This window comes from Halichoeres trimaculatus, unplaced genomic scaffold (genome assembly GCF_033239565.1).
Source record: "Halichoeres trimaculatus isolate MK-OKI-2021-1 unplaced genomic scaffold, fHalTri1.1 fHalTri1_scaffold_7, whole genome shotgun sequence".
In the NCBI taxonomy this organism is placed as follows: Eukaryota; Metazoa; Chordata; class Actinopteri; order Labriformes; family Labridae; genus Halichoeres; species Halichoeres trimaculatus.
This window is the reverse complement of record NW_027437185.1, coordinates 3,831,108-3,903,196: the sequence shown is the minus strand read 5'-3', so window position 1 is coordinate 3,903,196 and position 72,089 is coordinate 3,831,108. Positions and strand designations below refer to the sequence as shown.

At 42.9% G+C, this 72,089-nt stretch overlaps 1 protein-coding gene across 2 annotated transcripts; it reads left to right on the top strand.

The window, feature by feature from the left end:
• Positions 1–26,938: 26,938 nt before the first annotated feature.
• Positions 26,939–56,441, top strand: pcdh10b (protocadherin 10b). Of its 2 annotated transcripts, none has more exons than XM_074674590.1 (5): positions 26,939–29,784; positions 30,747–30,805; positions 30,924–31,030; positions 49,700–49,857; positions 56,251–56,441. In XM_074674590.1, exons 1-5 carry the CDS (start codon positions 27,436–27,438, stop codon positions 56,302–56,304), a joined length of 2,727 nt encoding a protein of 908 aa, XP_074530691.1. In that variant the 5' UTR covers positions 26,939–27,435; the 3' UTR covers positions 56,305–56,441. The 2 variants fall into 2 exon arrangements, with proteins under 2 accessions (XP_074530691.1, XP_074530690.1); XM_074674589.1 differs by having other exon boundaries at positions 26,939–29,949.
• The last annotated feature ends 15,648 nt before the right edge of the window (positions 56,442–72,089 follow it).

Genomic DNA, 72,089 nt, shown 5'->3' with positions numbered 1-72,089 from the left:
ACATTAAGAGCAGCTTCTCAGACTCATATTATTTCTAAATAGTTTCATTTGCACACGCAGATGCCAGAGGGACACGTTGTGCTTCTGTTTGGACACAGAGCTGTGACAGTGACAAGAATTTGCTTATCGTGCTTTTTCACAACAACAACAAGAAGAAAAAAAGAAAAAACTGCTCCATATTTAAACTGGAGGCTTCCTGGGACTCTGATTTTCATGTCACCTGGGCGGTTGTTTTATCTGACGAGTGTCTTCCCAGCAGACTGTAAACACACCAGGACAAGCAGGAGAATACACCTGAGTCAGCCATTTAACCAGACATCACTTTATGATTCTGCGAGCTGTTCCCCCGCAGATATTTTTCACCCTAACTACAAGTCGAGACAGAGTTTTTCAAAGAGAACTTGGACCACAGAGGAGCGAAAGTTAGTAAAAAAACAAACTACTTATTGCCATATTCTTTTGTGTTACTGCTGAGATGTTTTCTTGCTTGTGGAGCCCCCTCTGGGTTTTGTGATTGGACGGTCTACTGTCAGCCTCAGTGGGCGTTGAGACTGAAGCCAGCCCTGCGTTAGAACAAAACAAATGTTTGTACTGGAAGGAGTTTGTGGCTTTAGGTCCTGGTGAGATTATAAAATACAAGTCCAGTTTGAATAACAGACTGCAGCAATTATTTCTCTTCTTCTTTGACAGACGTGAAGAAAAACAAAAACAGGAATACTTCAGATCCAACTCGGAGCGTCAGACCATCAGGCTTGTTTATGACTGTCTCACACACGGTCCAGGCGATGCTCAGGGACGCTTTCCTTCCAACACTTTTTAAGCTTCTTCCCTTTGGTGGAGGAAAGTTAACCTGTTGAACATTTGTCAAAGCGTCCAGTTGGTTGTTCTCTGAGCCGTGCCCACTCATGGTATTCAGTCTCAAGTTGTGTGAGTGTCAGAAATGAAAGTATTTGCCAAATGCTGCAGCAGCCAAATGAAACAGCTTGTTGTTTCTCTAGCACTTAAATCCTCACTGCAATGGGGCTCCAGGTTTTTACTCAGAGGCTTCAAGAGACAGCGAACAGGGCGAATTCAAAAAAGAAACACAAAGACAGACCAGACAAACTGAGCCTTCAGTGAAAGTTCTGATGGGTGTGTGGACTATGGGTTTAAAAGCTAATGGTAGTAATGGTGTCAGGAGTGAACGACCTCAGCAAAGGCCTCTGATGAAGTCCTCTGGTGATGTCTTCTGGAGCCCTGACGTGCAGAGATAATACTGGAGGTAGAGCTTTTTGTTTTTATGACATCTTGCCTCTTCCTCTAATTTTAATCCACGTTCTGATGAAGCATTAAATTCTTCCTCAGTGGCAAGTTTTTTCTCTAGCTGTGCAGTCTCCCAACTTGAAAAGGAAATTATAAACTGCCCAAAGTAGACTGGATTTCTCATATATATATATATATATATATATATATATATATATATATATATATATATATATATATATATATATATATATATATATATATTAGGGCTGTCATTTTAACGCGTTAATTTGATTAATTAATTACAACGCAAATTAACGCGTTATAAAAATTAACGCAGATTAATCTGGATCCCAAACCCGCGGGGCGTTCAAAGACGCACTTATTTTCATATGTCTGGCATTTACAAACCGTTTGTCCTACTTAGAAAAAAGTGGTGTTCTCGTCAGATTTTCAAATTTCCGACGGTCCCCAAACGTATCACACATGAGGTCAGCAACATGCTTTAGGGGAAAGCGAGAGTGATACAGTCCAGGTCTTGTTTATTCACGTCCTTTTTGAAAACCTGCAGAAAATCAACCGTTTGCTCTAGCTCAATTCTGAAAAAAAAAAAAAAAAACAGATAAATCTACACTCTTTACTGCTTTGAACAAGCTCTGAATGATCGATATTTGTCCTGTATTTAAATCTAAAGAATTCTTTTAAAATTTCCTTCCATCTTCCTGGTGTCAAGTTTCAGCTTGGGGCTGCTCTGCACCAATGACCAACAGTTTGTGTGTTCAGAGCATGTTAAACGGAGAATACTTCACTTTTCTTTGATCAAAGACTTGAATTAAGTGTTTTGTACATAACTCCTCAAAGTTTTTAGCCTTTAGCCTTGGTTCTCCTGACCTCATAGAAGTATAGAAGTTCATATTGCAGTGACAGTTGAGTCCACAATGAGTAAAATGTGACAGAAGCAAAAATCGTCCTAAAAATCAAATCAGCTTATCTTAGGTGCATTTTTCATGTGTTCCTTATGCCTCAGGGTACCTAAAAATGTGTTGTATATATTCCCACCTTATTTTTTAAGGTTTTTTAAATGTCTTTTAATGTAATTTTAATGTCCTGGAATTCAAATTCTTTGTTTTGGGACCTTAAGCAGATATGAGATTAAAATGAGATTAATTAGATTAATTAATTACAAATCCTGTAATTAATTAGATTAATTTTTTTAATCGCCTGACAGCACACACACACACGCACACACACACACACACACACACACACACACGTATATATATATATATATATATATAGTAAGCAGATTAATCCAACTGTGTTAAGAAATTATGTATATCATCAAAATAAGCATGAAGTTGAGCATTTTGAAAAAGAGAAAAAAAACATTATTCCTGCAAAACCCATTGATTTAAACAAATCAAGTTTAACTACAGCTTAAACTCATGTTTTGCCTACAAATAGCTGAATCTAATTTATTTAATCTTTAGAAATCCTGAGTTTAACACTAAATCAGAGTTTTGCTTTGCTTTACCTGAATGAATAAATTCAATTTGGTCAAATATTTATTCATTTATGATTCCTCTACATACTTTTAACATTTTATCAAACCAAGAGACACAGGCGCCCAGGCCTTCCTCACACCCGTGCCGGCATTGTCACGACAACATCTATCAACTCTTGTGTTAAAGGCAAGGGCGTAGAATTGCGTATGGACCGTACGGACATGTTTACACCAATCTCAAATGATGCCGGAAATTTCCCCAGAAATTTAAAGTTTGAACAGGAGTAAAAAGTATTTTCTTGAGCTAGTAACTTTTTTATTTTAGAAAACATTTCATTTGAGCAGCCTTCTTAGTCATAGCCTGGTGGATTATTTTGTTAACACCAGGTTATGCTCCTCAATGCTCCACAGCCAGCATAGTGCCAATATGTTAGCTGTCAGTCTGCTTGTGTTTTTTTGTTGGTCTATGTGTAATGCAAAGTTTAATGCAGTTATTTGAGTAAAGTTTAGACATAATCATTAAACAGCCGCTTCATCTGTCATTATGTCATTACACAATTTTAAAAAATGTGGTGTTGGTAGGGGTGTGGGTGGGGGTTGGGGGGGTACTGGCCATGTCCCCACCTATGACACTAGTTAAAAGGTATACATTCTTACCGGCTGCCTCTTTGGTTTTTGCGGTTTCATAGCGCCTACACAGCTCCACTTTTTACGTCTTACACCTTAAAGCGAGCACACTGTTTGCCTCCTGACAGACACGCGTTCCTCACCTGCTGCAGGTGCCTCATGCAAATGTGAGCATTGTTAAGCAATGAAAAGATGCTGATGATTTATCTGTTAATTTTTCAATACCTGCTTAGCCCCCTAATCAACAACATTATGTGAGTATTAAGATTTACAGTCCTCATTTATTTGTTGATCTAGCTGCACTTTTTTTTGACCAAAGCTCACCTAAAAAAAAGCATATAAATAAGCTACTTTTCTACATAGTCTCTCAGTTATTTCTACTTTAGTTTAGCTAGGTTTAAAGGCTAGTTTTAAGTCATTTAAACCTCTCATTTAACTGTAGTTTGACTAGACACTCAGGTGGGTCCAGTCCACAGTAGAGCAGGTTCCTCTGTGGGTCATGAATAGTTCAACACCTCTTGTGTTTGTGGCTCCAAATATCAGTTATCAGCCTCCTTGACTACTAATAATCAGTACCAGTATCTGCCCTGATAAACCGTATTGGTGACTTTAGCTGTCTTTCATTGACTGAAAAACAGCTATGCTGCTTGCTGGACTGAACACTAACTGTGTTCACACCAAAAGAGGCAAAAGAGTCAAAAGCTGCAAGCACGCCGGAAGTTCATTCATTTTCAATGAGAGCACGGCGTCCTGAGCAGCCAAAGCATCCTGAGCATCTAAAGCAGCCAAAGCGGCTACAGCATCAAAAGGGGCACCGGATGAGAAGTTGAGCCTCGGTCAACTTTATGCTAATTAGCTATGACGCAGTTCAGCGGCAAACAGTGGCAACCAATCAGAGTAGAGATGTCCTTCAACCGAGCGAGCCCTAAAGAACAACGCATGTATTTTTGGTTCCTAGTTCCGTCTTTGATTCAGAAAAGCTCATAAACTGTGTTCAGGCTCATCCTATTCTTTTTCATGTCCACCTTTTTAGCTACCGCCACCAACAACAAAAAGTTCGTGTCGCGGAGGTGGTAGACTGTTCTGGTGAGTTCAAAAAAATGTGCAGTAATAGCAGAAAATAGCAAAGTGAAGTGTAGTCTGTGGTAAAGACTTAGCCTAGCCTAGCATGCTAGCATTTCTTGCTTCATCTGAATGAGATGACACCAGGGCTCCAGACTAACTTTATTCAGCAACGATCTGAGGTTTACACCCGGGGTGCAGGTTACTTTTATTACCAAACAGTCTCCTGCTGGATCCTTCTGGATCCTTCCGAGGATGGCTTTGTACAGGACTGTGCGCCAGCGGTGAACGGATGCCGGTAACCTGGTTTTCACTTGCCTGTTTTGGGCGACCTTTTTTCTTCCTTGAGGATTTATCTTTCGTTTTTTTGTGGATCAATGTCGTTATGTGTTACAGACTTAAGAGGACCGGAAAAACAGGATTAAAGGACTGTTTAAAATAGTGTAAAGAAGGACAGCTTGTATTTTTTCGTTAGTTGGGAACTTTTTCATGATTTGGGTTTATGAACATTGAGATTATTGTTTTATTTTGGTTGTAATTTATTTTGGAAAGGAGAATACGCACGGGCTGCGCAGCGGTTTAATTTATTGATTACAAGATTAACATTGAGAACGGCTCCTGGGTATTTTTCTTCAGGATTATAGAACACACACACACACACACACACACACACACACACACACACACACACAAACACACACACACACACACACACACACACACACACACTGTGCAAATGCGCAAATGGTCGCTCCTTACCACCACAGAATTTTAATATATTTCAAAACTGTAAAAGTTTGATGTTGTGGATAAAACTATGATATCTCCTTTGTAAATTACTTCCTGCCTGTCAATCTGCTTGTCACTGATTAGATGGTGATTTTACATTATGTTCATGCTTTAAACTGAAGTTGAACAACAGCAAGCAGCAGCTGCTGTGAAGAAGTCCCCTGTGCAGCTCCTTTAAATGACAAGCGCGGTGACGAGCGGCCAAGGCAGCTAAAATATTTAGCCGCCTTGGCCGCTGTCCACTTTCTCGGGCGTGCTTGCCGCTTTCGCCTCTTTTGCCTCTTTTGGTGTGAACACACAGTTAGTCAGTGTGAGCTGCCGTTTGTAAACAACAGGTAACAGAGCAGAGCCAGACCCATCTGGTGTATCCCAGGCGTAAGGCACACTCTGTGCATCTTAACTTTCCAGAGTTCTGCTGGGATCTCCATCGGTTTTTGCCAATGAACTAGCCGGCTTCAGAGCGAGCGGGTGTAAATGTAGCATCAACAACAGCAAATAGCAACGGCAGTGCAAGTTCAGAGTTTTAAGTTTGAGATTCTGGTGTGGAAAAACAGCACTCAACTTTCTAAGAATCAACTTACAGAGAGGACACTACTCAAAGAAACCACAACAGAAAAAGCTCTGAAAAGTTTGATAAAAAAGAACACAGTGAAATAATGTGAGGAAGAAAGAATAACCAGGGGCATCTGTAGCAGGCCACACACACGTCAGCTCCTGCTCACTCAACATTTGTTAAGTTAGTTATTATGATTCTTTGCAGCGCTGTCATCCTGCTGCATTATGGATCTTTGTGTGTCAGTGACCTTCATAACAAAGCTGCAGAAAAGAAGATGTCAGGGACTTGTTGGTGTGTATGTGTTATCAGTGTTTGCAGACTCTATAATCAGTCACTCTTTTCTTGACATCAGAGCATCTTCCTGTTTGCAGTGCTGTAGGTGGAACACAAGATGATAAAAGCTCACTGTTCAACGGCTGAATGTCAGGACAGAGCTGGAGACCCGAGAACAAACACTTAGAGAGAGACAGGGAGAAAAGAGGAGACTGTGGGATGATGAAAGGAAGGAGGAGGAAAATAAGAGGTATGCCAAACAGAGTCCAGGCTGAGCTGTATGACCTGTAACATGAAAATAAGTTGGACAAAGAGGGGGAAAAAGACGACACAATTAAAGCTCCAAAGTGATGTGCAGCTTAGCAACAGAGCGGACGGATGTTTCCAGAAAAACAAACAGAGACGAGGACGTGCCGCGTCTCGGGGAAAGTTGGTGGGAGCTGATAACGAGGACTCGCCCGTAAACAATGACTCCCACACTGTATGAATTTGATCTGTGACATACACAGAGGGGATACAGACACACTCGGTTAATTAGCACGGCTAATTAGCCGCAAAGCAACAATAATTAATTCAAAAAGCCATATTTAAATTAATTATTGATTACATTAATTAAGTTAGAGGGGGAAGAGGGGGTGTGTGGGTAATTAAGATAAATGTTAAGCGTGTTGGTAATTAGGTTAGGATTGGAGCGAGATGATGATGATGATGTAAAGACAGGAGGCAGAGAGAGACGAGCAGCAGGCAGCTGTGAGGAAAGAGAGGAGGAGGAGGGTTTGAGGAGCACCGTTCAGATCTCAGTGTTTCCGGAGACTTCTTACTAATGAGTGCCTATTGATTGGTCTGACCTCTCTCAGCGCCGCTCTCCTCCTCTTTCATCAGACGCTGAACCACAAACCGCTGAACCGCTGCCGCTGATCGTTACGATGAAAGCTTGAACAGAAGTTCACCTCCAGTCCTCTCAACACATCAAGGACGCCCTTCTTTTTCTTCGTTTTCAAGGAGTTCACACATCAGGGTCCAAGCTTCTTTGGTCTGTCTGACAAACACAACATGAGGACAACACCGAGGGCTTGGTTCAGGAAGGGACGGTGCAGCTTTTGTGCCAAAAAGACATTGTGTAGTTCACAAAGGAAAAGTGAAGGGTTCAGTTATAGGGGTATTATTGTAGAAAAACTATTTGGGGATGTGTGTGGAGAGAAGTCAATCAGTCTGAGGCTGGTCAGTCTGAAGTCTGACACCTGGCTGAGGTTTTCTCATGACCAGGGGGGTATTTCACAAAGCTGGCTAAAAAAGGCCAGGCTATCACCGGTAGGCGTGGCTTGAATAAGCAGCTACTTCAATCTTAGCTGCAACTCGTTCCACTAACAAGGCTCAGCTGATTTTAAGAGACACTTTTTCAAGCCAGGCTGATCCAAGCTGTGGCTAAGCGCGCATCTGTGGTGGATAAAAAGCCCTGGCGTGTCAACTGTCGAAATCATGAAATCATGTCAAAACCAAGAGCAAAGACGTTTCCCAGAGATCGATCTTGATTAAATTAAAACTGTCAGAACGGACCGCTGGTAAAAGGAAGGTATTTATATGGAAAATTGTGGCTGTTGTCACCTTTTATATCATAAGACAATTCGTGCCTTTATTCTGTTATATGTTGACAGTACTTTGAGGGTGACAGAAGAAATAAAATCAGATATTTTCAAATAGTTACAATTTGTAAAACCGCTAAAGCGGGGTCTCACGATCCTTCTGACCTTTGGGGTTTTAAGCAGGAGGTGCCAGAAAAGTTACCAAAAGTTCTCAGAGTGTGTTTTTCCGAACAAGAACTTCATTTGTTACAGTTCAGGATTAATTTAATGTGATACATGCAGTTGACAAGGCGTCTTTCAGAAGCCTGTAGGACCTTCTCTGAGACACAGCTAAGGTAAGCCTGACGTGTAGCCTGACCGGGACCAGGCTTGTTGCGCTGGCTAATTTACCATGGTTACCAAGCCACGCTAGCCCTAAGCCTCTTTTGTGGAACCCAACTCTCACTTAAGTTAGCGAGGCTAACCCAAATAAGCCAGGCTTTGAGCTGAGCCAGCTTTGTGGAATACCCCCCTGGATTCATAGTCACAAAGAATTTTATCTTAATGCATGGAGGACTCTTACATGACACTAAAATTTCTGGCAAAGAGTTTTCTTTTCAAACCTTTTCACAAAGCTGCTGAGATTAACTCTTCCGCGGGTATTCAGAGAAACCTTAAGCTAAAAGAAGGGGGTTGGGAGGGTGGAGCTGACCTTGTTGCTATCACTTGCCTTGTCATGCTTACAGTGATTGGCTGACAGGGAATGTGTCTTTGAGCAAACTTAAAAATAGAAATCACTCAATTTAGAGAAAGGTGTCAAGTTGATGTATTCAGATATAGATGCTGTGAGGAGGTCATGCAGACTTAGACGTGCCATTAATCAATCTTATCTTGCCCATGGACTGTAAAAAAAAAAAAAATGGACGTCTTTTTGCTTGGCTTAAAGTGGGGTCACCACAAAACCGCTCCCCCTGGTGGCTGGCTGCAGTATAAGTCAAAAAATCCAACTATCCAGTCATTCCAGATGGGCTGTGGTCAAACTTAAAAAAAAAATGAACACACTTTGAAGAAATATTTCTCATGTCAGATTGCTGTGGTGATTGGAAGATATCATTTGGCTGCCTTGTATACAGGTCCTCTTTTTTCCTAAAAAGTTTTGTTTTCATTAGTTATACGAGATTAAAAACAAGGTTTTATGTCACGTTTAATGATGATTGACAGCTGCTGTTCTTATGTATTTTTGTCACCCTGCTCTACTCAGATTTTCCCAGAATTCCTCACAGTCTTTACTGTGCAGACTCTGGCTGTACAACGGCTACCAATGGCTGCTTCTGTGGTGGGGGAATTTTGGCTTCACAACCGTACAATGGTGAATGACGGAGCCACGCTGTCCGCTCCATATACAGTCTATGATCCTGCCTAACCTGATCCGGAAGCTAAGACGAAGCATTTAGGAATAATCTGTATTAGTGCCGATAATCTCATTTTAAAGTGTGGATTACAATCAGGCATACACTCACTGGCCACTTTATTAAGTACACCTTGCTATTACCGGGTTGGACCAGTTTTGGACATTCCTCAGAGAGTTTGCTCCATATTGACATGATAGCATCACAGTTGCTGCAGATTTGTCGGATGAACATCCATGATGAGAATCTCCTGTTCCACCACATCCCAAAGGTGCTCTATAGGATTGAGATCGGGGACTAGAATAGAATAGAATAGAATAGAAAATACTTTATTTATCCCCGAGGGGAAATTCAGGAGTCACCGCAGCATTTAAGAAAACAAAAGTAAGAAAGTGTATAGAAAGTGCAAAAAGGTCCATAAGAAATTAGATGACGACATCCCGTCCACCACTCGTCCACCACTCTCCAGCCCAGCCAGTCTCCACCTCCACAGGGTCCAGGACTGAGCCTCCCCAGCAGTCTGTTCAGTCTCTGTCTCCTGGATCCTGTCTGCTCACAGCAGGCGAAGCTCCTCCGATGTGTCGCGGCGTCTGATGTCAGCTCCGTCAGCCACGTCCGTGAACAGCACGATGCCGCTGGGTTAGCACAGCTAGCTCGTCCATCCCCCGGAGCGAGATCCCACGTTCCCAACAACGATGGATGGAAGGACAGGTCCACGTTGTCATCTCCCAGCTCACACCTGAGAACCGGCACGTCGTCCTCACCTCCTCCTCAGCTCGAGGGAAATCATCAAGCCCTACACTAGTTAGCATTGACATGCTACAGGCTGCTAACAGCTAATTTCGCATGTAAACAATGCAGCCATGGTTACATGTAGGATCTCCAGACAAACACAGGAGAAAAGTTGTAAAAAATATCACTGAAGCTACAAAAAGTTTGGTGTCCGTGACCGACAATGAACCATACAAGGTGATGATCCACTCCAAATACAAAGATTACGAAAAAGAGAGGAAGAAATTACAAGAAACGGTCAAAGACAAGAAAGCTGCTGCAACAGGCAGCTACTTGGGTAGCGCCTAGCAACATGACTGTGGAGGACATTTGAGTACAGGGAACTCATTGTCATGTTGAAGAAAGCAGTCTGAGATGATTCCAGCTTTATGACATGGAGCGTTATCCTGCTGGAAGTAACCATCAGAAGATGAGTACACTGTGCTCATAAAGGGATGGACATGGTCAGCAACAATACTCAGGTAGGCTGTGGACTTTAAACCATGCTCAGTTGGTACTAAGGGGCCCAAAGTGAGCCAAGAAAATATCCCCCACACCATCACACCAGCAGCAGCAGCCTGAACTGTTGATACAAGGCAGGATGGATCCATGCTTTCATGTTGTTGATGCCAAATTCTGACCCTACCATCTGAATGTGGAGCAGAAATCCAGACTCATCAGACCAGGCAACGTTTTTCCAATCTTCTATTGTCCAGTTCTGGTGTTGCTGTGTGAATTGTAGCCTCATCAACTCCAACCAGTCTGTCCATTCTCCTCTGACCTCTGGCATCAACAAGGCATTTTGGCCCACAGAACTGCCGCTCACTGGATATTTTCTCTTTTTGGAACCATTCTCTGTAAACCCTAGAGATGGTTGTGGGTTAAAATCCCAGTAGATCAGCAGTTTCTGAAATACTCAGACCAGTCGGTCTTTCCCATTCTGATGCTCAGTTTGAACTACAGCAGATCGTCTTGACCATGTATACATGACTAAATGCATTGACTTGCTGTCATGTGATTGGCTGATTAGAAATTTCCGTAACAAGCGGTTTGACAGGTGTGCCTAATAAAGTGGCCGGTGAGTGTATAGAAGGAAGACTTTTTTAAGATCACTTAGAAACTCCACATGGACTTTAAAAAATGTAGGCTACTGATTAAACACTAAATCAAGAGTAATACACTGACTGGTGAGTATGTATTCTGCCAATTGTAACCAGCTGTATCTGGTTGAAGGTTAAGAAGGTTTACATGTAGTTATCCTTTTACTGACAGGGATTCTGGAATAACCATGGTAGGGGAAACCACAGGAAAAAGAAAAAGGATGCAATACCAGCAAGCAGCCGGGTCGTCCCTCCTCAGGATCCAGGGTTATAGTCCTGACAAAAACTCAAAGAAGAGAGGTCATGGCAAATCAGGGTCCACTTCACATTGTTATCGCGGTTCTCTTTCTCCTTCTCCCCAGAAGCTGTCGGACACCTCCCGTCAGAGATCTCAAATCCACGCAATCTCACTTCACATAATCCTCTCACTGTTTTTGGGGAGTCAGTCGTACCCGGGAGCTACAGCGGATTCCCTTTCAAAGCTTTTCCACAGCGCCTGCGTCACAATAAACACAATTTCTCATTCATTACATAAATAAACTGTTTAAACCCCACATTGGTGTGTGGTCCTGGCTAGTGAAAATCTCCTCAAAGGGACCAAATATACGTTCAGCTGAACTGTGAAAGTCAGCTTGTCTCTGTCTTGTCTTTAGTGTTTATAGATTCAATGTTCTAAACTGAGCTGTTCTTTCTCCAACATCCCTTCAGCCGCTGGTATTCAATAACACACTTCTCCAGAACATGGAGGTTTCTCTGTGTCCTCCTGCTAAATGTCTGAGCCCTTATTCTGTCTCGCTGCTCCATTTGTCCTCTGACACGGTCGTAAGTGGCTTCACTTGCTCCAGTTCTTTCAGGCCGAGAGGGGAGGGTGGAAATTGCCTCCTTAATTGAGTTACCTTGCATATCTATTTCCTATTCCCACCTGATCTGATCCCCCATCGCTCTCTTTCACGCCTTGGAAGTGAAGCTGCTTTCTACTCTCCTCATTTTCACTTTGTCTCATAGACTAACCTTTCCATTTCCATCAGTGATCAGGGGTAATCTTTAATGAATAAGGTCAGAAATGAGGACTTACCCACTGTCTCCCAGCAGCAGCTTCAGGTGAAAGGACAGATTCCAACATGACGTCTTTTCACTGAGAGGAAGTAGTTCCTGTGACAGAGGCAGGCAGAGCAGGATCTGAGACCACCCACTTAACCAGTGGACGTAATGTTTATTTCAAAGAACTTATCAGGGAACATCTGTTTGCTTCATCCAGTCCTTTTTCACTCATTACAGCCAATGAGAAACTTTCTGAGGCGTCTGCTGTGTTCAAATAAGATTTAACCTGTCAGGGCAGGGTGTGCTTTGCATTAAAAGCAATTGGACATTGTATTGATTGCCTGAGAGAAGTAACAGATCCAGTAACTGTGTGGTGTGTGACAAAACAGAGACAGACTGTTCTGTGAAGTTCTGAAACAACACTTAGAGCTTGATCTTTAATCTAAAGTAAAGTGACAGGCCTTGAATCAAGACATAAAGTTGTGTGAAACCTGATTAAACTTTCATAAAACCACTCAGCCAGAGCAATGAGCGACAGACAGGGGGATACTAACCTACAAACAAAGCGACTGCAGGTTGGAGGTGCTAGCTCTGCTAATGTTAGCCACACTCTGCAAAAACTAAACAGGAAGTGTCTACCTACTGACTCTGTGCTCCTGTGTTAGGCTGTGAACACTGTGTTAATATAGAGTAGAAACGTGTATTAATATGAAGAGGTTTGAGAATCTGCACTATAGTTCACAGGTGTGCACCAGAGGGGGGCAGAGAGGGCAGTTGAACCCCCCTCGTGGCCCAGTTGTTGATAAATGTGTACTGAAGTGCCCTTTTGAAGTCAAAATCACACTAAAGTGCCCTCTTAGGGGCCGAACGTGATAGGGTGCCCTCGTTGGAGCAAAAACATGTGCTGAAGAGGGCATTCTTGGGAGCCAAACACACACTACAGTGCCCTTTTGGAGTCAAACACACATTCAAGTGCCCTCTTATGAGTCAAATCCACTCTGATGTACTCTTTTTGGAACAAAAATATGTGCTAGAGTGCCCTCTTGGGAGCCATACATGCGCTAAAGAGGGCACTCTTGGGGGCAAAACACACTTACCGTAAAATACCAAATAGTAGCCGGGGCGTTTATTTGTTTCAATCACTGAGCAGACCAGGCGTTTATTTGGAACAGTCGTTTAATTTCTTTCCCAGAAAATAACGTTCAGCGGAAGTGGTAATGTCTTCTTCTTTGGCTCTTCAAAGCCTCCTCATCTTTACGTTGTTATTGCATAATTCGTCCTGGCAGACTACCTGCATTTGTTTATATCTGGCACGCCACGCACGTGGACTGATACACGAAGCGGCGAGTGCCTTGTAGCCAGCTGTGGCTCTGCAGCGGAGGTAGCGCCGTTTTAAGACACGATGAGAACTAGAGCCTTATTTAGCGGTGTTTTTGTGTGAAAGTAACGCGCTGAAAATTCTCTAAATAAAGCGTGAATGCAGACCGATATCAGATTTTTTCCGGTGGGAGTTTGTTTATTTGTGTTTTGGGTCAAGTAAAATATGGGCCCATCTGAGTCTGCACTCAGACGGGGCATACGAGCAGACGGCAGACGAGCAGACGAGCAGGGAGGGGGTGTTTGGTGTGAGCGCTCTGGGCTTCTGCTGCACAAAAAACACTGCTGTAGGGTCATGTGTGTGCCGAACCGATTACGTCGATCCTAACGGATCACAGATCAATCATGATCCGTTGCACCACTACTAATAAGGTACAGTCTGATTATGTTTCTTTTACAAAAATTAGTTTTCAAGAGTCAACTGTCAGTTGTGAGCTCAGCGTTTGCATGTGTGTTCTGTAACTACAACTGTGGAATGAAAAAAAAGAAAAGAAATTGACTGCGGCTCATAGGCTGCGCCGAGTAACTTACCATACCCCCGGCGTTAATTTGGAACGGGCGTCTATTTTTCTAAACGTGCTGCTACACTCGGCGTTTATTTGGAACCGGGCGTTTATTTGGTATTTTACGGTAAGTGCCCTTTCAGGAGACAAACATGCTTAAGTGTCCTCAGAGATAGAACACAGGCTAAAGTGCCCTCTTGACCCAAAACCTACAGTAAAGTGCCCTCCTGGGTTGGAGAAACACTGATTAGTAGCTTCTTGGGTGACAAAAAACAGGCGCTTAAGTGCCCTGGAAAACATGCAACATTTAGTGCCCTCTTCAGTGACGAGAACCCCCAATGTGACTTTTTCTTTCGGCCCTGCCCTTCAAAAAGTCTGTGCACACCACTGCTCCAGTTCAAAGAACAATATGTTTATTGGAACCTGATGTCTTTGTCCAAACAGGTTTATAGACCTGTGAGCTGCATGGCAGAAGTGAATGTTGTCATTCATTATATTACTAAGATGACTGGATGTCTGATTGTCACCTTGGAGGTAGCTTTAACAGAATACATGTGTTTCAGAGACCCTGAGGCCCTTGTTTAGACACACAGACGTGGGAAAGTTTCAGGAACCAGGAGGGACTGTTCTTCTTCACAGAAACAGGAGATGGGGAATAAGGGATCGGCATGAACAAAGTTCAAAGTCCGGTGTTGGAACTATTTGAATGAATTAAAAGGAGCCTCAGATATGGAGACAACTGAAACCACTTGTTCTGTTTTATTTGATGCAGTGGTGATAAATTTCACAAATCTTAACAGGTTTCGATCCTTTGCTTTCATCAGTCTCTATCTCACCTCTTCATCTAGCTCTCACACACATACTCGTCCTGTCCCTTCTCCTTTCTCCTCACTCCCGTTCTCTCCTCTAAATAATGATGCAGAGAACTTAAATCTCAGCCGCAGAATAAGAATGAATTTGTGCGTCCGTTCCTGGGAGACAGGGTCTTTCAGCGGACCGCGCTATTTATGTTCCAATCCAATCCAGCCGTGACTCCCTCTCACCGTTACTCTCACTCAGGATTATTATTATGGTGCCTGTCTGTGCTAACTGCAGTTTATACCTGTCTGAAGTCTCAATGCTCTCGGTGCTGCTCCACGCTGCGTAGAGCTCTGACAGAAATGATAGTGACACAGAGCAGAGAGCTGTCAGTCTGTCCAGACAGGCTCATTAAATCTGTTTCACAACTAAACAGTCTTCTCTATATCTACTACAGACCCTCACAATAAAAGCCTGTAATATCATTCAGTACTGGAAAAGCCTGAAAAGAGAGTAAAAACCTGGACTTGTCAGGCCAGTGTGGCTTAAATCGAGTGTAAAGAGATTTTTTAGACAGGACATTGACGAATACCTGCTTGGAATCAAGGTTTTGCACCACTATTGACACTCGAGGACCCTCTCTGCTGCAAAGGGTTGATAACAGGTGTGAACCCAGACGATATACTTGACATGTGACCACCACAGGTGGGTATGAAATTTATTTCAACTTAATGCACAAATCCATCATAACAATACAGGGTCAGTCAATCAGCATCCAGCCTTTCTCAGGAACACATTCTCACATTTCTCAGTGAGATGTAGAGGACACCACTGTTGGAACAGTTTACCCAGTTAATTAGCTGAGCGCTGTGGCTCAGTGGTAGAGTTGATGCCTCTCAATCAGAAGGTTGGGGGTTTGATTCCAGCTTCTGCGGTCACAGGTCAAGGTGTCCTTGAGCAAGACACTGAACCACACTGCTGCCACTGTTAGTTAGTGGTGTATGAATGGGTGCCACTGTGTTAGTTAAAACTGATGGCTCCTCCTTAAAACTCCTTCTACTATCAGTGTGTGAATGTGGTGTGATGTGGTGAATGAGGCTTACAGTGTAATGCGCTTTGAGTGGTGTGAGAGACTAGAAAAGTGTTATATATAAGTACTGGTCCATTTACCATTTACCACCAGTTTAAAGCCTTTTAAGAAAAAAACAGTTTTTATTGGATCAATTAATCAATTCACCCACATAATCTTTTTTATCTTTTCCTTTTTTTTCCTATCCCTCTTTTGCCAAAACTATATTTATTTATTTTTCCTGTTTAATTTTATTTCATTTGTTTGAACTGCTGAAATGTATTTGTGTATTTGTGTGTATGTGTGTTTACATTTTGCTTGTGTGTCTAGGTAGGAGGGCCACTCAACAAGCCCTGTTGGGTTCTATTGGCCCCTCCTGCACATCCTCTAATGTTACTGTTCGTTGCTTTGTTCAGTTTTTTTTTTCTTTTTTTGTACAAATCATTATACATGGCTGATTTCACGTTTTATTACTATGTGCAATAAATGAATAAAATAAGTGTATTGATAGGGCTGCATGATGGTGCATTGATAAATGAAATTAAGTGCATGATCTTTCTCAAGGAACTGGAGACTTTTTCAGGAGCTACAAACATTTAAAGTGATACTCTGGGATGGAACAAGTTGGGTCCTATCACAAGGTTTAGTGCAGAAATTACCCCTACAGCAGTGTTTTAGTGCAGCAGAAGCCCAGAGCGCACGCACCAAACACCCCCTCCCTGCTCTGTCTGCATTCACGCTTTACTTAGAGAATTTTCAGCGCGTTACTTTCACACAAAAACACCGCTAAATAAGGCTCTAGTTCTCATCATGTCTCTTCGTCCTGGCAGACTCATTGTGTCGTAAAACGGCGCTACCTCCGCTGCAGAGCCACAGCTGGCCGCGAGGCGCTCGCAGCTTAGTGTATAAGTCCGCGCACGGCGTGCCAGATATAAACAAACACAGGTAGTCTGCCAGAGTCCGGTTATTTGTGTTTTTGGTCAAGTAAAATATGGCCCAGTCTGAGTGCAGAGGAAACCAGCAGACGAGGGAGGGGGTGTTTGGTGTGAGCACTCTGGGCTTCTGCTGCACAAAAACACTGCTGTAGGGGTCATTTCTGCCCTAAACCTTGTAATAGGACCCAACTTGTTCCATCCCGGAGTATCACTTTAAAGTGCAAGACATAATGTCTAGATTTAGTTCTGGGACAACTGATTTACACCTTGAAAGGAGGGTAGTGCTTTCAAGAGGTCCATGGATTATGAGGGGGCTGGAATTATCACATGATAAAATGAACAGTCTGAGAAGGACACATCCAGCTGAAAGTCCAGTTTTCAGATGGTTAGGTCTGTTTCATTTTTTTTTTTTTATCATTATTTTTTTTTTTAGGGTTCAACCAACAACCACTTTGCCACAAGCTTTTTTTTTTTCCCAAGTGTAAATTTAACATGCTGGGCTGCAGAGAATTGAAGCACTAACAAAACCAGCCCAGGCTAAGGCCCTACACATTTGGTATTTGGGAAACTGCATATATTTTTATACATACATGAAACTGCAGTTTTGCGTCTCTAAAAACAATGTTTTCTGAAGATTTAGGACTGGTTTCTTGTATATTCTTCTTGTATATGCTGGGTAACAAAGTTTTTGGATCTCAAACGTCACAGCTGAATTAAAGGGGGTTCATTCTGATTGGCACAGGTTTCACGTCGAAGAAGCACGACCAAATATGGGTTTGACACCCTTCGAACGGCACTTATTGGTGGATTCTCCGTGTGCGTGGGGATAAAAGGGGAACCAATGAGGAGGAATATTTGTTTTGGAAAGCACTCAGCTACGTGTTGGCTACATGTGTACAAGCCCTGAATGTCCTCCATGCTAACAGGCTAACTGCTCTCTACCTCCTTCTGTGGTGCCATCTTTGTTCAGGCTTTTGTCATTGTCTGGCCCCCTGCTGGTCTGGTGGTTCATTGCAGCCCACCTGTTAAAAAAAAAAAAAAAAAAAAAAAAGTATTCCAAAGTGTCCTCTTAGAAACAAAAAATAAGATAAACACACTGTATAAACTGAAATCTTATCAAGTGTTTTTGTCTTGTAAGTTAAAAAAAAAATGTTGTTACACTTGATATGAGCCACATTCAACTTATAAGTCCAGAAAAAGTGTCTTGTTACAAGGCATTTAAATACAAATAAGGTATAAACTGCTTTTAACAAGTAAAAAAATAATCTGCCAATGGAACAGGAAAAATTTGCTTGAAAATTTGCTTAAACCTAGAATAATATCTTTAAACAGTTTCTTGTTTCACTGGCAGATTTTTTTTTTATTTTTTTTTTTACTTTTTACAAGCATTTCAGACCTTATTTTTGTCCTTAAATACTTGAAACAAGACATTTTTCTAGACTGGTCAGATGAGTGCAGCCCATATTAGGTCTGAAAAAACATTTTCTACTGAAAATAAGACAAAAACGCTTTATAAGATTTAAGTTTTTCCAGTTTAAAGTGACATCTTTGGAGGCGAAACACAGAATGCCTGACAATGCTCCAGAGCATCCTTTTGGGATCCAAAGCATTCACTAAAGTGCCCTCTTTGCTGGTTAAACATGTCTTGTGCCCTTGCAAACATGTGGAACTTGATGTCCTCTTCAATGGCACGGATGCGTGTTATGTGTCTTTTTCTCCTCGCCCTTTAAAAAGTCACTGGTGCAGTGCAATAACTTTCTCTTTTTTTTCCATACATCATTGACCTGATTTACATATTCTTAGGGGACCTTGACAAGTGGTAGAAGTGCAGACAAACATTGGGCCATAGGAACCATGTAGTTCCTGGATCCTCTGGTGGAAAAGCACTTGGTGCCCGCAGCAGAAAGGTTCCTGGTCCAAAACTCTGGGCTCTTTCTGTGTGAAGACTGCATGTTCTCACTGTGAGGTACCAAGGCTTCCTCCCACACTCCAAAAACACACTCATCAGGTTGATTGGTCCCTCTAAATGAGCTGTGTGGGTGTGTGAATGGATGTCTGTGTGTGTCAGCCCTGTGATTGGCTAGTGACCTGTCCAGTATGTACCCCACCTTCTACCCAATGACAGCTGGGATAGGCTCCAGCCCCCCGCCACTCTGGATGGGATAAGTGGTTAATTATGGATGGATGGATGGATGGATGGATGGATGGATGGATGGATGGATGGATGGATGGATGGATGGATGGATGGATGGACTCAAACACCAAACTGCTCCTCTTCCTCGCCGTGCTCTTCTTCTGCAGCTGAAACTTTCTGAAGATGATGGAGTGTTTGTTTGATCGTCCTGTCTGACGTCCATCTGCCTCCATTTTCTCCATCTCTTCCTCCCTCCCTCCATCTGTCCGCTCCTGTCTTTGTCCTGCCTCTGTTCCTCTCTGTCCACTCCTCTCCTTCTCTCCTTCCCTCCGTCTCCGTGGGGATGCTTGTGTTTCTCCTCCTCCAGCTGACGGACCGTCTGAGGCTCCCACTGCTTGAGTGACGCCACCGTGACAGCGCTGATGTGGACACTCATCATCACACTCACATGTGTGTTGGTGTGTTTTTTCAAAGTGAGAACATATGTGTGTGTGAAGCAGCATTGAGTGAGTATGTTTGTGAGTGTTTGTCTTGAAGCAGCATGTTTTGGTTCTGTTGAAGGTTAAAGCAGCTGTGCCGTGCGTCTTTGAGGTGTCACAAACACTGGAGGCCAGATGAGAGGAGGTGACAGGAGGAATCTGAGGAAGAGGAGGGGTTTTAACATCTTCCAGAAGGATCCGTCAGTCTGACACTGAGTTTCTTCACTAAACACTGAGAATCAGAGAAAAACACGTTCCTCCTCTTTGAGAACTTTCTCTTCAGAGAGTTTAACTCAGCATACATCCATGGAGCTGAAAACCAGCTGCCCCTGTCCCTCCAAACGTCAGACGCTGCAGACCGTCATGGAGATGCACTTGTTGGAGTTGATCCTGTTGATGTGTGGATCCGTTCAGCCCTCACTCCTCTCTGTTCCTCAAAATGCAATTAGGCTCCTGACAACTTGTTTGTTGTGTAGAAAGAAAAAGTTGTCCAAGGCTGCCAAAACTTTCTCCTCTGCTCTGAGTTCAACTTTAATTCTGAAGTTCAGAGGTTATCTGCAGGCTGCTGGGGTTACACACACACACACATTCATACACACTTACTCTCAAATACACACACACACACACTCACACACAAAACATGAAGCAAAGGTTTCATGAAATAATAAGACCAAGAAATGCTCTCAGTCTTTGATGACATACAGCGATTTTGTTCCAGCGTGTGTATTTCTTTTTATTTTTGGAATGATTGTTGATCTGTGATTTATTTGAAACCGAGGTTTTAAAATCACCTAAGTCTTTGTTTTAAAAAAAAAGAAAAAAAAAAGAATAGAAAAAGTCTTAAAAAAGATCAACAACTCCAAGTTAAGGTCTATGAAGTGAAGTTATTCAGCTTTCCCGTATTTTGAACATGGATAAAAATGACCAATGCTGCATATTCAGACTAAGCATGTGCAGCAATGGCGATGGTGAAAAAGTGGTGATTTGTATTGCTGTGTGTACATTTCATTGACAAAATCTGCGCTAGAATTCCTTCATCTTTTGTCAGAATCAGCTCCTATCACAGGTAACTGGCTCCACCTCCTTCTCATTCATCCCCGCAGCGTCTCAGCGCTTTCACACAGTTGGACGCTGAGCGTCCTCTGACTTCGGCGGGGAAGCGTAGAGTGGGTTGTTCCACTGTGGAAACTGGACGGTCATTGGATAAACGCTGGGCTTTGTCCCGCCCATCGGACGCTCAGCGTCTCTGGAGGTCTATGAGGCAGTGGGCTGGCCTGGACGCTGGGCTTCTGCATGATGATTGGATGATCTGTCTGAGGCCGAATCCCTTTTTGATTGACAGTGAAATGAGCCAGTCAGTGATCTCGAAGTATAACCCTCCACCGGAGCATCTTCTCAGTTGTACAGTTGTTCTGAACTGATCCGGAGGCTTCATTCATCTCAAGCATGTTTACTTTTCTTAAAAACGATGAGCGTTGAGAGAACACTGGTAAAATCCCTGGAAAAAACACCTGGCTGGTACGACAGGGTCACAGATCATTTTCTTGTAACAGAACGGAGGGTAGAATTAGCGTTTAAATAAATAAACAAATTCATGATGTAGGCCGGAAAAAAATGAGCTTCCCCTCCTTAACTGACTGGCAGCCACCACTGATGTGTAGATAGTCAAACCTCTACAGGTTCATAAATTAAAGAAATCCCTGAATCTGTCTGTAAACTGACCTAACACAAGAGTGGACCCCAGAAGAGGGTTTTCTGAAGGTTACCGCAAATCACTAAGATCTCAGTCCATTACAAGGATGGGGTACAAAGGTATAAAGGTAAGAAGGTAAGAACCTGAAAACTCTGTTTACCCGCGTCAACACTAAACCATGAAACCAGTTTTCCAAAATCGTCACTTTGGCCAGAGTTTTCAGAAAACATCATTTTTAGTGAAGTAAAGCTGCGGTTTGGTGTGGATGACAGGCGCATACGTTTAAAATTATATGTGGTTTCCCAAATACCTGACTATGTGTGGGCATGGCCTTATATACCAAGCCGGACATAGGAGAGATGCAGGTTGCTTAGCAAAACATAGCACGCTAAAAAGCACTGGGAACACTGGGAACCAAGGAGCAACCTGTCACTACCTCTGGAGGTGAGACAGTGAGCACTGGGAGCTGAAGCTTGGGAGGATACCCCCCCCCCCCCCCCCCCCCCCCCGCTCCAAATCAGAGCAGTCAGACACAAACACACACTCTCACACTCTTACACACACTCACATACACCTGACCCTGATCTCTGATGATGACTTCACCAGAGTCAGAGCAGAGGAACTGAGACCACGTCCACACGTAGCCGGGTATTTTCAAAAACAAGTATTCCCCCCACATTCATTTTTGAAAATACTTCCGTCCACACCTCACGCAGCGGGTAAATCCGCCGTGAGTGCGGCTCGAGGCATGCCAAACCCATAATGGGCAGTATTTTCCCAATGTAAAACCCGAGTCAGCCAATCAGAATGAGCCCTGCCATTCAGCTGTGACGTTTAAGAACTGAAAACTCTGTTTACCAGCGTCTACACAAAACCATGAAACCGGAGTTTTCCAAAATCTTCACTTTGGCTGGAGTTTTTAGAAAAGATCGTTTTCAGTGACGTAAAACTGTGGTTTTGTGTGGATGACAGGAGTAAACATATGGAAATATATGCGTTTTCCTAAATACCCAGCTACATGTGGACATGGCCTAAATCCTCTTGTCACAGTGATGGGTCCCTGGTGGTTTTTCAGCCAAGATTTAACATTTTACAGTCATAGAATATTCTAGAGGAAAACAGGGTTTACGTCAAGGCCCAGTTCTCATGTTAAGAACAGCTTATTCCAAGTCTGGAGCAGGCACCAGGTCTCAAATGAGATTCTAGTGTGAAACATCAAGTCAAGATCAACAAGAATATTTAAGTATGAGTATGCACTTATCTTGTTTATATGTTTTGTTTTTGTGAATCTGAGAGTGAATGTTGTTTCTGTCTGTTAAAGACCAGACCTCTATATACTGTTATACAACAAACATTGAAAATGTGAATTAAAAAAGAGAGATTCTAGTAAAAAACATCAAGTCAGGATTAACAAGTCTTGAACTAAAACTAAAAATAACAAGGTTTTAAGCATGGAAAACATTTTCAAAGTCAATCGTCTCTCAGTCTCTCGTTACCAAATACAAAGACCAAAACAATCCGGGTCAAATAACTTCTGTTAAGTCCAACAAGTCTCAAGTTTAACCCAAATCTACAAGTCCCAGGTCCCAACAAATCCATATTTCAGGACACAGAGTCCTTAATCAAGACAAAATGTCAGTCATCTTGTGGAAAAGTGTCAAAATCCAGTCCCAAGTCGGGGAAAGAAACCTCTCACCAAACAAGTCCAAATCCAAAACCACAGCTTGATCCAGCCCCAAATGTAGACCAAAAACCGTAAGGACAAGAGTTAGTATTGTGTATACCAGAGGACCAAGTCAAGTGACTAGAATACATCAAAAGTCCTGAGTAAAGACCAACAAGTTCCAAATTTAGGTCCAAAGCTGAGGGAAGAGTCCCCAGGCTAAAGACGCGGTCACACTGGCAAACCATGCCATGCTTAAGCATGTTCAACCTTAAAGCACGTTTTCAATGGCCAGTGTGCTTGAGCACCATCCACTTCTCTGCTTTGGCACACTTTGGAGAGGTGGGCTTCGGCATGGTTTACTTCATGCACGAGCACAAGCACGCAGACAGCACGTGTGATCCATGCGTATGATCGCTACAAGTGCACTTCTCGACAATCATTTTAAACAGTAGTGGGGTGTTAGTGGGCTATGTCTGACCAAAACGACTTACCATAAGTCTAAAAGTCTCTAAAGTTGCAGCAGTGCTCTCTGTGTCTCATTGTGCTGACTCTGATCAGATCACACTTCATGTAAAACAGATGCTTCACGATGATGTAGGCGGGCCATGCACGTGTGTGATACCTGCTAAAGTCTGGTTCATATTGGGGTAGTTTGACCCCAGGCCAGGGCAATCGTTCTTGAGCACGGCACAGTTTGGATGGCCAGTGTGACGGTGCCCAAATAAAGAGACGTTAGTCAGCAAGTCTAAAGTCAAGATAACACCAAGCCCTTAGCTCTTTCCCAGTCCTGATTAGATTCCCCCAGGACCCCAGATACTGAGGGGGTTTGTTTGTTTTTTTCATGTGGAGGTTTTTAGAGAAAGGAGTTTGTGTTTTCTCAATGATTTGACATCAGTCTGGGTTGTTGATGTTGTAAGGACGTTCATGAACTGGCCTCTCTGTGCTGGTTTTGTGAAACAGTCCCGGTCTCTTCAGAGAGAGGAGCTCATCATTTAAATGTCAGTCTTTGTTCCTCCAGCCTCGGCCTGCCGTGTGCCACGCTGACTGAAGTCTGACTGCAGAGGAGGAGTTCATCAGAGATCAATCCTGACAAGAACACACAGATCCTCTCCACTTTGACTGCTTTTAAACTCATTTTAATTTCATCAGGCAGAACTCTTCTGGTTTCAGTCCAGCTCCAGGCTGAGGTCATGAGGTCTGAAGACAAACACATCCAGACTGAAACATCCGGAGACGTCTCTGCCTCCGTCTCTGTGTTGTTACCTTCATGTGTGTTGTTTGTTTTCCTGCACTTCTCTGCCTGTGTGTGTTAATTGGTGGTGTTCCTCTTATACTAACACTACGGACGCAGAGTGGGTCTCAGACGCTCTCTGGTCCCTGCAGCTCTGCAACACTTGATGATTACAAGCTGTTCCTCCTGCTCTAATTATCTGATGGGTGGGATGGCTGGAGGGCATCTTTTTTTTAACGCCTCCCTGTTGTTTTTTTTCTCTGCGCTCTCTGCATTGTGAGGGGAACGTCTGATGTGTGAAGCAGCCAATATCTCTACTCACCAAAAGACTGCAATCACCAGTCTGTGTCCTATAATTTCCAGCCAGAGAAATGATGAAAGAATAATTTTATGAGCTCGTAAACCAGGGCGAGAGGGCTGTGTCCTGTTGGGTGTGAGAGTGTAAGAGTGTGTTAAAGTGTGTGAGGGGTGGAGTCATCTGCATGGGGAGAAATGAGGGGGGTGAACCCTGTTTGTGTAGTTAAATCAGTCATTGTTCATGACTGGGAATATGGTTTCTGTATCAGCTCTCAGGCTGGATTAGTGTTTAAGTTTGCACACAGAGAGGTCCACACACACACACATACTGTACACACACTCTGGCTATCGGAGCAGACACTCATGCATGTCTGAGCGCACCGCTGACTTGATGGGACCTGATGTAGAAAATCTCTTCTCCGAGTCGCTTCATGTTTCTCCTCCACTGGTCGACTGTGCAGGCAGCATTAGAGTGTGTGTGTGTGTGTGTGTGTGTGTGTGTGTGTTAGTGTGTGTGTGTCAGTGTGTGTTATCCACATGGATGTAGCTCTACATTCACTCTGACCTCCATCCCTTCAAACACACACACATAAACACACAGTCCTGATGGAGAGGTGAGATCGCTCTGCGCAGGTGCAGTGCTGCAGTCGTTCACTAGGGGGAGCGCTCGCCCTGCGCTCCTCCTCACTCAGCTGGTCTCTCTCTGAAAACACACAGATCCTCCGTCCTGGCCGAGGTCAGAGCCGGAGTGATGGAGGGGAAGCAGAGGAGGATGTTGATGGAAAAATAAAAGATTCAGATCAAATTAAAGCGAGTGAAACTTGGTCTAAAGCAGCATGTGTCCTCTGTGGTATTAGCTGTTTTTCCTTCTTCCAGTTCACTAAGTGTATCGGCTGTAAAACCTCTTTATCTGAGGGGTTCGGTACCTGTGCTGTGGTTTCATGTTTTAGTGTAAAGCTTTTCTGTAACAAATAATCCAAAGCAGCAGAAATCAGAGGGTGGAAGCGCGTTTTTTATTTTACGCACGAAAAGAAGAAAACATTTCTGTTAGTTAAAAAAAAATAATATTAATGAAAATAATAATAATAAAAAAAAATACTAGAAATGTGATGAGGAAAAATATTTGAGTAAAACGGTCACAGTCACATGCAGTTTTGACTGATCCCATCCTCCGGAGGCTGGCACAGCTCTGAGACAGTTTGGGTTGAAGTTCTCCAAAGACTCTCGAGCGTATTGGATCGAAGAGTGAGCCACACACTCCTCTAACGTCCCCGTTGCTTCTCCTCCGACCCTGGTGTTTGCCATGCTCTCCTCTCTGCAGCTCCAGACACTCCGTGGACCCCTCTTCAGATGAAAACCGATGTGTTCGAGCTGCATTCTCTGATTCCACAGATACATTTTCGCTTGATGATACTTTTGTTTGTTTTAATGCATTTTCATTGTGCTATGTTTATTATTGTGTTTTATTCAATTGTAAAGTGACCTTAATTGTCAGAAAGACGCGTTTAAATAAAATGTATGATTATAATTATTCTCTCATCTGAGGGATTTATTTATTTAATATCACGCGCTCTCACGCACAGTTCATGTTTACGCACTTTTTGTCCCAAAACCCAAAGTAAAGATCTGAAAACAGGCGTAATTTGAGCCTAAAAGAGGAGGTGAAGACTCATTTGGCGACCTGTTATCCTTCCAGTTTACAAGTTTTTCTTTTCTTTTTGTTTTTCTAACTGCCACAGAAGCACAATCCTGGATTGCTCCCTGGGCTTTTGTTTGAGAGGGTCTGGACATGGGGAAATTACAGTAAAGTGATACAAAAAATGGCTTCAAATGGTTGAATCTTTTCGACATCTTTTCATCTTTATGAGGATAAATGCATGGTTGTTGTTGTTTTTTTGTTTTTGTTTGTTTGTTTGTTTTTTGGGGTTTTTTTTGTTCCCTGGACAAAGAAGGAAAGTCTCACAGGGGAACTGTGATTTTTGTTTGTTGGTCACTCTGGACTCAACCTCCAGTTAGTCACCCACAAAAAAGGGGAACAGAGGAATCAGGAGGCGTCAGGATGCCAGGAAAGTGTGATGGTAGACCTCTCACTTCAGCCTCACCTGTATGACTGCATCACCTGTATCCTGTAACGCAGGAGCGCACTGTACATGACGGCTCGAGCATTTCAGTGTTTCACATCATCTCTCAGACTGACCCTTTTCCGTTCTTAATGCAAACCTATTTCTGGTTCATCTCTCCGCCGCTAGGGGTCGTATGTGGTCCGCGGATGTGTTTGTGCCTCTGCTTGTATGTCTCCGAGTGTGTGTGAGTGGAAGTGTGTGTGCGGAAGAGTTAATAACGTTACTTCTGCTGGCTGTAATTATAGCGCACAGCCTTAAGAGCAGCGCGTGAATGGTGAATGATTCCTGCATACATATCACAACATTTGCATGCATTAACCCGGTGTGCCCAGCCGGTCCCGCGGCCCACGCGGCCTGGAACCGAGTCAACAAGACCCCCAACCTCCCACCTCCTAACTTTAATCACATGTTGGTTCATTCCGTGGTGCCTTTTACAGGTGGACAGTGTGGTCAGGCTCCAGCTGCTGAAGGGTTAACGTCATAAACGTCCATCTCTCTCCTCTCTCCCTCTGCTCCAGCGCGTCCGGGCTCAGGAGGGGAGAGAGACACAGAGAGGCGGTGAGAGAGACAGGGGCCGAGCGGACAGTGACAGACAACCCCGCCACCCAATCAGGAGAGAGCTCTCAGCTTGATTTACAGCCGCGGGGGCTGCGAAGGGGAGGCGCGATGCGGGAAAAAAGCAAACAGTTGAGTTTGGAGCGTCAGTGTGGAGTGGAGGAGAGCGCAGAGAGGGAGCAGGGCGCAGGGAGGAGACCGAGCCGTTAAAACTACAGGACAAGAGCGAACGTGAGAGCAGGAGCAGCTCTGAGAGGACATGCAGCTCTTCTTCCTGTTTTGTGGATTATGATTTGTGTTTTTCCAACTCTTCACCGGCCTGCTCTCATCACTCCGGCGGCGCTGCGCCTCAGAGGAATGTGCGCAGCAGCTTCTCCGGGACGCATCTGAACACAGAGCAGAGCTAGAGAGGAAAACATCTTCAGCGCAGTTAAAACTCCTTCTTTCTGTGAAAATGTCTCTTTTCTAACGGGACAGATTCCTCTGGACGCTTTACGCATTTTTGGAGACTTTTACGCATTTGGAGACTGTAGCTGCTGACTGAAATGGGTGATGGAAATTGACATTTTGTGCGTTATCAGAGGATAATAATTTATCATCTTTTTTATTTTTTACCCAAGTGCACTTGTTTTCCCGGCGATGATTGTGCTTTTGCTCGCGCTGTGCATCACGGATGGAGTGCTCTCTCAGATACGCTACTCTGTGCCGGAGGAGGCGGACCATGGCACCTTGGTGGGGAATATCGCCGAGGACCTGGGACTGGACCTTACCAAACTGGCCTCGCGCCGCTTCCAGGTGGTGCCCAGCTCTCGGACACCGTACCTGGAGGTCAATCTGGAGAACGGAGTCTTGTTTGTGAACGAAAAGATCGACAGGGAGCAAATCTGCAAACAGAGCGCGACCTGTCAGCTTAACATGGAGGTGTTCCTGGAGAACCCGCTGGAGCTGTTTCGGGTGGAGATCGAGGTGGTGGACATAAACGACAACCCGCCAAGCTTCCCGGAGACTGATATCACGGTAGAGATCTCAGAGAGCGCCGTCCCGGGCACCCGCTTCCCCCTGGAGAGCGCATTTGATCCGGACGTGGGCTCGAACGCTTTACGCACGTATGATATCACTACCAACAACTACTTTTACCTGGATGTTCAGACCCAAACGGACGGAAACAAGTTTGCTGAGCTGGTGCTGGAAAAACCGCTGGACCGGGAGCAGCAGGCTGCGCACAGGTACGTGCTGACCGCGGTGGACGGCGGCCAGCCTCCCCGGACCGGCACCGCGCTGCTGGTGGTCAAAGTGCTGGACTCAAACGACAACGTGCCGGTGTTCGACCAGCCCGTCTACACGGTGAGCCTCTCTGAGAACGCGCCCGTGGGCACGCTGGTCATCCAGCTGAACGCCACAGACCTGGATGAGGGATTAAACGGGGAGATTGTTTACTCTTTCAGCAACCACATCTCCAGCCGGGTGAAAGACCTGTTCAGCATAGACCCGCGCACCGGGCGCGTCGAGGTGCGCGGGGAGGTGGACTTTGAGGAGAGCAGCCTTTACCAGATTTTTGTCCAGGCCAAGGATCTGGGTCCGAACGCCGTGCCTGCGCACTGCAAAGTGCTGGTTAAAGTCAGCGACGTGAACGACAACGCACCCGAGATCACCTTCAGCACCGTCACCGAGTCCGTGAGCGAGAAGGCAGCGCCGGGCACCGTCATCGCGCTGCTGAGTGTGACGGACCGGGACGCGGAGGAGAACGGACAGGTTCATGTGGAAATCCTCGGAGACGTTCCTTTTAAATTAAAATCTTCCTTCAGGAACTATTTCACCATCGTGACGGACGGCCCGCTGAACCGGGAGCAGGCGGACTCCTACTCCGTCACGGTGGTCGCGCGGGATAAGGGGACGCCCTCTCTGGCCACCAGTAAGTCCATCAGGGTCCAGGTGTCTGATGAAAACGACAACGCGCCCACCTTCACTCAGCCCATCTATGATGTGTATGTGACAGAGAACAACGTGCCAGGGGCGTACATACACGCGGTGACGGCCCTGGACCCTGACGTGGGCCCCAACTCTCTCATTAACTACTCCATCTTAGAGTGTGACATCCAGGGCATGTCTGTGAAGACCTACGTGTCCATCAACGAGGAGACCGGGTACCTGTACGCCCTGCGCTCCTTTGACTACGAGCAGCTGAAGGACTTCACCTTTATGGTCCAGGCCAAAGACTCGGGCACCCCTGAGCTCTCCTCCAACGCCACTGTTAAAGTCATCATTGTGGACCAGAATGATAACGCCCCCCTGGTGCTGGCCCCCGTGGGTAAAAATGGCACAGCCAAGGAGCCTCTGCCCCGCTCAGCTGAGCCAGGCTACCTAGTGACCCGGATTGTAGCCATGGACGCTGATGATGGTGAGAACGCCCGGCTGTCGTACAGCATCCAGAGGGGCAACGAGAACGGGATGTTCAGGATGGACTGGAGGACGGGGGAGCTCAGAACCGCCAGGCGGGTGTCAGTGAAGCGAGACCCCCATCAGCTGTACGACCTGCTGATAGAGGTGAGGGACCACGGCCAGCCGCCCCTGTCCTCCAGTGCCAGCGTGCTGGTGGTGCTGGTGGACAGCGTGGCCGAGGGCCGGGGTGCAGGGGAGCGAGGGGGCACCACCAAGGCCAAAGAAGGAACCCTGGACCTGACCCTCATCCTCATCATCGCCCTGGGCTCGGTCTCCTTCATCTTCCTGCTGGTGATGATTGTTCTGGCTGTGCGCTGCCAGAAGGACAAGAAGCTGAACATTTACACCTGCCTGAGCAGCGACTGCTGCCTGGGCTGCAGCTCCTGCTGCTCCCGCCAGGGCCGAGCCCGCAAGAAAAAGCTCAGCAAGTCGGATATCATGCTGGTGCAGAGCGCGGGTAACGTCAGCGGGGCTGGTACGGCCCAGGTCCCCGTGGAGGAGTCAGGGAGCTTTGGCTCCCACCACCAAAACCAGAACTATTGCTACCAGGTATGTCTGACTCCAGAGTCTGCCAAAACCGACCTCATGTTCCTAAAGCCGTGTAGTCCGTCTAGGAGCACAGACACGGATCACAACCCCTGCGGGGCCATAGTGACAGGGTACACAGACCAGCAGCCTGACATCATATCAAACGGCAGCATTTTATCCAACGAGGTAAGAGTCCCTCTCGTACCTACAGTTTAATCCCCCTCCATCCAGAGACTCTCAGCATGTCTGAATCCTGATCATACTCAGGCCCCCCTCCTCAGAGCCCTGAAGCCTGCCTGTCTAATCCAGTTTAAAGCATCCCCACATTCATGCAGGAGCCATCTTCATCCCTAAACTCTTCTCCCTCCGCTCAGTGGCATGCAGGTCGACTCTGAAATGCTGCAGCCGTCCGCAGGGGGAGGGGGGACATAAAGCTAACACCATGATGAGGCGAGCTGACATGTTTCCTGCAGCTCCTCGGGGAGGGGGTGTGTTTGTGGGGGGGTCGAGCCTCACGCAGCACAGATTGCATGTTTCTGTTCCTCCTGTCTTTGAGATGTTAAAAATCAGAGGAAGAGAGTAGGAGGACGATGTGCGGAGGCTCAGAGAGGCTGCTGGTGGCTGTGGGTGGGTGGGTGGGTGCATCCAGTCATGTGTGTGTATGTATGTGTGTGTGTGTGTGACAGATAGACAGTCCCAGGGGAGGGGGCCGATCACATTAAGCATACCGCTCACAATGTTGCTGAGTCGCAGAACAACAGAGATGTGCGACTCTGCTGTTACTTCATCCTGCACCTTGGCAACATATCTATGAATGTCCCCTCCTCCCCTCAGCCTCCCCCTCCTCCCTCCCTCCCTCCTGCAGGGGGTGGGGGGGGAGCCCTCCCAAATCCAGCTTTCATATCTGACATGTGACAGACAGCTGACGTAAACATGTGTGTCGTCTCTCTAGAGGTCATCATGTTTGTGACGCTCTCTTTCAGACCAAACACCAGCGAGCCGAGCTCAGCTACCTGGTGGACCGGCCGAGACGCGTCAACAGGTACCCCCTCTTTAAGTTGAGTTCCCCCTCTTTAAGTTGAGTTCCCCCTCTTTAAGTTGAGTTCCCCCTCTTTAAAACAAACCTGATCAGACCCCTCTCTCTGTTTCTGTTTCTGCAGCTCAGCGTTCCAGGAGGCCGACCTGGTCAGCTCCAAAGACAGCGGCCACGGCGACAGCGAGCAGGGGGACAGCGACCACGACGCCACCAACCGAGGCCACTCCTCCGGTAAGAGCTGCTTCTCCCTGAGTCTGTGAGTGTATCTGGCAGGCGGGCTGAGGGCTGAGAGGGCAGGTCGATGCCTCTCCTGCAGGAAGTGATGATTAGCATGCTGAGCATCAGGAGCGGGGATGCGGGTCTTTGGTGCTCAGTTGTGGCTCGTTGTGTTTGCTGGTTTTAATAACATCCATCACTGCTGGAGCCACCCGAGGCCTCTCAGTGTGTCCAACAATCAGTGTTTGTGCTGATGCGGCTCCACTTTTTACACCCTGTCTTCCCTCCGGTGACTGTGTGGCGTTTTGATTTGCTGCTCGACCTGAAAAAGAAAGACGGCGAGCAGATAAAAGGCTCTGAACGGCTCGCCCTGGACGGGAACACGTCTCTTTATATTTGTTTCCGTCTCCTCTGACACGGGATGTCTGTGCAGAGAGTCTCTCTGCTGCGTGTGTGTGTGTGTGTGTGTGTGTGTGTGTAAATATGTGTCGGCGTCGTGGAGGCTCTGGCTCTCTTGGAGCTCGGTGACTCGGAGCTGGAGACCACTCCATGAGACGTGAGGGGCGTTTTAATGAGGCCGCGCTCGCTCCTGAGAGCTGGGAAGCCGACCAAATAGGTTGTGGTGGTAGAAAACAAAACAGCCAATTCATTCGTTCATTAATTTAATTAATGCATTCATTCATGCTGTTACTCCGAGCGTGCCCCCCTCCTCTACACCCATCCTCTTCTTTTTTAATCTCCTGGTCCTGAAGGATCCATCGCTGCTCTCACAATAGGGCCCCGCTGAGTTATGACTGCTGGTCTATGTCTTCATTCAGAGCCACTCTCTGTGGTGCCCGTCACCTCGGCTGCTGCGGGGGGCCCGCATCATGCCAAACACCCCCCTCCCCTCACTCCTCCTTCTTCTCTGTCAGTGTCAGGGCCCTGGATGGGTCACAGTACGCTCCTGTAAACAGAAGCAGAAGCTGACACCACAGACTGGGTCGGGGCTGTAATGAGCTCAGAGTCAGACCTCCAGCCATCCTTCATTCTCACCGCGGTGGGAGGTTTTCACTCCGACCACAGACTCATCCTGTTTCCAACGCCTCAGCGTCTCCGCTGAACTCTGCCAGACGGAGTTCACGTCCAAACATGAACACTTCAGATTTTCAGAGCAGAGGAGTCTTTGTTTGGAGTATCAAACACACACACACACACGCACACACACACTCGGTGTTTGAAGCCTGAGGAATCATTATATAAGCTGAAGCAGAACAGCATCAGATACGGATACGGCTGAAGAATAATATTTAAATCCAGGGAAACATATTTAAACTAGTCTGAACACAAACTCTGCTATCTGAAGATTTGTAGTCTTCACAGTGAGAGGCTAAGCTAAGCTAAGCTCTATCTTTGCACCATGTGTGTGTGTTGATATGTCTTTGAATACACTGGAAAAATGAAATCTTATCAAGTGTTTTTGTCTTATTTAAAGTAAAGTTGTATATTTTTACTGGATATGAGCCACATTCACCCGATCAGCCCAGAAAAATGTCTTGTTTCGAGTTATTTAAGGATAAAGATGAGGTCTGAAGTGCTTGTAACAGGTTAACAAAAATCTGCCAATGGAAAAAGAGAAATTTGCTTGAAACTAGAATAATGTCTTAATAAGGTAACCTTTCTCTTCTTTCATTGACAGATTTTTTTTGTTCTTGTTACAAGCAACTCAGCAATATGTAGCTCATATTAAGTCTTAAAATACATTTTATCACAAAACAAGACAAAAGAAGCAGTTTTTTTTCCAGTGTAACACTTAAGTGTCAAACTGGTCTTGACGGCCTGCAGGGGGCGAACATGATGTGGCCACAGGATGATTTTTGTATTATCTTGTCTGAGTGGATTAAATGAGGCCATAATCAACAGAGACAGACTCACATGACTCTTTGTGAAGTCATATTTTGGGCATTTCTGCCTTTGTTGATTGGACGGTTGAAGGGAGGATGAGACGTGTGGGGCAGGGAGAAGAACCTGGGTCTGTTTCAGGACCAGGCGCCTGAACCATGAAGCTGTCACACTTACATCGCTGTTAACTGTTTGAGATCAGGCGTGTCCAAAGTCAGGCCTGGGTGCTGAATGTAGCTTTTATTTTACAACGTATAAATTAGAGCTGAAACGATTCCTCAAATGATTCGAGGTACTCGATTACAAAAATTACTCGAGTAATTTTCTCCGCCTCGAGGAATCGTTAAATTTTAAAAAAGATCAAAGAGTGGTTTTCAGACCCCTCAAGCTACCTCTTATACAAAATAGCAACTAGCAACAAATCTAGCTTCTTTTCTGGAGTTTGGAGACTAATGGGTCATTCTACGAAACGGGTGCCATTTGGGTCCGCAACATTTGATGAGACGTACAAGGCACAAAAAATGTGTCAACATGTGTCTACAGATTTTGGAGCTATAAGCAAGTGCTCTTATTGACATGCTGTATCAGAAAATTCTGTTTCTTAAAGAGAAAAATTTTCATTTGAAAAATAACTGCTCTTTAACTAAACAAAAATGTATTTTATCCGATTACTCGATTAATCGATGGGATTTTCAGTAGAATACTCGAATACTAAAATACTCGATAGCTGCAGCCCCAGTATAAATTAAATCACTGAAATCAAGTTTTAAATGATTGAAGATTCAAAGAGTTTATTTTCATGTGCTCAGTAAAGAAACCTGTTTCTCTTTAAAATGAAATTCTTGAAACATCAAAAATAGCCAAAGAAAAAGAAAACTGTTGTAATAATAGGAAATGTATACCAACATACAAAAAGTCCCAAAATTAAGAATAGAGTTTTAAACTGTGCAAAAATGAATGTTCGAGAAATGTTACACAAACTATCAGCAGGTAGCCTCTGGTTGTTACACTCCTGTCAGTTGGACAGCAGTGAGGACGAAAGGGTTTTGTGTCTGGAGGTCCTGCATTCCACAGTCCTGTACCTCCAGCCTGAGGGGGGGACTGTTAACATTCTGTGTTGGGGCGGGTGGGGTCTTTGAGGATGGAGGCAGCTCTCCTGTGGACTTTAAGGTGGTAGATGCTCTGTTGAGAGGGCAGTGGAGTCTGAGTGAGCAGCTTTTAACACTGTAAAAAAACTGAAATCTTAATTATCTGTATTATAAATATTTGTACGAAAATTTGCTTGAAACTAGAAAAACTTTTCTCTTGTTCCATTTGCAGTTTTATTTGTAACTTGTTAAAAGCATTTCAGACCTCTTTTTTTCCCTTAAATAACTTGAAACCTGACATTTTTTCTGGTCTGATCAGGTGCATGTGGCTCGTATTGAGTACAATAAGACACTTTTACTTAAAATAAGTAAAAAAAAAATTGATAAGATTTCAGTGTTTTGCAGTGAACTGCTCTCTGCAGGTGTCTTCCGTCCATACTTATAATGTGCACATTTACATTTTCTGTCAGGGTCACAAACCAAAGGTTTTACTAAACTCCATCTGGACTGTGCACAGGCTGCTGGGCTAAAGCTAAAGCTGTGTTCATTCTGCAGAAACTCAACAGCTCCTACAGCTGATGTCTTTAAATGAACAGATTTATCAGGATGTGAAAATGTGAGAGTTCTAAAAACATCATTGGACATGAGACCAGATTAAAGTGAGGAAATAGAGCAGAGAAACAGTCCTGGATACAAGATCAGAAATATTGTGGGCTAAAAATGTTGTTTGAGAGCAAAAATAGTCTGAATTGGAAAAAAATTCTGATAAAACCCAGATCCTGATCCTGACCTAAAAACATCCTGATGTACTTCACTCATATCGCCCCCTAATGGAGAACATGTTCCTCAGTCAGAAGCAGAGTTTGCTGCACATGATGATGTTTGAGCACATTTAGAAAGAAGAGTTCACACAAAGCGTCAGATGTGACTTTAAGGGCTAATAAATGTGTCAGTGGGAGCACTGGTCCTCCGTCTTTCTCTTGTAGTCAAACGTGGCTCTGCTCAGAGAAAAAAAAGACAACCCGGCTGATGTGTGATTGTCATTTATTTGTATTAACTCCTTCACTGAGTGACTTTAAAGAGCAGTGCCCAGACGCTTCACAGAGGCTGCAGCGCCAAACTCTCCACGCTGAGCCTGTGGCGCTCAAACAGCCTCAGAAAGCTGAGCGAGCTGATCGAGCTGATCGATATCTAACAGAAGAGCCGCCATCATGAGACGCTCTCATGAGACTGACTGACACCATCACACTCTGTGTGTTTAATACGGACACATGGCTCACATACCCCGTGCATGCAGCAGGTAAATCTATCAGGTGCAGCTGGAAACATCACACACTGCAACACACTGAAACCTTATCCAGCGTTAGTGTCCTATTTTCAGTAGAATTTTACTTTTTGGACTTGATATTAGACACAAACAAAAGGTGCTTTCTTATTCCATTGGCATATTTTTTATTTTTTATTTTTTGCTTATTAGGAGCAATCCAGACCTCATTTTTGTCTTTAAACATCTTTTAAAAAGCCATTTTCCTGGACTGATCAGGTGAATGTGGCTCATATGAAGTATCATCAGACAGTTTTTACTATAAAGAAGAAAAAAATCACTTGATAAGATTTCAGTTTTTGCCGTGCAGCTGATTGAATGTGCAGTAAACATAGTTTTAACACCAGCGTTCAGCTTGTGACGACTCCTCTACGAAAAAAAAAAAAAACCTGGACCTGCAGAGAAAGAGAGCTGAAATGCACAGACAGAGCTTTTCTGTTGATGCAGGTCTCTGTAGGTTTTTCTACTGTTCAACATATTCAGGGTCACTAATTTTGCAGTCGGCGCAGAAAATCTAAAAGCTTTTCATTACTACTGAGGCCAGAGTTTGTAAATTACAAATACGGCGCTTTAATGCAGAGAGCAGAGGATGCTTTTTCTATGCTGTAGCATCAGGAGGATAAAGAAGAAGCAGGTCAAAGGTGAAGACACTGTGTTGTTGATAACAGGGTAAATCAGAGTCTAAGAGGAGTCTGGCTTCAAAACATCCAGATCAACAGAAAGGCCTTAAAGATGTCAGAGGGGGAACAGCTCTGAGGTAAAGTTGAATAAAATCTGCCACCAGTCGTTCAAACTGCTCTCTGCATCGCCGGCCTCTGCGCTAAATCACTGCTTTCTTATTTAAAGGTGGTTCTTCATCTTTATAAGATTTTATTCATCAAAAAAAGCTGAAAAGCTTCAGTTTAAGTCACAAGACTCATCTTTGTTCTGACTCAAAAAAAAAAAAAAGGAGGAAAGCAGCTTTGGGTGCTCGGCTCCTGCAGCTCTGAATCTGTTGCAGGAGGGTTTGTTCTGCAGAGCGCCGGACTCTGGGTGTTCACGGTTGGACTGAGGAGTTCCTGCAGTTTGACTGAGGAGATGCTTGATTTTTCTGCTTGCAACTTTGTGGATTACGTAGATTTTATCCCATCTCACTAAAGCTTCCCAAGTTAAAGCAGTTTAGATCAAATTTAAAGGAATGAATCTCTGAGACAAGCAGCAGCAGCAGGGGTTAAATTCTGCTTACATGTTAAATGTTTCAAACACGAGTGTGTGCATGTGTGTGTGAGTGTGTGAGGGTAAATCAGAGATGTCTGAAGCTCTGTGAACATCCAGAAAGATCTGCAGCAGCAGAGCGGAGCGGTAAAGTTCACCGCTGCATCACTTTTGTCTTTTTCACCTCGCTGGAACATTTGGAGTGGTACAGCCGACTGCTCGCGTCCTATTTCTGGTGTGTTGGCATTTCACACACTCTGACACATGGTTGGAGTGTGTGCATGTGTGTGTGATGTGTGTGTGTCCAGTGTTAGTGAGAGGTTACAGTAACTGGAGCTGCAGATTATTTCCTGTGCATCATGTCTTTGTTTGATCAGGCTAATTGAAAGCATAGCTTAGGTTAGCGTAGCTTAGCATGAGCCAAGAGCACACACATGACCTGTGTTGCTGTTTCATTATGTTTGAGTGTGTGTGTGTGTATCTATAGGCGTATAAGGGAGCATGTTGGTTTCTCTCTGAGTGTTTGTTGAGCAGTAAATTAAAGCCTCAGATCAGTGATTCTCTTTCTCTTTGTCTTCCTGCGCACTTTGTGGATCCCTGGTTTGTTTGTAGTTTGTGTTTTCATGGTCTACACACACCTGGATGCTCTCTCACACACACACACATTCTTTGCTCTTTTATTCCGCCGCTGCTGCCGGCTGCCTCGTCCTGCCAACGTTCTCTGCAGCTTCGGGCTCTCTGCTCGCGCGTTTTCCTGATCAAAGCGGAGCTGAAAGAGTCGCAGAGAGTCAGAAATCACCTGTGACCAACACGTGAACAGGATTTTAAAAAAAATCACACGGATACATTTAATTTTTTTCTGATTTTACAGCGATTTCACCGAAACATAAAGAGGATGTTGTTCCTCTGGAGCCCGTCTGGATCAGCCGGGGCGTTAAAAAAAAGTGGAGCAAACTCCTGGCTGGTCGGATCAGTGCGGAGATTATTTCAGTCTGTGGTGCAAAGTGAGTGTGTGTGTGTGTGTGAGTGTGTGAGAGATGAAGAAAGAGAGGGAGAGACAGATTTGCAGTAAAAGTAAAAAGCAGGAACCACATGAGCAAATCCGTCACATTACGACCCATTAGACACCACAGGGTGCAGACATGTGTGTGTGTGTGTGTGTGTGTAGACACAGTAGAGACATGCTTGTAAAGGAGAAATGCATAAATATATGAAGAGGATTTCTTTAATTTGAACATGTTAAAGGTAGAAACTGTAAAAACACACACACACAAAGCGTGGACTCCTTGTTTATTTCATAGACACTCTTGTTTGAAACTGCTCGGTGAAACATTGGAGTCATAACGTGTCTGAAAAGGTGAGAAGTAAAAGAAGATGTGATATTCTGCACAGAAATCCCTCCAACACTGCAAAACCCACACGGTTAGTGTAAGATTAACACAAACCAAGGCTTTAACATGGAGCCCATTTAAAAGCAAGGTGTGTAACAGAACACACACATGTCCAATCAGCTCACGTCTGAGGTTTGGGTTTGGTACAGAGGAGGAAAAAAACAGAAAACATATAGAAAAGTATGTCATTGAATCTGATCCAAATGTATTTATGGAGCTCATTTCCAAAGCAACAATATGCTGACCGAAGTGCTTTACAGAAAAAAGTTAGAAACAATAAAAACAAACAATAAAACAAAGACACGGGACAAAAGTAAAAACTAGAGGACATGAGTGGATCAATGAAAACAGAAAGGATTAAAAGACACATCCTCAATCAGAGCTGAAGCCTGGGAGGAACTGTGAGTTTTAAAGTTTGTTTTAAAAACAGAAAGCTAAAATTACAAACCGTCTAAAGGTGAAGGATTGCCCAGATTAATTTATTTCTCTTTTTTCATTTTTAAAGAAACAAGCTAACATTAGTGGTATAAAATAACATATTATCGAAAAGTTATCAAAAAATAAAAACATAGTTTTAAAAGAGGATAAGGTGGGATCTAAGCACCAAACTACAGAGAACTATCGACATAATAATCATAGCTGATTGGACACATTATCAATAAAGTAAAGGATGAATATTTGTGCTGCATTTACTTTCTTATTAGTGCAACTGCTCCTGTGTAACTGTTCTCTCCTCAGGTTACAAACCTGTGCACACACACATGAACATCAGTGTTTTCTCAGAATCAGCACAGCTTTTCTTCACCCAGTACCATAAAAAAGAAAACAAGGACATTGACTCTGGTTCTGAGCTTTCCTCTCTCTGTACAAACATGTATGAATAAACCAAGGGAAAACATCCAGCTTAAGAAAAAATAAAGTTGATAAAGTGTTAAAAGTTGTTGCTTGTCAAGGATCTGCTGGAGGCCGACTGCAGAAAGACCAAAAAACAAAAGAATTTTACAGCGTTAAAAACTTATTTACAGCCAGGTACAAAAACAGCTTAGGTGTGAAACGTTGATTTCGCTATCGGCACACACTATACGGTGAGTGAATGTTGTTCTAATTCATGGTTAAGTTGATATTTAGACCATAAGTTTGTCCAATCAGAGGCACAGCTCAGCTCATATGACTGATGGGCGACCTATAGCTGTTAGAAAGGAAGCTCAAATCCTGCGCCGCATCCAATATGTGCCAACGATCAGCTTTATTACTCCACATCAGGAACAGACATGACACTGCACAGACTACGTCTGTAATATATATAGTCTATGGGATAAACGATAAACAGAAAAATGGAAATTATGAAGTAAAAAAAAAAGAAAAGGTTTGTACAAAAAAGTATAAAAATACATGACCGTTTAAGTTAATTAGTGTACTGAATAAGGACATCAAGAAAAAATTGCAATTTGCACTAAAAAAAGAATGTGTAAAGGAGAAAAAGTCCCTTCACTGACACACATAAAGGTTCACACACACACGAAGCATTAGAATGATCAGAGGTAGAACCCACCGGGCTCAGTGTGTGTGGACAGGATCTGCTGCAGAGGTCTGTGCTCTGGATGAAATGATTCAGACGTGAACAGGACACAGGACAGGCTGAGCGTGCTGTGTGTGATACGCTGCTGCTATGAGTCACACACCTTTACATCCCTGATGTACTGACGCCTGCACAACCATGTCATGCACCCGTCTACAGGGGGAAGATGCATGGCCTTAGTGCTTTAAAAAGAAAGTAATAAACAAGATCAAGGGTTCAAAGGTCAACAAGATTTATTTACAATGATTTAAATTAAAGAGTTTGCTCTAAATAAACTCAAAGAAAAAAAAATAGATTCCAAAATAAAGTTACTCCAAAAACACAATTACTAAAAAAAAAAGAGTTACAGAAACAAAAATCCAGCAAGAGTTCACAGAATTAACATTTCTCCAACAAAGATATGTACAGTCAGAGACAGAGAGGAGAGAAAAAATCGCTGCTGTGGAGAGGTCTGATGAGTCATATGTGAAAGTCCCAGAGCCAATCTGAGGCTGGCAGTCATGTACACTGCAAAAAACGGAAATCTTACCAAGTGTTTCTGACTTACTTTCAGTAAAAATGTCTTTTAAGACTCAAAATGAGCCACAGTCACCTGAACAGTCCAGAAACATGTCTCATTTCAAGTTATTTAAAGATAAAAACAAGTTCTGAATTGCTTGTAACAAGAGGGAAAAAAAAATCTGCCAGTGGACGATGATTTTTTTTACCCTGTAACAAGCAATTCAGACCTTGTTTTTGGCTTGACCAACTTGAAACAAAACATTTTTTTCTGGACTGGTTAGGTGAATGCGACTCTTATTAAGTCTAAAAAGATATTTTTTATTGAAAAAAAAATCTTCAATAAGGGTTCAATTTTTGGAGTGCAGTGCCACCTGGAGACAGAGACCCACTCACAAAGACAGGGGATGAACAGAGGACTCAATTTAACATGACACAGGACAAAGATCCATACAAACAGAGCGCTCACTCAGACACTAAAGAAGGGAACAAAACAGGCACAGAAACACACCATACAATGATCATCAACTACAAAATCTAAGCCGGTGTTTTTGTAAAGAACTTCTTTTTTCTTACTAGACTTAAAATAAGTCACATTCACCTGAAAAATCCAGAAATTTATCCTAACATAATAAAACCATGTATTTGTCAGCCATCGTCAGACTTTTTTCTACTCATTCCATCATCAAACAGGATATTCTTCTGTACTTGCCAGGTGACTGAATGAGACTAAACTATTTCTTATTCAAGAAATTTGGTGTTGGTGTTTTCATGTGAAGTGATCAGAAATGCGTAAAACACACCCACACAGTTCAGATATCCACTGAGAAGCTGCTGTGTTTTATCTGTTGGAAGGAAACGACTTAAAGTTAATGAAACGTGAGGAAGAGGTCAAATGTGAGTTTTTGCCTCCTTAACATGGAAGTTGTCACGTGACTTTTATTGTCACATGACTTGAGCTGAAGTCGGCGTTAATCTCTTCATTCTGTCCTGTTAATGTGAGAATTTCTTCATTTCTCTGAGAGGAACGATGGAGCCCATTTTCTGCATTTGCAGCTTAAACCTTAAGGCACATTCTTTTCTCTGAGATGTATTTGAGTAGTCCTTGAAGTCGGTCCCTAACAGCCCTGAGATGGTCCTCTATCTGAGTCCATCCACCTCTGGCTGCTCTCTAATCCTCTGCGTCTCTTTCAGACTTAGTGTGTGTGTGAGTGTGTGTGTTAAAGGTCATCTGTGTGTCCTGTGATGTGCTGGACTCCTTTCTTTGTCGCTTTAATCACTCTGGATTTAAAGAGCTCCTCCTTTTCTGCTGGACCCCTGAAGGAGCTCTGCGGAGGCCCCGGAGCCCCCTCAGGGGCCCGTTTTGGCTCCGCTGCATCTGAGGACTTCATGTTATCAGCTCGGGCAATGTCACACACTCTGAGGAGATGCAGCCAGGGTGCTTATCCTCTTTACAAACACACACACACACACTCACTCCCCCCGCCCGCCTCCTCGGGTTCCTCCTCAGGCCTGTGGTTCACGTTATCGCCGTGGTAACAGCTCGCTGATCAGTAATTCATTTTTCAGACCTCTGCATACCAATTACCAAATGAAGGTTATTACGGAGAGTTTGTGCTCACGCCGCAGCGAGCAGAATGTTAAAGACCAGAAGTTAAAGGAACGAGGGTCACCGGCTCTCCCTCTCCTTCATACACACACACACACTCTTACACGCCTGCTTAAAGCAAGACATGTTTAATGCTGCTGAAGAGTGTGTGAGTGTGTGCTTGTGCTCTAAGAAAAAAATCTGAGGAGATGACGATCTGGAGATAACAGTGTTAACACGGCTGAGGCTTCCTCTCTCTTTCTGTGTGTGTGAGTGTGTGTATGTGTGTGTGTGTGTGTGGCTCAGTGTGATAGCCGAGCTGTTTTAACCTCCTGATTGGACGGGGTCGGTCTCATGTGACAGGAGGATTACTAATTTCACCAAAATGTCAAAACTTTCAGGAAGTCTTGATCGAGCTTTGTGGATGAAATTACTCTCCTCCCTCTGCGTGTGTGTGTGTGCGTGTGTGTGTGAGAGTGTGTGTATCTTCCTGACGGAGCCTAAATGCCACATTTCTTGTTCCCATTTTGAGAATTAACACAGCATCCATTTTGTAACGGCAGCAGCTCCTCTCACTTTGTCTCCGTGCAGCTCGTCCAGGTGCTCTCTCCGCGTGTGTGTATCTGTGTGTGTCAGCTCCCAGCATGCTCTCTGCTCTCTCTCCCATCATGCCATCCAGTGATTGGTTTGTCCCCTTGTTATTAAAGTGTAATGTGCTGGTGTATTTATGGCGTGTTGGTTAATATTTAATAAGAAACCCTCTCGTTAGGAGTCTGGGCACTTTTCCAAGCTGTTAGTGACGGCGAGCCAAATTAATCCGCTTTGTAACAAAGCAAATTCCCCCTTTGCTGACCGACACACACACGCACACACAGCATCACACACAGCATCACACACATGCCTGAACACACAAACACACACTGAGAGTGCTTACTGGGACGGCAGCAGTCTTAGCCTAATCAGTCTGTATTCAGAGGGATTAGCAGCAGATAGCCTAGCTGGACAGTTCAGATTGTAGCTGAGACTCAGACACACACACACACACACACACACACACACACACACACACACACACACACACACACATAGAGGCAGATTTAGGCTTTAAAGTACTTGCAAACACAAGATCTGCTGCAAAAAAACATATGGACTAAGGAAAACACGACTTAGCTTAGAGCTCACACTGGACATAAATAGCTCAGAGGCTAACAATTAAGCTAACATCCAGGCTAACTGTTCAACTAACAGTTAGGCTAATACTAGGTCAATCTGTCAAAATAAGACTTTAACTAACAATTGAGCTAACATTTAGGCTAAAGGTCTAGATAACAATTAAGCTAATATCAGAACAGATGTCAGGCTTACAGTTAGACTTACAGTTAAGCTAACAATTGATCCAACATCCAGACTTACTGTTCATCTGAAAGTTATGCTAACATTAGGTCAAACTGTAAGCTTACATTTGAGCTGACATTCAGGCTAAAGTTCAAAATAGCAGTTAAGCTAATATCACATTAAGTGTAGGGCCTACAGTTAGACTAAAAGTTAAGCTAACAGTTGATCCAACATCCAGGCTTACTGTTTAACTGAGAGGTAAGCTAACATTAGGTTAAACTGTTAGCTAACATTTGAGCTGACATTCAGGCTCAAGGTCAAAATAGCAGTTAATATTACATTACATTAAGTGTTAGGCCTACAGTTAGACTAAAAGTTAAGCTAACAGTTGATCTAACATCCAGGCTAAAAGTCAAAGTTTAGCCAACTTCCAGGCAAATGGTTTAACTTACAGTTAAGCAAGCATTTGGTCAAACAGTCAGGCTAACAATTGAGCTAACACCCAGGATAACAGTACAACTAACAGTTAAGCTAATGCAAGATTAAATGTTAGGCTCATGGTAAGGCTAACAGTCAAGCCAATTGAGCCCAAGGTGAAGCTAACACCCAGGCTAACAATTCAACCAACAGTTGAGCTAACAGTTGATCTTGAATCGAGGATAACAATTTAACCAACAGTCAAAGTAGGATTAGGCTATGTTAAATGTCAGAGTACTGTCAGGCTAATGGTCCAGCTAACAATTGAGCTAACACGCAGGATATCAGTAAAATAACAGTTAAGCTAATGCAAGGTTAAATGTTAGGCTTATGGTAAGGCTGACAGTCAAGCCAATTGAGCTCAAGGTGAAGCTAACCCAGGCTAACAGTTCAACCAACAGTTAAAGCGTTAAATGTCAGAGTACTGTCAGGCTTATGGTCCAGCTAACAATCAAGCTAACATTTAGGCTAACAGTTTAACTAACAGTTACGCTAGTATCAGATTAAATGTCATTTTTAAGCTAACAGTGTAGCCTCTTTAGCCTGTTTGGGGAGCTAACAATGCTCTCTGACTGAATCTTTGGTTGTGTGTGGAGTCACTTCCTCCTTCCCACTCACTGTATGTTGAATTAGATGGAGTTGACTCTATAGTCCACTCACTCAGCAAAATTAAAACAAAATTACCGACACTACTCACTCACTCGCCAGCTGCTGATTTTTCTTCAACACTGCAAAACGGCATAGATTTTGTGTTAACGTATCATACTTAACATATTTTTCAACAATATAATTATTACATGTATTACATTTTTTTGGTAAACAACTAAATACCTTCCAAGTGCCACAACTTGTGTTGTGTCTGAGAATTACAAGGTCCAGTGAATGCATCACCTACTACTGACGGTTCAGCGGTTAACGTTTGTGTAACGTTTCTCTGCTCAGAGTGGTGAGGCGCTCTCAGAGAGCTAAGTGTTGGTCTTTGACAGGATGTGATGTTTCATGTTATCAGTAATCTGCAGTCATGTAATCAACCATTTCTTCTGTTTGGACCGCAATGCATGATGGTATATTGTACTCATAGTGAGCATTACTAATATACTTCTTTTCAAAATGCATACATTTATGGACCATATGGGGTATGAGCACGCTCACACAGCACTGAAACATGGTGAATTCGCTATATAGAGGATAGGAAGTGGTTTTGGACACATCCTTTGTGTGTGTGTGTGTGTGTGTGTGTGTGTGTGTGTGTGTGTGTGTGTGTGTGTGTGTGTGTGTGTCTCCTTCTCTCTCCCTCCTTCTCTAAAAGCTGCAGGACTGATTATCCCACATGAAAGTGAGCGCGCTCAGACTGGTTCTACCTGCAGCCTTTCAAGCAGGACAAAAGCTTTTATAAAAAGGGGAGAGAGCCAGGGCCGGGACATGGGGACAGGGGCATTCTGGGTAATGAAACACTATTGAGTTTGTGGTCGGGTTTATCTGATGCCAGGCCGGAGAGAAGACTTCACCCACTGCTCCACCCACTCTGCTCTTCTTTACATGTTGGTGCATGTTACCGCCTGCAGCTCACACACACACACACACACACACACACACACACACACACACAGAGCCAGCGACCTGTGCTGTTTTGCATACGACTGAAGATTTTGAGGTCAAGCTGTGGACGGAGGCTGTTCTCTGCAGGAGGATTCAGAGTTTGTGGTCGGGGTCTTGACCTCCATGAAGGCCTCACACTCTGTTTGTTTGTTTGTTTGTTTGTTCGTTTGTTGGTGGAGTTCAGGAGTGTGAGCAGCAGCTGGAGGGAGCTTTTATTCTGTAATGAACCACTTGGGCTGAATTCAGATGAACTCACAGGGATTGAAATGATACTGAGAATTAAAATGAAAGAAAACAGGATTTTAATTTTTGGCTCTTTGATGATATCAGTATTTTTTTAAATCCTGGTTGAGTCTTTTACTCACAGCTTAATCTATTGATCCTCTGTTTAATAAACCCAGGGTGTGTGGTGTAAATTGTTCTGGTGCCTCTGGTTCAAAATGTATTTTAATTTTTGTTTGAAGACGTTACTTTAATTTGTCTCAACATTTTATTTTTTGATGGCTTGAAATGAAAGTTTTTCTGGACTTCTCAGGTGACCTGGCTCATATGAGGTCTGATAAAATTTTTATCTAACTAAAAATAAGACAAACGCCTAATTTATTCCAGTTTTGCAGTGTGTGTGTGTGTGTCTCATTAGCCGAGGGACGTCTCCTCGTTCTGTTTCTCTTTCAGACTTTCTGAAGTTGTTTCAGAGTTTCAGAGGACAGAGGATGTCATGTGCGTCACAGATCTTTCAATCCCTTCGAGGTTTATTTGAGATAAAATTACCACCCCCACCCCCACCCCTCTCTCTCAGTGTGTGTGTGTGTGTGTGTGTGTGTGTCCCAGGATGAGTGTATTTCTAGTGTTGACTTAATTAGCATCACAAATTGGGATTCTTTGATAAGTTTGTCTCTGAGTCACTCAGTTTGTTTCAACTTGGGGAGTGGGTGTGGCTGGTTTGAGGTCCTGCAGTCCTCAGGGAAGACACTCTACCCCCAAAGTGGTGGTGGCTGTGAAATTTGTGTGTGAATGTGGCGTGATGTTAAAGCGGTTTGAGTGTGCAGGAGACCGAGGGATATAGACACAGCATTTATTTCCTCCAAAATAAGAGTAAATCCACTGGTAAACATGATTATTACAAAATAAAAGAGGACGTTTGAAGGCTTTAAATCCTCACATTAACCCGCTGTGAGGTGTGATATTTTGTGTTTGGAACAGAGAGGTGAAATATCTCAGACGTCCTCTGTAATTATTCATCTTTGAGGAGAATCAGCCTTGAAGCTGAGTGAGTGGAAATCAAATGTTGAGAGATGTTTTTAATGTAAATCTTTGCTCAGAATGCATCAGCCGAAATGTGAAATGCAGCTCAGGTCGAATGTTTTCTCGAGGCTTGAATAAGAAAAGGTTGAAATATGTAGAAATGATTAAAAAACACAAACAGAGGGCTCGTTGTTGAAGGGTGCAGATTAAATGTCTGGCACATCTCCGAGGGAGGAAACGACTCCGTTTAAAGTTCACATCTCCAGGACTGGAGGAAGTTTCTGTTGTGGAGTTTAGTTCCTGTTGCAGTAAAATAATAAAGTGATCATGTTTTGTGGATTTGATCCTGGTTTTAAAGATATTAAAGATGTTAAACCACCTTTGCATCGCTTCCATAACTAGACCCAGCAGGCCCTGTGTGTGTAATGTATTTGTAGGGTCTCTGTCTGCACAGGGGGACGTTTTGATGTTCACAGCATAGAAGCATAAAGCTTCAGGGATCAAAGATCAGGCTGCACTAATACATACTGTGAGAGAGTGCTGCAGATATATAGGATCAAGCTCTGTGTGTCTGAACTCTGCCAGAGACTCAGTGAGGCTCTGAAGGTGCAGGAAGTGCTGCGTCCGCTCATTCTGACCACATTTCTCTGAGTGAAGTCTCCATGTTCCTTAAATCTGACCGACACAAAGTGAGGAAGGAATGGAGTCTGGTGACGTGTCATGAATGGGAACAAAACATTTGGAAGCGTATCACTTCTCTTTATCTCAATGTTTAGAAAAATCAAGAGTTTCAAATGACCCAGAAAACTCTGGTTCAAGGTTATGAGTTAGAGATAATCTGTCGTGTCACTCCTCATTTGCACAACAATGCATCACCCTGCTTATGACCCATCATTTAACTTTCAGACATTAACGAGTTTATGAAGCTAATGAAGCCAGAGCCTCAGTTTAGACTCTCAGCAGCCTCCCTGTGAGATGAGTTCAAACCAAACCAAACTTTTTAGACAGGTTTGTTTGTTTTAACCCACATTAAAGGGAGAATTTCTGTTAAAGGTAGTGTGTCTGTTGGGGGTGGGAGAAAACGTTGTTTTACATAAGTATCAGGATGTGTTTGTTATGATTTTTTAATTTGTCTTTTGGCTCAATAATCTAGATTTTTTTTGTATTTTTTAATTTAAATTCTTTACTTTTCTACTTTTCTCCAGTAGAGGGCAAAATGATTTTCTCAGACTATCGAGCAACATGATGTCAGATCCCCTGAATAAATCCTAAAAGCTGACTCACTTGTGATGTGAACTTTTTGGGAAAATATGTCTCCTGACATAGTCTGTAGACATCATCATCATCATTAATAACAAACCCATTGCAATATGAGACTACAGCACTACAACTCCCATGAGCACTGCCTGCACACAGTGTGTGCTCATTGGTCCATTTGTGAAGTCTTTTTCTGATGTAACTGCTGTGAGGCGCTCAGACTTCATCTCCAGCCTCCGTCTTGGACACCATGACAGCTCTTAGCGCCTGATTTAACAGTTGTCTTGCCTCTTTTTTACTCTCTATTCTAAAGAGATTCTCTGATTTGAGTCACAAACTAGCTTCAAAACTCCTGTAACTTTTTAAAAGTGAGGACATTTATCGGATGGAGCTCATTTAAGCTCACACCGCACCGATCTCACCAGAGGAGGGGGAGAGGAGAGGAGAGAAGTGCACGTAAAGAAGAGAAAGTGGTCACAGATATGAGGAGCTAAAGGAACAGTATTTAAACATCCTAACATTCAAACATTTACCAAAGTTATATGTAAAAACTTCACTCTGAAAAAACTGTGAACAAACCAAATCATTCTATATTAATAAGATGTAATAGTCCAGTGTGACTTATGTTTGTTGATTTCCTCGTCATGACATATTTTTTGACTGATATGACTTTAAGAAATGTATGATTATACTACGAAGTGACTTATAGTCCACTTACTTAGTTGCAGAAAAATAACTGTTGTTAAAAAATATCTAAGCAGACAGTGTTTCTAGCTAAGTTTTCCAGTTTAGTTTTTATTTTTTCAATTAATCTTCAATCTTCACATCTTTCATAAAATGCAATAACAAAGTACTTCTTTTAAGACTTTTCCTTCATAGACTGAATATTTTCATATAAAGGAGAACAACCTCACACAACCTTTTTAAAACTAAATACCTAAAGACCTGAGGAGTTAAACATGTATGTAGTCTTGATTTGAGTGTGAACAGGGGTCATTCACATTTAAGCAGGTTTTAAATCTAGATTCAAGTAAACTTTAACATGTCATGGTTGGCTTTAATCATGTTAAACACAATTATCCAAAGACAAACGTTGTGGCTAGTGAAAATGCTCTGAGGCTAGTAACTCTGGGAAACCACAAGTGGATGGTGAGCAGTAGAGTCAATGTCAAGCCCTGTCAGTATCAGTCGATACTAGGGATGCACGGTATTGGATTTTTGCCGATATCCGATATGCCAATATATCGAAAACCCTTTTGGCCGATACCGATACCGATACCGATACCGATACCCATAATCACAAGTTTGTTTGTTTTTTTTTCACTGTAAAGAAAGCTACGTCTATCCTGTACTGGAATTAAGATGTTACTCTTATTGTGACGGTCTTATTTGTTTAAGAAACACACATAAAACAAGACAAAAAACATTTGATTTTACCATAAATAAGAAATGTAGTATTTTTCAAACTCAAGACATTCAGTACTGAAATACAGAAAAATAATTTCTTTAGATCACATGAACTTTAAATGTACAATGCATTTTCAAACATAACCAAGTTGCAGCCGATACCGATATTGTGCTGAAAATATCGTGCATCCCTAGTCGATACCCAAAGCCAAGGTATCAGTATCGGTATTGGAACCAGTAAAGTTGGATGGGTGCATCCCTACTTTAGACAGAAATGAGTCAGATGTCCCAGCTCTGAACAGTGTTGTTGTCATCACTTCCTCTGATGGTTGAAGTGACTTTGGAGAAATCAGCAGCTCGGTGTCCAGTGTCTGGATCGAAGGAAAATCTGGCACTATTTCTCGAACACAGTGTTTTGATGAGTTTTCAGACACATTCAGGGATTTCTACAACATATGAACATGTAGAGGTTTGAAAATCTGCACATGCTCAGTCTGAACATCCAGAATGGTTCTTTATATCCATGTTTATAATATGAGAGAGCAGAATACCCCCTTTTTGAACATTGTTCTGTCACTGACATACAGTTCAGACAGTGTTTTTGCTTCTTGTAAAGTATTTTGAAGTGCAAACACTCAAAATCTGAAAGGTAACAGAAGTGATTTTAGAGCAATGTTGTTTTAAGTTTTCTTTAAGTAAGAAGTTATTCAAAGATGACTTTCGGTTGCAGCTCCCTGCCACTAACCAGGAGAGAGACACTAAAGCATTTTGGGTTTTTTTTAATTCCCTGTCCTCACGTGTCCCTCCTCTTCCCCTTTCAGGTGCCGACCTTTTCTCCAACTGCACGGAGGAGTGTAAAGCTCTGGGCCACTCGGACCGCTGCTGGATGCCGAGCTTTGTGCCCTCCGACGGGCGCCAGGGCCCGGACTACCGCAGCAACCTCCACGTGCCCGGCATGGACTCGGTCCCGGACACAGAGGTATTTGAAAGCCCCGAGCAGACGGCTGATAAGTCGTTCTCCACGTTTGGCAAAGAGACGCCTCTCAGTCACCTCCACCAAAACCACCACCACCACCACCACCTCAAAAACCATCATCACCTCAGCCTCAGCCAGCCGCAGGGCTCCATAGAGAGGAAAGAGTTGGAGGCATTTCTGCCTAGCTCCAGAGCACCTTTTAACCCCGCTTATTTCAGTGAGTATTCTGTTTGGATCAAACCAAAACGTCCAAATTGAACTTCCTCCGCTGACGGAGGTGAAGAAAGACGTGAGGTTCCTCTCAGGTCTGACCCTTGTCCTGTCAGAGTGTTGAACTAACTCTTCCCTCTTAAACATCTCCATCACTCTCCCCTCTGTGTGTGATTTTATACTCTCTTCCTTTTTAATTCACTCACACACACACACTGTCTCACACACACACACACACACACACAGAAACCTCCGTGATCAGCCTCTTAATTAAACACACTGTGAGCTGTCGAGCTCTGTAAGGTCTGCTCCATGTGGGTGGAGATGTTAGCATTAAAGCTGCTCCGTCTCATTGTGTGAAAATGGCTGCTGCTGTAACATAATAAACGCCTTTTGAAACCAGCGAAGAAGAAGAAGACGACGACGACGAGCAGCAGGCGGCGAGCTTAAACCCTCGTCGTACGTCAGAGCGCCGGAGCAGAGGATAAAAACAGTTTAGGATAATTGAGGAGGAGAAGGGGGGAGAGAAAAGGCGTATTTCCCAAGGAGTGACTGTTTCTGAGCTCTCATTCAAAGGCCACAAAGAGATACATCCTCAATCACTGCAATTTGGTGATAATGCTTAATTATAATTTAGTGGAGCAGCGCCTGGAGAGGCCCCCCTCTCTCATCATCCACACAGCGAGCTGAATTATCAAACCGTCAGAGCGGGGCTGCCTCCTGAGCGCCGTCATCTCCTGCCGCCGCGTGCTGCTGGAAACAGCGGGAAAAAACTCTGTTTTTAATTAATGTTTTATTCATCCTCGCTTCTCTTTTTAATCCTCCATCCAAGAGTGAAGTCAAGCAGGCGACCCACTGTTGGTATCAGAGCTGATTATTAAAGATGGAGATGATGCGCGGCGTGAGCAGAGGATCAGGTGAAAGGTGGCACAGGAAGCAATGTAGGGATTTAATGATGAGACGGGAACCTGAGGAGAAAGACAAAAAGGATCATAAATGTATAAAAACAAGGAGAGAGCGACCAGAGGAGTGAAATCCTGCTTTCTTTGACGGAAAGTGAAAAATAAAGCAGCAAAACAACAAAAATAAGCTGAATTCAAGCCGTCAAACGCCTGCTTTTTAAGGCGGACTGGATACGAGCTGCTTTTCTTTATTCAGCTCCTCCAATCTGAGATTCATAACTTCCAAAATAAGAGCGCAGAAAAGATGACAGCGTCAGCATAATGAGATGAAAAACACGTTTGATGAGATTATTGTTTTTAAAGAACAAGATAAACCTCGTCTCTGATAAATGAGACGTTTCACTTTTTTTTTTTTTTCTGGCTTCAAATGAGTTGATTTTACACGCCTGGAAAAGACTCGTGCTTTAAAATGTGATAAGAAAAACAGAAGCGGGAAATGAAGAGATTAAAAATGAATCAGTCATGGGAGTACAAGTTGCTTTATTAGAGTCATAAGTCAACATCAGCGAAATGAGTTTAAGATTAACAGGACGTGTTAAAAATCATTTTAAAAATGTAATCTTAATGAGGCTACTGGAAGAAAAAAAAAGACCCAGACTTTATGATCTAATAAAGATTATTATAACCACGGTGAAAATGTCAGGGATGATGCTGCAGAAAGAAAAGGAGGAAATCAACCTCGTCCAGGAGACTCAGAAGAAGAAACGTGTTGAAGATGTAGTCGTAACTTTCATCTGAGGTGCTTCTTTGAAGAGACGAGTGAGAGCAGAGAGGGTGATAAAACAGGAAGCTAAACTCCAGATGATTTAGTCAGAAAGAGTTAAAGTCAGATCAAAGACGCTAAATCAGGGTGAAGACAGCAGAGACATTAAAGAGAGGGATGGTCAAACAGTGACTGTGAGCGTGGGAGGAGGAAGGAGGAGGAGGAGCTCTGTGACAGGAAGAGGAGGGCTTTCATTTTCACCAGGCGGCGCTGTGAGGACACTTTAAGTTCCTTAAAAAACGTCATCACCAGACGAGATGTGCAACTTTCCCAAAACTGTTTCTGATCAGAAAACAGAGCTACACTGAAAAACACTCATAACTAGGAGAGTGTTTTTTGTCTCAATTTGATAAAAATGAGACTAAATGTATGAGCCACAATCTTTGGACAGGTCCAGAAAAATGTAGAATTACAGTATTACAACAACCCTAACCATGACATAAAGACTAAAACTTGGAGTGCATTTCCTTACAACAAAGGTTCAATGTTGAAGTGCTGAGCCCTAACCCTTATGACATCATCGGCTGTGCAGTTTCCATGATGATGGATCATCTCCATTCATTTCAATGGGCCAAAAAGTGTTGGAAAATGCAAAATATTTTAAAAGGTACAAGGGTTAGAACTGTGAAAAGTACACACACAATTCTCCTGAACATGCTGGACGTTTTACAAATTGAACAGATAAAATCAGTGAAAATTTGTTGGAGGAGTAGAAGTAAGAAAAAGTTATTTCAACAAAGTCACTTAATTTCTATTTCTGCTGTAAGAAAGAAACAAAAACAAAACCTAATTGACAGGTTTTTGAGTTAAAGGTTTCTCTTTTATCTGTTTTTTAAGAATCTAAAGTCTTGGAAAAAAAAAAAAAATTCTTTCTTTGGCCAATTTTCACTCACTTCAGACTTATTAGACTCCGACAGTTTCTCTAAATTAGCAATTGTATCGACTCTTCAGGTGAATGTGGCTCAGAATAAATCTAACAGTTTTCATTACAAATCAGACAAACACTCACTAAGTTTTTCTATATATTAAGCGCGTGACTGGGGTGCATAATTCACCTACTTAGACCTAGGACCCCTGCTAAAAACATCCTTAAAAACCCAAGCTTAACTTGTACACAGTCTCTTAAAACCTGAAGATTTTCTGGAAGTAAATCCTCAGTTGTTCAAATTCACTAAAACCAGAGGAGCAGATAGAAACATAAATTTAAAAAAAAACAACAAAAACATTTGATAGTTTGGAAACTTGGGCTTTGTTCCACCTGTGTTTTAGCCAAACATTTAATTGAACAGGTGTTACAAAAAAATCCCCCAACAGGCATGTCATTCTCCCTCTATGTGTTTTTCAGTGATTACAGCACAGTTCATTAGTTCCAACACTTTCATCCAGTGGTGCCAGCTCTTCAGTAGAGATAGTCGCTATTGGCTGTCCCAGAAGTCGCTAAAAGTTACTAAATTACATCATCACCTAATTTGCGTAATAAGTCATTAGCATGTTATTGTCATGGAAGCTGTAGAAGAGAGGAAAAACGCCATGGGCACAGACTGTATGGTTGTGGGAGAGACAGATTGCGTGTAAAAACAACGTAAATGTAAACTTTCTTCACTCGTTGTTTTTATGACATAACATCAACCCCCCTCCTTTATCGGGGCTTGGGACTAGCAAAAGTGACTGTAACATGCGTGCAGTCATCTGCTCTGTCTGCAGCTGGACATGAGGTGGGCCTGAGCAGTTCCCCCTGCTTGTTAAAACGCAGTGGGTGCTGGAGACCAATACCTGTTTCACATCAGTCTCCAAACATATGAAAAGTTGCAAGATTTGATGCTATTTTTTTCTTCTTCAGGGGCCTAAAATTGTTAAATGAAGCAACAAAGTTGTTTAGTTGGAGACAATGGTTGCATCTGGCCTTACAAGTATATACCTAAAAATGCTGCCTCTGGTCGAAATGGGTAAAAAGTGGGATATTTTGTACAGGTCTAATGCGCTTTTATTTTGAAAGGTCTCAAAACTCACAAGTCCAAAAACATGAAACCAAATCAAAAATCCTACAACACAAAAAACTCTTATACAAGGGGGAACAATCTCAAGAATCACTGAGCAAACACAGAGGCTGTTTTCTTAACCACCCTACTAAACTGGCAGTCCAACTGATGTAGCTGAATTCAGTTAAAAATTAAATAAAATAAAATAAAAGTTGCTTGAGGGGCCCCAAAAAATTACTAAATTAAGCAACAAAGTTGTTTTGTTGGCGACAATGGTTACTGTCCGCCTTAAAGGTACATACCTAAAAATGCTTCATCTGGTCTAAATGGGTAAAAGGTGGGATATTTTATGTGTGTGTGAGTGTGCGTGTGATTGTGTGTGTGCCAGAGAAAGAAAAAGAGAACAAGAAGGCTCACCTGTAGATCTTTGGCTGTAACCTGTCGTCAAAGCGTTTATTACCTGAGTTCTCTGGCAATAATCAGACATGTGTCTGGACTTGTCAGCTTAATGTGGCTCATACTAAGTCTTATGAAACAATTTCTACTCAAAATAAGACTTAAAGACTTGTTTAGATTTCAGAACTGCTGCTGTAATTATATAAAAACTGGTTCTGAAAGGACTAAATATTTGTCTTATATTCAGAGTAGATGGGATGAATGAAGTGCTCCCAGCTGAGAGCATCAGGAACAGTGTGAACACACACACCGTCGTACTCCTCAGCTGTTACCGAGTGCTATTAGCAGTTAGCATACAGATGCTCCATTAGTGGATATGCTCCTGTTTGTCCCCAGAGCTACAAATAAAGATGCTAAATAATGCTCTGTTAGCGTTAGCCAGCGCTGTGAGCTGAAAATAAACTAAGTCCCACAGCTGAAAATAGAAAACTCCAGCAGGCAGTCCTCGCGTACGGACAGAGATAACGCTGGGGTTGTGTTTTACAGCTCGACGTGAAGGCGCCGTGTCGTTGTATTAGCTGACTCATTTCTGGATTTGGTTTCTGTTTGCTAAAGTGTGAAGATGAAAATAAGAGATGGTGTGGGATATACTTTGTTACTTTTATACTTTGTTCAAACCTGACAGAGGGAAACATAAAACAAAGCAAACAGGAATATACAGATGGTTCAAACTGTAACCTGCTGTTTGTTACCTGTTAGAAACATGAGGTAACAACAAAAAGAAGTGCAACCACTCAATAATGAAACAGCTATTCTGCATGTCAGCCTTCAGAGTGAAGTGGTGTGTGTGTGTCTGCATGTGTGTGTGTGTGTGTGTGTGCAGTTTCCATGGATGTGCTGATTATGTGCTTGTGATGCAGCACTCGATGTGAAGAGCTCCTGATATCTCTGCGTTTCCCACGAACAGCCACTCTCATTCCTCCTGCAAAGTAGATCACTGTGGCCCTCATGCAAATGAGAGCGGGGGAGGCAGTCGGGAGAGAAGGGGGTGGGGGGTGATGGCATAGAGGGAACAACAGTCTGGGGGAGGAGGGGGGCGAGGGAGGAAGGAGGGATGGAATGATGATACCAAGAGGCTCCCTAATCTGATCAAGTCACAGATACACAGAGCCTCTTTGTCCCTGCCAGGAGGGAGAGGCAGGCCCAGACCCGGGTCCGTCCTGAGGTCGGGTCAGGGTGGGGGTGCAGAGGGGGGAGAGGAAGAGGAGGGAGGAAAGCAAGAGCCGGATGATCACCGTCATCAGACACACGGCTGCAGGCAGGCAGGCGGGGGGGTGGAGGAGTGGGCGGAGTCAGCCGTTAAATCTCCCTCTTTGTTGTCGTCCCAAATAAATTGGCCACCAAATAATACCCAGCTCCCCCCAAGGCCACTTTTCCCATAACCCCCCAACCCAAATACATAGTCACACATTACCCATGAGCCATTTCACACCAGTGGATTAAAAGGAGACGTGAGACTTCCTTTTCATGACCCTCAGACTGTGTGTGAATGAGGACACTGAGAGGGGAAGCCTGTTTTTCTAAACCTCAGACTGACACATCCTGAGACACACCAACTCAGACATTTCTGAATGTCTCTAAGACGTGTTTTCATCATGCAGCTGGACAGGCTGCAGCGTCTGAAACTGAATCCTGGATCAATCAAAGTCTGTCCACTCAAAGTTCTTGTTTTGGTCCCTGTGGTTACACAAACACTCTTGGATTTCAGTTTTTGCGACACATCTTTTTCGGGATCCTCTCTGTGGCGCTGTCAGACACTCAGAGGAACAATCTGAGCCCGTCAGGGACAAAAACAACAACTTTCAGTGGACAAACTCTGTCCTCAGAGGATGTTGCTGTGGGCATTTCAGCCTGTTTACCTGCTGCAGGACGAGAGGCCCACAAACGGAGTCACATTTCATTTTCTGCTCCTTTCTGTTTCCCATTCATTGTTGTTTGTGTCATTGCTCCATGCTTCAAAACACACATCAGTGAAAATTACACACACATATATGCCTGACTAATCTTGTTTTTCTGCCTCTTGCAGCGAGGAAAAGGGTTTGCTAGCTCCTTTCGCGTGGACATACCAGAGACCGCGTGACTTTGCACAATCACTCCTCTCCAACCAAGGCTATAAAAAAAGAAAAGCATCAAATTTGGATCCCATGTTGCCCCGCCCCCACGCCCACTGCCCCCTCCTCACCCAGGACAAACTACGGATTCAATCACACGACTTCACAGAGTTAAAGACGTAAGAGATCACTCCATCCTGGACTTCCTTGGAACACTGCCGGGCTTCGGAGACACCCCCCTGCCTTCGGGATCAGGAGCAGGCCCGACTTTTTTACGGCTGGGGGTGCAGGCAGGTGGATGGATAGCCTTACTGGGAGGAGCCTTTTGTCTCAGCAGGACTGAGAACCTTAAAGAGGAGGAGGAGGAGGGAGGAAGGACTCTAATGACAGAGAGATAAACCGGACTCAGATCTCTCTGAGCTTTTCCAATCTGTGTGTGCCTGTTTACAGCACTGATGGAGAATAAAACCAGACCAGGACTGCTTATGTGTGCCGAAAAAGACTGACAGAGTCAAGAGCCACTTGGAGAAAACCGCCACTGAGCCCTTTAGGCGTTTGTACTCGCAGAGAGACGCCAAATTGTACAGGAGAATCTTTGTGCATTTGAAAATGCAAAACCACTGTTTTAGATTTTTCTATTCTGTTCGTGTGGTCAGGTGTCTCTATTCCAATCTACTTCAAACTTTGTAAGAAAAGATTGTGGGCAGGATGTTTTTTTTATTTATGTTTGAGTTCTTTAATTTGCTTTTTTTTTTTACTTCTGTTTGGTTTGATCACCTTACCGTGGGCTCGGACCACATCCGGCCCGCGCTTTTCTGAATCTGAGGCGTGGAGTAGTTTCTATCATGTGTGAGAAGTGTTTACTGTACTCTTTTAAAAAGTTTCAAGCTGAATATAAAGCTCTATATATAAATCTATCTATATCTTGTTCTATAACTTGTTCTGAAGGCGTGCTATCTGTTTGCTGGGTTCCACTTTCTGATTCAGAGGTTTCAGCGGCCCTGAAGGAGGCTTTTTGTTTTCCCCACAGAGACATGCAGAGAGACAGAACAGCCTTAGCAGATGTAAAACTCAACCTCTCATTCTTTGACATTATTTCATTCTTTTTTTTTCTCCACTTTGGGAAAAAAGCTGGTGTCTGTAAAACAAAGAGGAGGTGACGACTTGGATTGAACCTCACAGTAATTTTGTGTCATTGTAACCAAAACCTTAAGGGTCCATTTCCAAAAGAACAGAAACACAAAGGTCAGAAGCAGAGAGGCGTCCGCTCGCCACGCTGCCGTGGGTTTCAGTTTAAACACACATTACTTTCTCACACATTACAAACACAAACACACCAATATGCCAACAATAAACTGAAAAATGGTGAAAATACAGGTCTAATGTGCTTTTATTCTGAAAGGTCTTCATGGTGTCACAGAGCTCATGTGAAGGGTTTCCTCCTCCTCCTCACAACTTCCAGATGAACAGATGAGAGGCTTTCACTTCAGCTCTAATAAAACTGCAGACAGAGAAAAAAACAGGCCTTAAAGGTGCAGTGAGGTCTACCTGTTGAACACCGATGGAAAGTCCTGACGCAGATTTAAATCGACAGTGTTCTTAAACAAAACTCACAAGTCCAAAAACATGAAGCTAAATCAAAAACTATACAACATGAAAAACTTATACAAGGGGGAAAAATCTCGTGAATCATGAAGCAAACACAGAGGCTGTTTTCCTTATCACGTACTAAACTAGCAGTCCTACTGATTTGGCTGAATTCAGTTTGTAACAGTCAGTGTGTGAAAACTTGTAAATCTGCAAACATCCCCAGATGTCCTACAGGTTCAAGAAAATTGACGAAACAGACAAGTCTACCTGGCATACTGTTTCCCACAATGCACAGCACTAACTATGTTAGTGCTATGAATGCAGGTGGTGCTCAGGTGTAGGTGATTTACTGCCATCCATTACAATTAGTCAGCATTACAACTACAATACAACACTGACGCCAGACAGTCCGAGAGATAAAAGTGAAGTGAAATCTTTTCTCTTCTGAGTCTTGAAAAGGTTTTTACTTCTACAGATTGATGAAAGTCCATATAAACCACTGATTCACTTTTTAAACCACCACTCAGATCAGCCTACATGGAAGAAGTTTTTCCATAAGATGTAAAAATAAAAAGTACCTCTGTTCCAGATTAAGGTTTGATAAGCAATATAACTTTTTTTTATTTGATTAAAAATTAATGTGATGATTCTGCTGTAATATAATTTTAATGCCTTTAAAATTTTCAGTTCATAAAATCAGGACCCTGAAATCTATCACTGTTTTTTCTTTTTTTTTCTTCTTTTTTTTCTAAATACATCAAAAATGTACCTAAAACCACTGAAAACAATGAAGGGATAAAAAACACAAAAAAATATACAATTAACTTAAGGAACTCTTTGCTAATAATAATCTATTAATAAATGATAAAAAGAATATATATATATATATATATATATATATATATATATATATATATATATATATATATATATATATATATATATATATATATATATATATATATATATATATATATATATATATATATATTTACTTATTTATTTATACAGGGCTTGACATTAACTCTTTTGCTCACCAGCCACTGTGGCTAGTGGTATCCCTGAGTTACTAGCCACTCAGTATTTTCACTGGCCAAAATTTGTTGTTGGATAATTATGTTCAATATGATTAAAACCGATGATGACATGCTTAAGTTTACTTAAAAAAGATTTACAACCTCTTTAAATGTAAATGACCCCTATGCACACTCAAAACAAGACTACATCAGTGTTAAAATCCACAGGTCCTTAATCAGGTGTTCAGCTCTGATAAAGTTGTGTGTAACATTGCGCTCCTTTCATATGAAAATATGCAGTCTATTAAGACATAGTAATTTAAATAATAGGTTGTTATTGCTTATAGTAAAATGGTAAAGGGGATTAACTGAACGGATAAAAACTCAGCAAGAGACACTGTCTGCTTAAATATTTATTAACGATTGTAATCAGAAAATCATTTCTTTTTTCATGAGAATGACAATGAAGGAGAGGTACATTAAATTTCCTCAGAGCTTTCATCATCAGAGTCATCTTTTTGCTTGTCTCTCTGCTCCATGTTTGAGGTAAAATTCAACCTGCCAAAGTGGCCAGTGGGAGCGGTGGTATTACCAGCCACAGCCGAAATCCAGCCGCATTTGGCCGGATGGCCGGTGTTAATGTCAAGCCCTATATATATATATATATATATATATATATATATATATATATATATATATATATATATATATATATATATATATATATATATATATATATATATATATATATATATATATATATATATATATATATAAAAATATATATAAATATATATATATAAATATATATATATAAATACAATTTTACACTTTTGTCATATGAACTGCGTAACCTCTAAAATCTATTCTCATATCAAAAGCTTAAATATCAAGATGCATCCATGATTTGTTTTGCACATTTATGATTAAGTTAAAAAAAATAAATTAATTAATAAATAAAAAAGAAAGAAAGATAAAGAAAACAAGAAAAAGTTCCAGTTCCATTTTCTAAAACTGAAACCAGAGTAGTGTACTACAAAACAGAGCCAACAAAACAGAGCAATGAGACTTAACACAGAAGCTGTGGGCAGTAAGCAGTGAGGCTTGTAAATCCATAGTAAAAATCAAGACAGGTGTGTGACCAGACACAGGTGAAAGTGAAACACATGAGGGGTAATTACAACAGGAGGGAAACACAAGGACAGAGGGGGAAACTGAGGCCTCGTATACATGTTCAAGGCTGTAGGACATAGTTTTTGGTTCTCTAACGTCACAGCTTAATTATGGCACTGCATTCTGATTGGCTGGCCAGGGTCTGAAAAACATTGTCACGTATGATTTGTCAGACTTTGAGCCATATTCATCAGCATATTTGCCTGATGTATGGACAAAAGTATTTTTGAAAACCAATGGGGGGCAGGGGTGTGTGTCAAAATACAGCTACTAGTGGACAAGGCCTTAAGCACAGCTGAGTCGGCCTAAACCAGACACACAGGGATCAAATACAAAGTGAACAAGAAACACAAGCAGATCACCAAGAAATAACAAAGGATCATGCACAACATAAACACAACAACACAAACAGGGTAACACATGTCAGGACTACACACACACAGACAGTTATAGAAACAAGCTTTATCAACGCATGCTGTTTTTGACACTTTAAATGTTTGTTTCTTACTCAAAGAAATGTTTATGAAGTCACTCAGATGGCAGATGTGGACTAATTCCAGCGGACTAGACACATGTCAGAGGGTCTGTAGACCTACGAAAGGGGCTGTGATGTTGAAGTATTAACTAGAGTTTACTGCTCACATGAATCTATCTTAAAGAAACAGACTATCCCTTTAAATGAGCCAAAAACACCAAACAAGCTGAGGCGTGACATCTTTTCAAGACATAAAAAAGTGTGTGATGGTGCTCTCCTGTCAGGAAACAAAAACCATCTCAGCCTCTCTCATGGATTGGTCCAGCTGCCTGATGAAAGATGTCCAATGTTAATCTGAGCATCAAAGGAACACATGTGATTACCTCAGAAAAAACATGTGTCTGAGTGCGAACATGACCTAAATTTGTTGAACTACAAATGAAGAAGAAATCCGGACATGTGGACAAACACGTCCTGTAATCCAGCCGCTCCGTCTTCTGTGGATTTAGGAGGTCTTGTGTGTTTTTGTGGATGTGTGGCGGCTGTAATCTGACGTAGATTATTGTATCATCAGATGCTGATGAACCAATAACACAGCAGAGCTCAGACACACACACTAAACCGCGTGTAGCCCTTCGTAATCTCTCAGTCCGCGTTGAATATTCATTGATTTGTTCATGTGAAGCCAGCAGAAGCCTTTGTTGGTATAAATATTAGGCTGAGCAGAGGAAGGGAGGGGGGTAAATAGCTCTGATGAAGCGTCTCAGTCTTCCTCACAGTCTCGTTCTGATGTTAAATATAGGATGACAAATAGCGGGCCGCGGCCCTTTTGTTGCAGCGTAATGAGGGCAGAGCTGTCAGAGCGGCTCCGTTTAGACCGAGGACAAAAGTTGAGCAGAGAGCAAGCGCAGAATAATCATATCTATTTTCTCGTTAAAGGAGCCATTATGTTTGACCTCCACTCGGCGCTAATCTCTGACACAAACCCAAAAGTTTTCACTTCTGTGAGCGTTTGTGCACACCAGGCTGTAAATGAGGAAAAACCAACAGAGGATAATGAGAGATGATTTAAGAGGAGAAAAGATTTATTATTCCCCAAACAAACGGAGCTTGAAACAAAGAGGTGGACCATGACACAGACAAAGCCACTGCGGCGCCCTCTCTCCGTGTTCCCGTGGAGTCTGAGGAGGAGATGGTGATAGCGAGTTTGAAAGTCACCCTCCTCACAAAGGCAAAGCGGATTACAAGAAGCTGAACTTTTCATGTCAGAGCTCTCTCCTCCGCTATCGGACACACACAAAAAAAAGGGGCAAAAAGAAGAAGTCATCATGGTGAATCGGAGCCTGAATTCCCGGCTGATCTGCGGGCAGGAAATAAAACCTCAGGCGAGTGCGAACAGGCTGCGTGAAGGTTGATTACCAACTCGTCAGATGTGTGTGTGGATGAGTGAGCGGCTCTGAACGAATCTCAGAGAGAAAGAGAGAGGTCAGGAAACATCCAGAACAAAATCCTGGGGATGATGTTCTGGAAGTTTCCTGAAAAATCACTACAAATGGGGTTATTATACGACAGATTTCTGCTGGTCTGGTGAACTGTAGAGCCCTGTTCCCACCAGGCTTCAGTTCAGTTCGTCTTGGTTCATTTTGTGGCGTTTCCTTTGATTACAACCAGGACAGGTCCCAAAATTACTGACCTGTACCACTCCACTCTTTGGTACCCTTGTGTTGGGGTGTTAGACATACTGATCCCACCCCAGAAGGTGGAGCTAGAAACAATGCAGTCCATTGATTGGTCAAAAGAATCGTCACTTTCCGTGTGACAGCAGTTGCAGACTGACACACAACCCTGCCGTGTTTAAATCTCCAGTCGACTTTGAGATGAGAACTTTCTTTTTGTTTTGAAACATGGTTTCATGAAACTGCTCTTGAAACGGAACTGTGCCATTTTTTTTTTTTTATTGGATTTATTAGCGTGGTATACCTAGTCCCACAGCTATGATGTCACGCTATAATGTAGCTGATGCTGCTATCTGCATCTGGTGTAAGGCCCATTTCTCCTCCCTTTACGTCTATACATATATCTAAACATATATTTCCTTTTCAAACTATGTTACTGTCACTGCTCAAATTCTTCATTTATCCTTTACGTTGACATTGCTGTTAACCAATACAGCCACCAGGGGGGGCAGCCCAGTGTCAAAAGTTTATGACAACAACAAACTCAACTAATCTTGTCTTGATGTTGCGTTTCTGGCAATAAAATTTAATCAACATTAATGGGTCAAGACCTGTTAATGTTTTTAGAACGTATCTTGAGATAACGTTTGTTATTATTTCACGTATACAAATACAGATTGAATAAAGATTGATTCAAGAGGGTGTGGCTAATGTACCTCTTAGAAAGATAGAAGCCTTATGGTCATTGTTGAAGATACACAACAAAACCTTGTTGGAGCAATCCTGTACAGCTTAGCAAAAATAGGGTTTCTTACAATAATATCTATATTGAAGGTACATTTGAGTGGTGAATGGTGAGTAGATAAACAGTAAGGTGGCTGAAAGTATTTATGTGCAGTGACTGGATAGCATACATAGAGAAATATGGATGAATAGTTCAAGTTGCAGTGAGTGAATATTTACAATTATTTATTATTATTATTATTATTATTATTATTATTATAATAATAATAATAATAATAATAATAATAATAATAATAATAATAATAATAATAATAATAATAATAATAATTATTATTATTATTATTATTATTATTATTATTATTATTATTATTATAAGTAGATGTGGAGTGAATGAGTAAAAAATGAAAGTGCAGTGACTGAGTAAATAAATATGAATATAAATAAATATAAATCTTGCATAAAAGACAAAAACAGAGGTGGCATTGTCAGAGGCAGGGGGCAGTGAGGCTGTTGTTTTTGCACCCCCCCCCCCCCCCATTGTTATTTCTTCTTTGTGTCTCACTTAGGGGCCGTTTACAGGACAATGGTTTTAGGGTGAAATGCAAAAGTTTTGTTGCGTTTCAGTTTTCTGAAACGCTGCCGACACCGTTGCCGTGTGAACAGTAAGCCGGCGTTTTCAGTGGAAACACTGACGTCACACTTCACTTTGCGTGAGCACATACAACAGGACAACATTACCATGGTTACGATCGTTGCGAACTACCTTGCCGTGCCTGTACTGCTCAATCTGCTGAATCTGTGACTGTCTTTCAACAAAATGAGCATCTGTTGCTCCACTTTTTAACTGAGCATTCACCAATGCACCAGATGATCGGCCCAACTCCACTTCAGTGGAGGTCTACCAGAAACGGCTTCTGGACAAGACAGTTATAGCACCACCTGCAGGCCTGGCATGCTTACTACAGTGTTTTCAGTCCCTCAGCCTCTCCCTGCAAACACAGATTTTTTTTTTTTACTGCGTTTTCACTGAGTTGTAGCGTTTTCAGATGAAACGTTGTCGTGTAAACGGGGCCTTAAGCTACGCATCGGATAGTAACAGCAACACTGCCCCCCATGGTTTCTGGTAGAACTGCTCTGTTTGACCCGTATCTGTAAGCTTTATGAAATATAGAGGAGATGAACGCAGAGCTCGGACAGATGGTTCTGTCTGTTTCCGGATCCATATTTAACGTCGATCATCAATGGGCCTTTGCATGCAGCCTACCAAGAGGTCCACGGTTGGCTGTGGAAACGCAAACCAGTCTGACCCGTACCAGACTGCAGTGACCCGTACCAGACCACTTGGTGGAAACAGGGCTCAAGGTTCGATTGAGGAGGTGACAGGAACAACACTTCCTGTTACACAGCAGATGATCTGCTCCTCTGCTCGAACAGACGGAACATCTCTCTGAAACATGCACAAACACTGACACACAGAAACACTGGATCATCCCTGACTACAGGATAATGATAAGATTACCCACAGAGAGGCGGCAAGTCGCCACCTCATATAATCTGAGGTTATTTCCCCATGAAGCAGATTAAACATTAAACGTGGTAAACAAACGATAGCTGACTCCAGCCTGGTGTGGATGAGCTCTGACGCTGGAGGCCGGAGCTGGACTGTCAGACAGAAAACGGACACAGCACAGACCTCCCTCTGTATACATCCACCACACACACACAAATACACACACACACACCCTTCGCTGGTCAAAGGTCTGCTAACACTCAAAACAAGGCTGACAGTGAAAAAACAACCACATCGCTCTGAGAGGAAACAAATCTGCTGTTTTGTTCTGAAGCTGTGAAACATTTTGTATTCTGGAAGTTTTTCCAAAGACAAACAGCCGTGTGACTGAACCGCTCCAAAACCTGAGCAAAATGTGGGCCATAGAAATTTACACACACAGGCGCGCGCACACACACACACACACACACACACACACACACACACACACACACACACACACACACACACACACACACACACACAGTGTCAGGAAGCCTAAAGCTGAACACGTCCTCAAAGACGTGTTCGACACGCCGCCCCGAGCAGCCCCTTCCCTCCCCTTCCTGATCTGGGAGCTGAGTGTGTATGTGTGTGAGAGAGAAATAAAGTAGAATAGAAGCGATGCTCCTTGTTGTGCCCAGAGTGAACTTCTGTTTTCCTGTTGAATACTGTGTAGCAGGTTTGTTGGCGCCTGTTTTCAGAGGTGAATCAAACTGAAATATGTAACGTTGCTCTCTGCGTGAATCTGTTACAGGATTGTTTTTACTTTGTTTTCATTTGGTTTAGGGATAACAACTAAAAGATTACAGGAAAACATGCTCTGGCTCTGTTGCAGCTACAGCATGGCTGTACGATCTGGGGATAGGTGACAGAAATAGTCAGTGAGCTGTTCCTCAGACGTCTAATCAAAGTCCTACATCAGCTGATAATTCATGATTATTTTCAACTTTTTCAAGATTATTATTTTTTTACTGTAGCTCTTTTAACAGAAATATTTCTGAACATTTACCAAAGTCGCAGTGCAAATTTGTCCAGAGCATTTCAGGTGTCTCCTCAAGATGAGAAAAAGCTGCTTTAAATATGTTTGTGTGTTGAATGGAAGTAGATCCTGTCACAGCCCACGATGACCAGCTGTGAAAGCTGGGAGCCAAGAGCAGACAGAGGCTGGGAAGCAGTTAAAGGCTTTTGATTTCCCAAAAAATTATAACTTATGCTTGATCCAGATTCCAGAGAGCGAGTGAGATCCATGCAGGAAGGAGGCACCATAGACCTAGACATCCTTGTTGTCAATGACAGCCAAAGTGTGAGCACCACGCACTACCCTAAAGACCACCCGAGCAACCTACCATGAAGGGCACGGTTGGCTGTGGAAATGCAAACAGGATCAGGCTTAACTGACTCAACCCGTACCAAACTGTACTGATCCATACTGGACCATTTGGTGGAAACGGGGCTTCTTGTGGGGGGACACCATAGCTGCGTTTCCACCAAGCAGACCGCTTCAGTTTGTCTCGATAATGCGCGCATTTTGTGGCGTTTCCACTGACTTATTCCGGGACAAATCACCAAATAACGGAGACGAGCCGTCCCACTTTCTGGAACCCTTCTGTATGGGTGCCAGACTGAACCGATCTACTCTCGAAAGGTGGAGCAACAACACTGCAGACTGTTGATTGGTCGAAAGAATCGTTACCTACCCCGACAGTGGCTGTATTTCTCCTGGCGGCACACAGTCTTCTCTGAAACAAAGCTTTATTGCACTTTGTATCAAAGAGCTACATGCCAATCACAGAGAGGATGAAATGCTGCATGTCCTCCGTTGTTGCTCTTTGTTTACTGTGTCGCATTTTTCTTCTTTGTGGGATTTATTAGTGGGGTAAACTGTGTCGTGCTGCTACAGCGTCATGCTATATATAACAGCTGCAGCTTTCGGCATCCGACTTACACGCCGCCTACAATGAGAGGGCACAGTTTACTGTGGAAACCCAAATGGGATCAGGCCTAACTGTACCAAACCATGCTGGTACTGAACCGAACCGGACTGCTTGGTGGAAATGTGGTCCATGAACCAGTCCCTTGCCTATTCACAAATACCCACAAGTTTTTTAAAGTGATAAATCATCCTAATAGGGAGTTTTTTTTGGACTGTGGGAGGAAACCAGAGGATCTGGAAAGAATCAGGCCTGCAAGGGGGGAGAACATGAAACCTCAGGCAGGTTTCCTGCTAAGCCAAGGATTCAAAACAGGGACTTCATTTTCTGCATTAGTGCCTACCAAGGAGCAGCTCAGAACTTCTTCCTCAGTCCTGGCCGTCTACAACCTGGGGGTAGGTGGAAACATTCAATAATTTATTTCCAACTTGGAAGTACTGAGATCAACCTGTCAATAAAACGGTTCATGTGAGCTACAACAAGTTTCCTGAGGGATACAATAACCTGTGGCACAGCCGCACCACAATCAAAACAGATGATTACCCGCAGCCAGGCAAATTTGAAAGACAAGCAAGCTTAAGTGACAGGGTTTCCGCTGCATGTAAATGATCAATTAAACTGTATAGACGCTCTTGTACCTGCAACCAAATTTGCCTGTGACCAAAACTCGCACTCATGGTAGGATCATATCATCAAAACCAAGAGGACAGAGCAGGTCTTTGCAGTTAACAGTTCTCAGCTCTCTTTATGGCCCATGGTGGCGTTCTGCCCTGATACACACAAGACACACAGTTACTGGAGAAAGTTGATTCCATGCTTACTTTATCAGTGTTTACAGAAATGTGTTTTCATCTTACTCCAGGTTTTATTTGCTGTATTGATGCACATGTCACAACATAGATATCTGTGAGTCATGGAGAAAACTTTTGTCTTCTTCGTGCATCGCAAATTTATATCTGTACAGACTCAGCACAAGCAGCAGACAAGTTTTCCTCCAGCTTTAGTCAAACAAACCTCAGATGACTGATGAAAAAAATAAAAAAATATATATATATTTTTTGAAGTGTTTTTTTCCTGATTTTTAAAGTTTAAATGTCTTTTCAAAGAGGACTTTTCTACTTTCTATGGTAAACGTTGCAAGAGACATACGTAACAAAGGTAGATTGATGATTTTGCATGTATTATTTATATCACTTTTTTATTTTTGAGGCAACATATTTTTTATTTCTATGTTTTGAGTTAAAAGCAGAAAATAACAGATAATTTAATGTTCAAAATAGGGTGATTAAATTCTTTTTATTCACTTTCTACTTTCTACTCTTGTAGAATCAACAGGTGTGTGTGTGTGTGTGTGTGGGGGGGGGGGGGGGGGGTGCTCATGACATAACAGAAAGGATCAGGGGGTAAACAAGCAGGGTTGGGGCGGTTACTTTAAAAATGTAATCCTGTACAGTTACAAGTTACCTGTAAAAGAATGTAATCAATGACTCACTCTAAGTATCACAATATTAAAGTCATGTACCTGATTACTTTTAGTTACTATTAGATTACTTAAATACCAAACATGCACATGAAGACAGAAGAGCATTAAAGATGTGTCATCTACTCAGTGTATTTTATTTTTTATTTTTTTAAAGAAACATTAATCGATCAAATCTCCTTTTTCACTGCAGACAGGAAAAGCAGTTTCAGTTTAACACATAGACTGAGACAACCCACAGTACTTAAACAAATCAGGTGTCCAAATACTGAATTTTGAAAAAGGAAAAAAGAAAATTAAAACTATAAAGTAGATTCAGGCAGAACACCTACTAGTTTGAAATTATCCAAGTATTTGGTTGAAAAACAGTATTCTTTACAAAGTTGACGGAAAAAATCCTTATCTGTAACATGTAATCCGTTACTTTTCAAACCTGCACACAAGAATAAAAAGGTTGGGAACCACTGGTCTACAATATTGTATGTCATATCGTCTGATTCCTGCAGCCTGTTAAACACCAAACCCTGCAGAGACTGCTGCTAAACTTTGCTTTAGTTTTTAATTCATGTTGAAATGACTCCACGTTTAAGAGCTGACCCCTCCAGTTATCGCCCCCAGCAATGATTTTATCTGTGGGCCGTTCCCGGCCCCCATTCATGACTTCAAAGACCACACACACACACACACACACACACACACACACACACACACACACACACAAACACACACACACACACACACAAACACACACACACACACACACACACACTCTGACCCTGTGTGCCCCGACTCGCCCGCTCTGCTCTGGCTCCAGACGACGAGCCCTCAGGGAGAAACAGTCAGGGGGCAGATACACCCAGGACAGAGGGAGGCTGCTTAGTGTCACAGTGACCCTCACACACACACATGCACACACACACACACACACACTGATAAGGGCCGTCTTGACTAAGTGGTGTTGTCCTTCTGCAGAGCGTTGTGGCCTGAGGCTAGGCTTCAGCGCTGCAGTTTAGTTTTCTGGTTTTATTTCATTTCAGAGTTCAGTCTGTATCCACTTAGTCTCCTCTGGGCTTCAGTGGACTTTACTTTTAGAGCTTTAAAACAGACAAGACACTCAGAGTGGGGACTGGGTATTTATAGAGCATCTGCAGGGAGAAACAGAACTGATTAACTCTCAAGAAATCTTCTCTTAAACTCTGCAAGTGCTCCAGATTTCATTATTTCTTCCTCATAATGGGATTTAATCATTCAATCATTGTCTAACTCAGATGATGGAGACAGACGAGAGGAGGGCTCTGCTCTGCTGAGAGTTGTTTTAGAAATGCACATTGTGCTTGTTTCTGGAAGAGATTGTTGCAGAGATTTCTGGAACCCGATCAAAAACCAGTGATGCTCAGTTCAGTTTTTATGGTAAACCCTCTTTAAACCCCAGAATTAAAACAAAGAGCTTCCTGAAGCCCTCTGGTCTGTGTCGGAGTTGATCCTTGAATTACAAAGGAAACAGGAGAATGTAGACCTTTGTTTTCCAAAGTGAGGGTGGGGAGGCACTGCCTTTAAAAATCAAAAACTTGTTATACTTGCACGTTTGATTCCTTATGGTAAAAATCAAACGAAAAATATGGGTTAAATTTGATATAAACGCATGCAAACAGAATGGGCTCTAATTTCGTAGACCAGGCGCAAGCGCAAGCGCCCTGCACCGGCCTTCGCTGCGCGCACAGGGCGTGACCGGCACACTTTGCAAGTTTCCTGCAGTGCCAAGAGAGGCGCAGTCAAGGCGCAGAGGAGCTCAGAGGAGCGCAGAGCTGCGCGTCCACACCTCCCTCCGCGCAAATGGCAGAGAGGGAGGAGAAAAACCGTGAGTGGGTTTAACACAGCCGAGCGCTGTTTCCACCAATCAAATGAGCGCCTCTCCTCGTCTTTAAATGTGCTGCGGCCGAGGCACAGAGTCTGATTGGTCTGACTGATCTCCAGCACCGCGGAAACAGTGTGCTGGAAAGACCCGGTAGCAGAGACGGTCAGAGCCGCTGTCCCTGCAGCAGGAGAATGGACAGCGGGGTGCATCAGAGGACACAAAGCGCGTCAACGTGTGGACCAGCTCCTGGAACAGATGTAATCTGTTCCTTTGTCATTAATAGGAGAACAAAATGAAGAGACAGTTACACAGCTGGCTTATCCATTCAGAATACTTTTGATCCACCTGCACTCCTGGTTTGTCATCGCCAAATAGCAGAACCTTTGGTGAGATACTGTATACTCTCCCGGTGTCTCCGGTAGAAAGTTAAGGATAAGGTATATATGTGCCGAACAGGATCTCTAATCCGTTTGGGACACAGGAGCCACCACACATCCATGGGAGTCGTCTGCAGGTTGGAGGTTCTCACGAGATTTCGAAGTAGATACTTGCCAGTTTGATACTTCAGGAAAAAAAATTACCCCTTAAAAACAGGAGGAAAAAATTACCACGAAAAACAGCAGGTTGAGGTTCTTGTGGGATTTCTAAGTATCTCGATATTTCTGGAAAAATTACTCCGAAAAACAGGAAAAAAGTAATCTGAAAACAGAAAAAAAAATACTCATAAAACCAGAAATAATTATAACAAAAAAACAAACCAATATAATAAACATAACAAAAAACAAAACAATAAACAATATTAATCAGAAAAACAAAATCAATCACCACAAAAAGCAAACTGAAGAATAAATTACTCTGAAAAACCCGAGTTTTTTTTTTTTCTTCAAGTGAATGCAATACGCTCCCGTAAAAAATGTGCTTGTTTAGTTTCTCAACACAAGAGCAATATTTTAATACAGAAAAAAAGAAAGATTTGAAGTGATTAACCTCATAGGCTTATTTTAACCAGAAATTGTGTATTTTAATTTACTTTAATTTTACTGGAGTTATCAGGTGAATGTTGCTCATGTTTGGTCCAATGAAACATTTTTTACTAAAATAAAGACTTGAACACTCTGCTAGATTTCAGTTTATTGCAGAGCAAAAAGGGGGGGACCAGCACACCGCAGGGAGTGCTGATGTTGAAACGCTGTTATCGTTAAAGTCTGACGTCTTTTCTTCAGAAAGCTTTTAGCAGCTAAATGAGGCGTCACTCCACTCCCGCCTGTGACTGCTCTTCATCAGTCTCTCCTCCTTCTCCTCCTCCCTTGATAACACACATTCTCACCATGCTCTGCACACACACACACACACACACACACACACACACACACACACATGCAGTCATCCTCAGGACTGACCTCCATATGTTAAACAGTTTGGGAAGCATTTGGCCTGAGTTGAAGGCCGTGGAGGGTTTGGGGGGATGATGTGTGTGACCTCATATTACAAACACACACACACTCAGAGTGTTTGATTGTGATGCTTTAATGGGGGCTCTTTACAGTTTGGCTTCGGAGTTGAACAGACAAGTATCTCTTTACCTCTGTATCACTCTCTGAAGGTGTTTGAACAACAGGAGCTGGAAACGTTGAGGACGAGCTGAATTGTTGACTTTGAAGTGTTTCTTTGTTTAAAGATGGAAGCTGTCAGAGTCACACAAATCTCTGTTTCCTCCTCTTATATCCTTCATTCTCACATTTTTCTCTCCTTTTGTGCTGATCTGCTCTCTGAGTGAGCTGGCAGTCTGTCAAACACAATCATCCTGATATTGTGTCGGTGTTTCTGAAGAAGTTTTGATTTAAAGGACTTTTATTTTATGGGTTAAGCTTCCTTGGTGTTATCTTTACAGGGATCACAAATAAAGTCGCTGCAGCATGATTACAGCAGCCAAACATAGCTAAATCAGAACTTTATAGGTCTGAATGGGAAGGCTGCTATCTCTGATTCTTTATTCATTTATTTATCTTTAATATCTTTATAATATAAAATAATCTGATGCTTAAAGAGGGGGTACAAGACAACAGATTCTTTCCATGAATACAACCCAAAAAGAAATTTCCCATTTTTCAAACTCTGGTGTTTCAGTTAACCCTTATACTTACCAGCCGTTTAGCTACTATCTCTTTAAAGCCCCACTTCTAACCAGCGGTTCAGTTCAGTTTGTCTTGGTACAGTGAGCATCTTGAGGCATTTCCTTTTACTAAAAGCAGGACAGGTCCCCAAATTACCAACCTACCGTCCCACTTTATGGTACCCTTCTGTTGGGGTACCATACATACC

Coding starts and splice junctions, on each gene's coding strand:
- pcdh10b (XM_074674589.1), top strand. CDS start 27,436: ATGATTGTGCTTTTGCTCGCGCTGTGCATCACGGATGGAGTGCTCTCT. Junction 31,031..49,699: donor CAACCGAGGCCACTCCTCCG/GTAAGAGCTGCT, acceptor TTCCCCTTTCAG/GTGCCGACCTTTTCTCCAAC. Junction 49,858..56,250: donor ACTCGGTCCCGGACACAGAG/GTATTTGAAAGC, acceptor TGCCTCTTGCAG/CGAGGAAAAGGGTTTGCTAG.